Genomic DNA, 72,089 nt, shown 5'->3' with positions numbered 1-72,089 from the left:
CTGAGAGAGCACTAAGATCCTAGTAAGATCGCAAAGGTCGCTGTACCATCGTAGTGAGAGCGTAACGAAATCGTGATTCTATTCGGAGAAACTGCGCTACGTATACCATCTCATTGCGACGTTATTACGACCTCACTACGATCATCACGTTCTCACCGCGACCAAACTACGCTTTCACTACGACTATACCACGCTGTTCACGACCATAGTACGATTCTAGTACGCCCTTGCCGTCCTCATCAAGCTCTTCTCACGACCTGACTACGTTCATACTACGACCATTATTCTCATTGTCATTTTCCCATAAAATATATAAATTCTCTCCAGGTTTTGTTTCTCTGTATGTAATTGGGACTTCTTGTCCATTTTCTCTAACGGCTCAACCATGCTTCTTGTTTTCATATAGATTAGACCGTTGGTTTTCCCAGTTGAATGGTTTTACACTAGTATTTTTGGGGCCTTTGATATCTTCCTGTTCAGTGTAAGCCAAGGCTCCGTGTTGAAGGCCGTATCTTGGCCTATAATTGTTACTTTTAAAAATTGCTACTTGGATTTAGAGTTGTCTCATTGGCACTCATACCACATCTTCCTATATCTATTGACACATCTGTTTCATATCTGCTATCGTTCACTAAAATATCGTCATTTCAGCTTTATTGACCAGCAATAGGTTATAATTTAGGTCGGATTGGTCGGTCCGACATCTCTACTTGATCAAGATTCGTTACTATCAGACCTCCATCTGCCTCTACATCAACCCTAACACCACGCCCACCTGTTCTAGGGGATTTTGGTGGCTTGATTGTATTTTTTTCGAGAAATCTACGTATTAATTAGAAATAGAACTGAAGGAATGATACTGTACTGATATGGAACACGATGTTGACGTTATTGCTGAGATCGTAGTAAGATCGCGGTTTGAACGTAGTGTAATCGTGGTAAGAACGTGCTATAATCGCAGTAGAAGCGTGGTAAGATCGTGTTGCTATCGAATAACTCGTGGTATGGTCGTAGTTAGAACGTGATGAGCGTAGAAAGATCTTGATAAGCTTAGTAAGGTCGCAGAATAAGCACGGTGAGAACGTGTTATAATCGTAGCGGGATCGTTGTAGAAGCGTAATGAAGACGTAGTAGCATCGTGAAAGCAACGAAAATTTACATTTTCATGCCGCTCATACCGCGACCTCACCACGATCTGAATTTAATTTAGATCGCGGTGAGCGTGGTGCGATCGTGGTCTATTGGGACTGGGGCTCAAGAGCAATATATACTTGAGATCGCGGTTTGAACGTAGTGTAATCGTGGTAAGAACGTGCTATAATCGCAGTAGAAGCGTGGTAAGATCGTGTTGCTATCGAATAACTCGTGGTATGGTCGTAGTTAGAACGTGATGAGCGTAGAAAGATCTTGATAAGCTTAGTAAGGTCGCAGAATAAGCACGGTGAGAACGTGTTATAATCGTAGCGGGATCGTTGTAGAAGCGTAATGAAGACGTAGTAGCATCGTGAAAGCAACGAAAATTTACATTTTCATGCCGCTCATACCGCGACCTCACCACGATCTGAATTTAATTTAGATCGCGGTGAGCGTGGTGCGATCGTGGTCTATTGGGACTGGGGCTCAAGAGCAATATATACTTGAGATAGCCATATAATTTAATAAAATTCCTAGTTTAAACTAATATAAAGTTAACTATCTTAATTTAGACTGAACGGAACATTATGAGGTTATTTTTACCTATAAATTAAGTTTTATAGCAATATACCAAACAACCTAGCATTCTGTAAGATCAATATACAATTAAGATAGCTATAAAGTTTGAGAAAATCAAAGTTGATTTAAAAAAGTAAATAAAAGTGTTAAAGGCGACAACTTGAAATCATTCCAAATCAAAAAATTTGGCTTTTTCAAATCTATTAACTAAATCCTTTAATTTGATAGCTATTCTATTAACCAAACTACAAATTAATTTGACATGTTGGAAGATCAATATATGATTGAGTTAGATGGGCTGATTCAGACCAAAAGAAACTTAATTTAAAGGTCAAGACTGGTCGAGACAGTGCAATACTTAGTCACGACTGGTCGATATAGGTCGCGACTGGGTGAGACTGAGTCAGGACTGGTCGAGACAGGTCGGAACTAATCAAGCATTTGTTGAGACCATTTCCGACTATACCATTTGGCTGTTGTCTGCTCTATGGTCGGGTTTTTGTCGCTTTGACATGTACACATTACCCATTTCCTTTCTCAATTTTATTCATTATTATCAATTGCAAGTACTGAATCAGACTTTTTAAGTACAGTCGAGTACAGTTAAGTACAAGAAAACTATATACTCGACCTTGCTGGATATAGGATGTATATAGGATGTCAGTCTAAGAAACCTCTTTGATGTAGCTTTGAAAATTAATTGAAATCAGATAGGCTATACATAGTACGTCAGTAAGCTAATTAAGTTCTTAATCACAACATCTATGCTGAATTTGGAAGAAGACTTGTCGGCACTCATATAGGAACTAACTGTGTGCCCCTACCTGTCGACTTCTTATTTCATATGGATCAGAATTCTTTTGGATACTTATCAAACACAAGACGATCAAAGAAGTCAGATCATTTAACTATACATTCAAATATATTGATACTGTGCTTTTAATTAACAGTCAAAACTTATTTGATTGGTTTCCATTGATATATCATCAAGAACTTGAAGTTAAAGTTATAACAGACACGGCTCCCTCTTCCTCAATTGTATACTCGAAATTGACGTGGCCACCCAGTACCAGAATCTTTGACAAATGAGACGATTATCAATTTCCTCAACCTTAGTAGCAATATACCAAATTCACCTGCATATAAAATAAACCTTTCCAAACTCATTCGGTATTTACCAGCTTGCAGCTGCTACTCAGGTACGGTAAAACGTCACACGTGTCTGAGCGGAAAGTTGTTGAACCAGGGGTATGTCAAAAAAAACGTCTGTTACTTTTTTTATAATAAAAGTTTATCAAGAGATATCAAACTGTGTTGATAAATATTTCGTATCAATTTAGCAAACAACATATGATGATCTAAAAGTATGAATTATTGGTACTGACATTGTTTATTATCTTAATAAATGTTATAGTATTCTTTTATTTGTCTTTGTGTTACTTTCTAGTATGCGGTCTATAGATATAAGAAGATGGTTTATGAGTGCCATGCAATGAGACAACTCTCGATTCAAGTAACAATTTGTGAAAGTAAACCATTACAGGTCAAAGTACAATCTTCAACACGAAGCCTTGGCTCACACCCAACAGCATGCTATAGTCTATGTTTCGTAACATAAATTTGACTTGTATCGGTTCTTATACATATGGTTCTTTTTGTTATAGTGCAACGGTAAATTTTAGTATATTTGTCTTTCTTTTTTGCTAATGTGTATTATCTATATGTGCTTATGTTTTTCTTTGTTGACATATTCGTTTGTTTTACAGTGATTCTAATTATAACACGAGGCTGACTGCTGTACTAATATTTTTGACATTTTTACCTAATATGTCTGTTAGTTTTTTTCACACATCATTTTCAATATAGTATAATTTGACTGCAATAGAAGTGAAAAGTTGAACCAGCTATAAAACCAGGTTTAATTTATACCTTTATTTATCAGAACATTCCTGCACTAAGTCAGGATTATGACAGTCGTTATTCGTTCGTTTGATGTGAGCTTTAGATTATGCCATTTGCATAGGAACTTTCCATTAAAATTTTCCTCTGAGTTCGAAAATGTTGTTATTTTACCTTGTACTTTTTGTAGTCAAATAAATAGGTCCTACGGCAAATGTATTCCTCAGTTGGTGGTAGGTATTCCATAATAAACAATATTTTCCTAAAAACAACGAAGAAATAAATGAATAATTTTTACCAGTGAATTTTAGTTTTTCGCTACATACTTATTATGCTAAATATAATAAAATGATGTTTCAGTTCAAATAATTATATCTGGCTAGGACTTCGGTTTCGCATGGGTTCAGTTTGGATGTGGAATGATAACACTGAATACAACGCATCCATGGATGCATCATGGTCAGGTAAATGATTGCTATATTTCGTAATGCACAGTCTTATGAAATATATGTGTTATTGTAAAATACATTGTTTTATGATTGTAAATCTTACGAAACTAAAAAAATGCTGAAGAGATGCTAAAGAGAAATGAAATAAAAATGTCCTTTAGATTTTAACAGAATCATTTCAAAAGCAAATTGTAGTTATCAATGAGTCCTTACTGAAATAAAATAGGAAGTTACAAGTTTCCCCAATTGTAAAGGTATCCTCTTTTAAAACTTGTTAAAACACTTTTTGTTTCACTGCACAAACATCAACAATAAAAAAACAAACATAATCAATATTGTTTATAAAGTTATAGATAATAACAAACTTACAGAACGTTAATTGATTCAGTCTGGAACACAGCAGCCTAGTATTTACTACAATAAAATGAACAATACTACAAAGAAACCAAACCCAACAACAGAATCATTGCTTCTGACATGCAAATGAACAATGTGTCGGAGTTAAAAATAAATTACCATTTTCCCACCACATAAATGGTACAATGTGGGTGACAGCACACCAATGAATTTATCTGTGAAAGTTAGTCCGACAGATTGATTCGTCAGATCGGTAGTAAGTGCAAAACAATAATAAAAAGACACACAGCACATATAGCTTTCAAACAGTCCTCGCAGTTGCTAAATGCTAATTTATGCCAAATTTACACCAATAACAGAATTTTCACAGATTTCAAATAGCAATAAGAACATATCCAGCTAGTAAATAGTAAAGAAGAGAAAGGCATCACATTTTGCAATGTCAACATGTAAGTTTCGGCAGATGAAAGAAAATAAGCGTAAATACTTGACAATCAACGTATGTCAGGTATATAACCATTAGTAATGACATATGCGTGCTTTAAAGACAAGTTGCATAGAAATTTCTACAATGATTGATTAATTTCCTCTACGACTGAATTTATTGAAATTTCTCATATTTTTTATTTGAAAATTGTTTACATTTGGATCCTCAATGCTCTCATCGTTGTACTTGTTTGACTTTATATATATTTTGATATGAGCGTCACAGATGAGTCTTATATGTAGACGAAACACGCGTCTTGCGTACTTAATTGCAATCCTGGTACCTTTGATAACTTATTAAAGAAGTAAGTGAACAAGTTGAAAGCATATCTTTTTTTTTATAAAAGTTGACTTGTGGTTTTGTGTAAGTGTGATATTAATCAGTTTGTACTCTTTTTAAAATAGATCAATGAGGAAAATACATAAAATCCGTTTGTAATTGTATCTTAAAAATAAAATAAAATGAACAAGTAATCAATTTGAAAAAGTAAGAAAACTGATTATGTTTATATGTCATCATATACATATTTAAAAATTTAAAATCGACCATGAAAATTCCTAAAATAATCGTTATAACTGTCTGTATGTCATTTTGTGTTTTTTTTTTTTTGTTGAAACAGTTTTGTTGTTTTTGTAGTAATTAAGATTATAACACAATGTTGACTGCTGCACCTCAATATTGACATTTTTATCTTTTATGTCTGTTTGTTTTCCTCTATATAATGGCAACCCACCATTTTAATACAAGGAAATGCTTGACGAAGTCATTAATGTGACAGTTGTTTTCTATTCGATTTTTATGTTTCAGCCCTAAATCTTGTCATTTGAAGTAACTTTCCGTTTTTAAAACTGTCCTTGAAGTTCAGTATTTTTGCAGTTTTACTTTTTCCTTATATTTCAGACGGAAAACCTAACATTCCACATTTATGCGTTTGCATTGGAAAGTCCGTTTTTCAAAATTGTCCTTCAAGTACAGTATTTTTGTAATTTGACTTTTTCCTTATATTTCAGACGGAAAACCTAACATTCCACATTTATGCGTATGCATTGGAAAGTCTGGATATATGTTTGATTGGGAATGTCTAGGAACACGTGAAAAACGTGGAGTAGTTTGTCAAAGAGACCTGGGTAATGTTTAAAATTTTACTATTTCATTTCAGAATGAACGAAACAAAGTACACATTTTTTTTTTAATCAAGATAGTTGAACACTCAAATTTGTATTAAGACATTTCCCGAATGAAAGTACTTCCTGTGTGACTTCAGAGTGGCGATTAATATAATTCAAGAAGCTTGACATTTATCCATTCCCTTTTTGTAGCGTAGACAATTGATCTCTAACATAGACCTGAACATAATTGGTAGTTTGTTTAACCTGGTGACGAATGGTGACGAATGGTTTATTTGAGTCCTCAGTGCTCTTCTACTGTAAACTTGTGTGGCTTTCTAACAACTTCAATTTGATCTGAACGTCATTGGTGAATCATATGTAATATTGTTTGTCTGTTTGTCTTTTTCATTTTTAGCCATGACGTTGTCAGTTTATTTTCGATTTATGAGTTTGACTGTCCGTCCATCTTGTATTTAATTATAAGCCTGTTACCTTTGATTAGTATTAACATCACTGTTGGTGGACGTTTCGTCTACCAGGTTATCACCAGCCAATTAGTCTGAACTTCGGAGTTGACATGAATATGAATTATATGGTGATTTCTATAAATCAACTGTTTGTATATTCTTGTGATCAAAGAATTGTTTTTCATGGTTCCTTTTTTTGTGTTACTTTTCAATGTTTGCATTCTTTTTGTTTATTCACTGAACTTGTTTGGGGCATGGATTACCTACATTCATCCAAAGGCTAAGTTACGGATACATAAAAAAAGTGCAAATATGATCAGTTTTTGGTCATGCGGTAAAATAATTTTGTTATGCAAATCAGGCCGAGATAAGAAAACATTTTTTTCTGTGACGATTCAATAATTGAATACTTTAGAAACAGAAGACATACTGTTACTCTTTATTGATATGGACAAACCTTTGAATTCATATTGTTCCAATAATGTATTGAATACTCTATCCTGTGTTAAAATGATTGCCATAATTCATTGCAAATATGACCAGTTTAGATTGTTACAGTCAAATATAGTAATTATACGAAATTGATAAGATTTGAAAACTACTGATTTTTTGTGACGGTTGAACAAAAACGTAAAAAGACATGTGGATACTTAGAAGTTGGACATTTAAAGACGTATCGTATCGGTATTTGATACGTTGACGTATCTAAACGTACATATGGGTTATTGTTCAAGTGATTTTTACCGTGCTGAAATAGTAATCGAGAGAAGGGAAAAGAGATGGGGAAAAAGAAAGGGCGATGCTAATTTTTTTTATCTCTTTCATTTCTGATATATAAATCGTTCGTTTAATAATGTTGAATAATTGTTTAATTTATGTATTATTTGTGTTTACATACTTGTATGTCAAAATCTGAACTTAATTATATTTATTGCCCTAAAAGTGATGTTTCTACTTTATTTACATTACTTATAATGCAATATGAAAACATATTATGGACGACAACAGAAGCTAACATTTACACACATATAACAACCACGTGATTTTCGTGTCAATCTATATACTGTATATGTTTTGAAACTTGATATTTAAATCATTAGAACTACCCATGCTTGAAGTTGAATTTTAAAACAAAAAACGTTAACGTTAATACTATTCATACACGTACTTTAAATTTGCTAATAAAAGGGACTTGCATCATCCACTTCACATTAGTCGAATTGATTACTGATACCAACAATAATAAATTTATAAATTAGCAGGCAATCCTTTTTTTCAAATATGTAGCGAAGTACACCTTCTAGTGTGCGCTCGACTTAAGTGACTTAAAACGAGTTTTGTTTTTGAATAGTTGTTAATAACTTTTTGTTAACAACAAACGCTAACACATTAATAAGTGAGTAAAGTATGTTTAAAATTTTATAATAAAAATCTCTTTATTCAATAGTTATCAAAGGTACCAGGATTATAATTTAGTACGCCAGACGCGCGTTTCGTCTACATAAGACTCATCAGTGACGCTCATATCAAAATATTTATAAAGCCAAACAAGTACAAAGTTGAAGAGCATTGAGGATCCAAAATTCCAAAAAGTTGTGCCAAAAACGGCTAAGGTAATCTATGCCTGGAATAAGAAAATCCTTAGTTTTTCGAAAATTTCAAAGTTTGGTAAACAGGAAATTTATTAAAATGACCACATTATTGATATTCATGTCAACACCGAAGTGTTGACTACTGGGCTGGTGATACCTTCGGGGACGAAACGTCCACCAGCAGTGGCATCGACCCAGTGGTGTAAATAGTTATCAAAGGTACCAGGATTATAATTTAGTACGCCAGACGCGCGTTTCGTCTACATAAGACTCATCAGTGACGCTCATATCAAAATATTTATAAAGCCAAACAAGTACAAAGTTGAAGAGCATTGAGGATCCAAAATTCCAAAAAATTGTGCCAAATACGGCTAAGGTAATCTATGCCTGGAATAAGAAAATCCTTAGTTTTTCGAAAATTTCAAAGTTTGGTAAACAGGAAATTTATTAAAATGACCACATTATTGATATTCATGTCAACACCGAAGTGTTGACTACTGGGCTGGTGATACCCTCGGGGACGAAACGTCCACCAGGAGTGGCATCGACCCAGTGGTGTAAATAGTTATCAAAGGTACCAGGATTATAATTTAATATGCTAGACGCGCGTTTCGTCTACATAAGACTCATCAGTGACGCTCATATCAAAATATTTATAAAGCCAAACAAGTACAAAGTTGAAGAGCATTGATGATCCAAAATTCCAAAAAGTTGTGCCAAATACGGCTAAGGTAATCAAAGACCTGGAATAAGAAAATCCTTAGTTTTTCGAAAATTTCAAAGTTTGGTAAACAGGAAATTTATTAAAATGACCACATTATTGATATTCATGTCAACACCGAAGTGTTGACTACTGGGCTGGTGATACCCTCGGGAACGAAACGTCCACCAGCAGTGGCATCGACCCAGTGGTGTAAATAGTTATCAAAGGTACCAGAATTATAATTTAGTATGCCAGACGTGCGTTTCGTCTACATAAGACTCATCAGTGACGCTCATATCAAAATATTTATAAAGCCAAACAAGTACAAAGTTGAAGAGCATTGAGGATTCAAAATTCCAAAAAGTTGTGCCAAATACGGCTAAGGTAATCTATGCCTGGAATAAGAAAATCCTTAGTTTTTCGAAAATTTCAAAGTTTGGTAAACAGGAAATTTATTAAAATGACCACATTATTGATATTCATGTCAACACCGAAGACTATTCAAGTCTGTAGATTTTAATATATTTGCCATAAAGTCCCGATTATTTGAACGAAGTTTCCTTTGTTTATATATGCACAAAATGGCAAATCTATATTGTGCTATTGCTGTTAGATGTTATAAAACAATTACAAAATTATAATCCTGGTACCTTTGATAACTATTTCGTAATACACATGGCTACAGAAGGACTCATAAACCTTAAATTCCAGACGGAGAAGTGGTGATGGTTTCAATTTCGAGTGTTTAGATATAAACGAGTATTCATAAATTGAAAGCTATCATGTAATAAAAAGAGTGTATCAATGTGTATCAATGAAAGAAAGATATCTAACATAGAAAGACATATATTTCAACCTGGAAATAATCTATTAAACATTCTAACATGACGTCCTTCAAACGCTTTGAGTACACACCCGTGGTAAAATATGAATATATTTCATGGGCTGTTCCCATTGTACCCCCACGTCATATGTTTTTTAATGAATGAGCGACTCGACGTCATAGAACAATGACGTCAGAATATAAGCAATTTACGGGTAAATACACGCTTGTGAAACGGAAAATCATCACAACAAGGAAATGTTAACAAATGATGCTAAAATGAGTTATATTAGCCGTTTTTGTATACATATGAGACATATAAGTACAATAATAATTAGATTAATCTAAAATTATCTAAATATGTTATAATAAATAGTTTAAGCATCATCATTTATTCAGTTTGCTCCGTTATTTTACGTCAATTTAATAGTGCGTTTATATATTAGAACGGCAAATAATGCCATCACCTAGAGCGCTTCGATCCAAAATAATTGCCGTATTTGTCCTATTAGAATCGAAATAATTCATGGGGGCTTGAATATATCTAGATTTTACCACGGGTTGTCCCTTTATGCCGATATTTTACCCCTCGCTATCGCTCAGGGTAAAATATTTGTCATAAAGGGCCAACCCGTGGTAAAATCACGATATATTCAAGCCCCCATGAATTATTTCTTAAATAACACATAGATATTTTCTCAGATGGGCGTTTTTCAATAAAAGCGTACATTTCAGACCTAAAAAAAATGGAAAATCAACTTGTCTAAAATTTAATTTCAAGAGTTATTTTGAATACCTCTATAATAGACCTGTTTGTAAACAAAAAGTGCAATCTTAAATATTCTTTAAAATGATATTATTTTCATAATTTGTGTACTGTTTCGTAGGGGACTTTTGTCCCCTACGAAACTTCTTCTAAACACACATATTTTTTGCAATTTTAAATGTTTCCTATAGACATTCCAGTTTGTTTACTTTAAATACTAGAAAAATATCATTTTTTTTCTGAATTAGAAAATCATTTTTATCGATAAAGATTAGACAGTACTTCACATATGAAGGTTCAACTCATGTTACGTAGTGGACATTTTGATGCGTTTCGTAGTGGACAAAACCGTTTCGTAGTGGACAAAAAGTTTCGTAGTTGACATCAACCCTATTATATGTTAATAAAAACATAATAAAAATTACATGAAACTAACCTTTGTTATTTGTTTTGCACGAATATAATTGAAAAAAGATTAAAAAAAGACTACATGGTAGTGGTAGTGTCCACTACGAAACGTTTTTCTCCCATAATTGTTTCGTAGGGGACCGTTTCGTAAGGGACGTATTCGCATGCTTTATTTTTTCCCCACAATCCCTATATTGCAGTAGTAACAAGACCGATTGTATTCATCAAAGCATTTATCAAGCTATTCACTGATATTTTTTTCATAATTTTAAAACCAGATACTGAAGGAGATTTGACCCGTTTCGTAGGGGACATTATCAAAAATACGGTATCTTTCTGGTCCATTTGATGTGCTCAATTTTTCTTACCAACAATTTAATTGCCGTTATAAAAGCATCACTTTTTTTGTAAGACCCTAATGTTTATATCTCTTGCAAACAAAAATTACATTGATTTTATTAAACTGTTTATTGGCAAATTTTAATGACTTCGTTTCGTAGTAGACAATTTGTGAGGGACACACCTTCTGAAATTAAAAAAAATATATTGAAAGCTGTTTATTAGAATATGTTGGCTCTGAACATACTTTTGAATTATTATAGAACTTATGTAAAGTAAAAAAAACATTAATTTCTTCATTTTTTTACGATATTTTAGAGTATGAATGTTGAACAGGCGGTCTAGGGACATGCCATTTTGGTTGTTTTGGACCATTCAGGAGTCAATATCTTATCAATCCCTCTAAAAAATAAACTGTTTCTTTGCTTAAAAATGTTAAATCTAATTCAATGTATTGACTGCACAAAAAATTACTTGCAAAGATCAAACACATTTTTTTTAAAGTGGCTAGGACAAGAAAATACGTTTTTATTGAAAAACGCCCAGATACGTCAACGGATCAGAAACGGATACGATACGTCTTTAAATGTCCCACTTCTATTTAAGCCGACAATAAATGTAAGTAGCTGAACACTAATATAGCTTTCATTATCATGATTATTTCATACAATATAGGTACTCATTGTCTATGTTGATCGATGCCATCTGATAACCAAATGTGTGAGCTAAGAGATGTACATTTTGATCAACCGCTTCATTGTATAACAGATCAGAATTTCAACATTTTATGTAAAACACGAGAGACCTACATAATTTATTATTTATGTAAATATACGATCGATGTAAAATCACTTAACTAAGTTTAAATTACATCAACAATTTACCTTCGAAGATTGTCCCACAGACCCAGTATGGACACAAATTGGCCTGTTGTGTTATATAGTGCTATTAGACAGTGACAATGGTGCATCTTATGGTGAAGCCAAAGACATGTGTAGCAATATCAACGGAACAGTAATAATGCCAAAGACTGAAAAAGACGCAAACATAATCGTAAAAGAGTTGGACTTTGCAAAGTAAGTTTCAAAATACATATGAATCTTCAAAAAACGAAAGCAATTGAAGAAATCCTGCTCAGTGTGTTTATTCAGTTAGGTTCCACCTGCCGATTTAACTGTACATCTGGAACACGGGACTCTTTTTGCACTAAGCATCAACTGTTCTCTTTGCGAATCTCTTTTTACTTTCATATGAGTCGGAGTACCGTCAGACTCTTGTTAAAAACAGGAAAATCGAAGAAGCCAAATTTTACATTCAAATATATTGATGATGTTCGTTCCATAAGCAAACCAAATGTTTCTTATTGGGTTCAATTAATATATCTCCTAGAACTAAAACATCCAAGAAACAACAGACAAGGTTTCTTCTGTCTTTTTTTTAGACTTATATCTCGAATTTGACATAAGCAGTCATCTCAGTACTAGAATCTATGACAGACGTGACGATTTTAATTTTGAAATAATCAATTTACCTCACCTTAGTAGCAATAAACCAACTACACCTGCATATGGGATATACATTTCCTAACTCATTCGATAGTCAAGACCTTGCAGTTGAAACTCAGACTATGTAAACCGTCACTCGTGTCTGAGCAAAAAGTTGATGAACTAGGTTCGTATCAAAGTACGTCTCGTCATTTTTCTGAAAAAATTCATCGGAAGATACTAAAACCTTGTTGATACATATTCTGTATCACTTCACAAATAATACACTAGTCTTAAAGTACATTTTCTAAGAACTTGATTTATTTATAATCTGAATTACGTGTTTAAGTGTTTTATGTGACTTTGCTAATTATTACTTATACTGTTTAGTTTATGTTTGGTAGTATCTTTTTTTTGCATGGCTCGGTATACGTACTTACATATTCCGTCATGGGTATTGTGCTATGGTAATTTTTTGTACGCATTTTTGTTGTATTTCTTTATTTCAAGCGAGAGGTAAAGCTTGCTATAGACCAGGTTTAATTCACCATTTTTTACATCAGAAAAATGTCTGTACTACTGAGGTATATGGTAGTTGTTATGATTCGTGTGATAAGTTTCAGCTTTTGATTTTGTCATTTGAGGGACGATCCGTTTTATGTTTTCTTGGAGTTAAGTATTTTTGTTATTTTGATATTTTGGAGAGGTTGAAAGATTTAGCAATATGACGTTGACCATTGATTATTTAGAACTCCATCTTGGTTAGTGTTGTTGGGGGGTAGTTGTTGAATTTCTAATTGAATCGTCAATACCCAATTCCTTTATCATATAGTTTTTTTGTAACGTAATTACCACAAAAACGATTTTTTTTTAACGCTGTATCTGTTTGGAAAACAACATATTTGTCTTTAAGTTCTAACAGGTTCTTATCAACATTTGTGGCTTGTAAGATTGATGAAGCAATTGTATGTGTAGACGCGTTAATGTTTTTATTTTAATTTGTATCAACGACATAACAGATTGTACACATTTGGAAAGAGTGTCTGTAGCTTTGTACACGTGTCGATAATTGCCGTAAATGATAAAGTAGTCCTTAAATGGTCTAATCTAATTTGCAATCCATGGATGTAGGCTCACCATATTTCGGATATGTGGATAACACATTTCATAGAGTAGTGTTGTTCAGTTTTTAAGGGCTAGTAATAACATGGCCAGCTGAATTACATATGAATAAGAAGCCATCACATGTCTAAGGAAATTAAGACAGGGAGCCGTAAATATTAAAATTCCTAAACACGTGTTTGTTATTAATTTTTTTCAGTTGCAATTGTTTTTGAAAAGTTAAAGGAGATGATTCTCGCGTGAAATAGTTTATGCATATTGGTGTCATCGGGACCTTTGACGGCAGAGAAAGGCTTCAAAATACACTCATAATAGATTCCAGGGTTAATTATGTATTTGCGGCTGACACGCGAATCATCTACAAAAGACTCATCAGTGACGCTCGAATCAAAAAACCGTTAATAAGGCCAAATAAAAAAAGATATTTTCTCTTTTTCATCTTCTCATGGTCTTTAAAGTATTTGACCGGCAATAACCGAGATGATAGCTGTAACTTTGTATTGGTTTAGATAGGGAATGAAAAAGAGTTTTCATAACATACATTGTACAAAGAAGGAAATTTAGAATGTTTTTTGTTAATAAAGCTTCATCTGAATTTGATGAATACCCAACGGTTTAAGCATGAACGTCCCCTATGAAATGGACAACACGGATAGTATGTGATGTATATAATGACGATGAATGTGAATGCGTTTTCGTCGATAAAAAAAATGAGTATATGTTAAAGGAGTAGGTCCGGTAAGGGCCGATTTTGGCCTCAAATTTCAGGTCCATCTAACGAAATATTTTACACACTTTTTAAACACTTAAGTGTCTATTTCGATTGATTCCATTAGTTTATGTGAAAGATTTTAACGAATTTAGTCATTAAAACGCCCCGATTCAAGCTTAAATATGAAAAATCTATCAAATATGCCAAAAAACGTCACTTTTCAGATGGTTTTTATCAAGATGAAAGTGGCCGCATCCGTGTTCATCCTCAACCTTTATATATGTTACGTATTGTCATCAAATACAACTTACATTTCAATATTATGAATGAACACGAATGCGGCAACTTTCATTTAAGACGGAAACTGTCTAAAATTTAACTAAAATGCTAAAATTGTGAAGATTTCAGTAATTTAGCATGACTTAATGATGCTGGTACCCAATATATGTGCATTTTATTGTCAAAAACAGGCCATATTTACGTAGCAGAAGCATTCTACTTTCCAGTAAATAGCTAAAAGATTACATTTTCACAATTTTGTAAAACTGCTATATTTTGGGGCCAAGGTCTTACTGAACCTACTCCTTTATGACAAGAAGATTTATTGCTTAATAAAAATCTTTGACAAATGCGTTTTTAACTCTTAAATAGGTCCTAGTGAAAACAGTATAAGTACCTTTTTGATCACTCAGCAAATAGAGTGAATGTATTTTAAACGAGTTCTGTACACAGAATAACAAGGCTCTGGAATGTTCTGACAACTGGACTACTTCATGCTAAAATTTCTGTGCAGGGACGCTTTGTATCGATTATTCGCTCAGACATTTTGTTACAGAAATTGTATTTGATAACACGTATGTGACCAAAGGTTTTTTTTATGTTATAGAAAAGAGTAATACCCAACCATTAGTAAGTCAACTGGTTAAAACCACATGTCGTGCGATTTTTTAAAGTACGTGTTTTATTTTCAAAAGGTTTTTGTTTTCTTTCTTAAGTTTTGCCTGGATTGGACTTACCGATTATGACGCAGACGATGTTTACACTTGGGAAGATGGTACCAATCAACTTTCATCAGCAGTGTATTGGTATCCCGGTTCAATATGTAAAAATAACGATATCTTTCATTTAGATTAGATAATGCGACATAGGCTCTGAATTGAAAAAAAATATGGCGATTAGAACGTGTGAACAATGCTCTGATTTATTTCATTGGATAATTATTAGTGTGGCTAAATGATCAAGTCACACATAACTTCTTAAATAATCAAATAAATAAAGTACGTGTAAACGCATATCGACAATATACTGTATTGCGCGTGCTTGCCATTTCAATAATATACTTCGTGATTTGATGGAGAAGATAATCAATGATTGTGCAAATACCTTTTATAGTATTAAAAAAAAACTTTTGAAATACAAATAGAAATTAATCACGAGTCCACATTGGAAAATCCTTCACATTATTGCAAGTTAGATATTCCTGCCGCTCATCAAGATCCTCCAGTCATGAGCGAAAAAAGTAACACGCAACGCCGGTTTAATGATAAATGATCCTGCTATGACCATATCCTCAGTGTCCAATATCTTCTTGCTACAGTTCCATTAAGTTATGGGTAGCAGAAACTCTGCAGGGAACTGGTGTGAGATGATATCGAACACTCCTGGAGTACCAAAATGGGGATATACCTTTCCTATAGATTCTAAACAAGGCAATGCTTAACTTTTAAGCAAACAACAATCCAAATGACTCAGTATAACAAAACCAATCAAGTCTATGTCATGAAATTAGCAATTAGGTGTCATGATTTCTATCATGTCTATTGTTCAACTCCTATTATGATGGACAATAAACATCAAAGACTAGAAGGACTTGTGGTGCCTCTGCATTGAATAAATTAAAAACAAAAATAACTCAACATTTCACATACAATCCTGTATATCACATTTTGGTACCACACGACTATAAACAGACAATGGGTGGGATGAGGTGGGATTAAAATAACTTCACTTGCAGGCTATAAACATACATTACAGTACAAACGTTGCCTATTCTGTCAAACGTTTGCCTCCTCATTGAGTGGATATTAAACAAATGAGACAGAATCACATGGACTTCCGCCTAAGTTAATTGGCCAATGAGGTTATGACCATATCCTCAGTGTCCAATATCTTCTTGCTACAGTTCCATTAAGTTATGGGTAGCAGAAACTCTACAGACTTCCTGAAGATGAAACCCAAAATCTCAAATACAGTATAATGCCTCTTCCCAAAACTCAAAATAAAACATATCTTCTTTCTTAATATTATTTATTACATAACAAGTGTTGTACAGATAACATAATTATACATTGCTCTTAGATTCACAAAATGTATGCATGGGTATTTTATAAATTTAACAATAATAACTTGTGCAATTTCAATTATTCAAATAAAACTTATCAAAATGATAGTTACGATGAAAACATTTTTAATTACCAATGCAAGTACAATGAATATGGTGCAAATACTTCATTAAACTTCCTCAATCTTAGGGCTAGATCACAATTAAGATTACTTTTACTCTTTGTTAAAAACATGAACTAAACTAGAATAGTCAGCTTGTTCTTTAAATACAGTTTCAATATTTTCAGACCCATTTGCAACTTGAGATAATCTCAATGCAATACTGCCTGCATCAACTAATGTATGAATTCTACTATAGTACTCGGCACTTGTTCTGCCAAACCAACCAATATGTTTCATTGCCTGGTCTACATTTTCAGCTGCCCCTGATAAAGCCATGGTAACTGCACAACCTGATCGAAAGCTATGGGGGGTTTCTCCTTCATAAATTCCCAACAGTGATAAGTAATAACGCAATCTCTCATACATGACAGAGTAATTGACAGCCTTATCCAACACTCTGCCTTTTTCAGAAACTATTCTGAACAAATAACCTACTGACATATCAACTGTACTGACTTGGCAAAAATTAACATAATCAAGCAGACCTTGTACAGGACAAATAGACAAGTCATCACACTTTTTTATAACAAATGTATTACTCTTTCCCTTATCACCTCGGAGTGTCTTTCCAAACGTATGTTGAAAAACCAAGCCACTATTATCATTTAATACTTTTACCTCCTGAGCAACAACTAAAGAAAGGTCACTAGCCCTATCACCTGCAAAAAATTGTAGTTTCATCCAAGCTCTATCTCTATACAGAATATACCTCTCCCGTAATGACAGACCAGGACTTTTAATTTCCCTATCAATGTATGAACACATTGCCTTAATTTTTGATAAAAATATAGGCTTAGCTTGTTTTGGCAATACATGTGCACTGGCTTGTTCTTCCCTGATTAGTTTAAGATATTCTTTTACTATTGGGGCACAAGCAGGGTTACCAGACTTAGAAAAAATGTCCCAATATCTCCCAAAGCCATTATCATCAAATATATTAACCAATTGATTAATCACCCCTTCAACTGTACCGGAAGCCAGTCGTTTTGGACAAAAACAGTCAAACTCCCCCTTTTGGCCTAAATGTTTGCAATGAACACCGTGAATAGTAGTTTTTCCAGAAAAATCCTTCCAAATTAAAAATCTTCGAATATCATCAGGTGTACAAACTGACAAATGTTTGCAATCTAAATCTTGGAGAAATTGGAGACAAGAACCTTGAAAACTTTTCTTCCTCTTGTGACCTGATGAACAAGTTATTCGTTTATCTAACTCGTCCATTCTTCCCTCAATTTTTTCCAAATCAATGTCACTATTTATCTGCAATGACAAATATAAGGTCCATTTTTAGGTCAATGACAAAAAATTTAACAATTAAAAATTGAAAATATCTTAATAGGACTTATAACCTCAAAAGAAATACAATGCACATGCATTACCCAATAACAATATACATATTTTTCATAAATGAAAAGATTAGCAACACTGGTACATTAAAATTATACAAAAACATTCAATTCATTTTAAGTTCACTTGAAATATCCGTATTACAGATGTATTACTTCACATGAAATATAAACAAAAATAAGATCAAGAAAAAGAAACTCTGAATGCCCACAATGGCCATCTTAAACCAAATTCATCAACAACAAAGCCTTTCCTTGAAGGTGCTTTGACAACCCCTTTTTGACCCCTAGCTCCTAGAAGAATGGAGGTTGATGAACAACTAGTCAACATTGGCCACCACATAGGAACTGGATAAAGTTCAGGTACCACAACTGTGCAAGAAACTGACTGTTCCTTCAAAAAACATAGCAAAGGAAAAATCAATACATAGGGTGGATATACATACATATTAGATTCTGCCTTTAAATCTTGGGAAAACACATTAACACCAGAGGTTTCTGGTGTTAACCATGGGGTAAAATGTCTAAGTGGCCTACTGTCTACTGATTGCATTACATTCGAGTCTAAAGACATAAGATCAACAGTATGTGGACCAAATCGAGAATCAACTAAAACCCATGAAGCATTACTCAACATAGTATCAGCCGTGTTCAAAATTCTAGAAGGACCATCAGCCTTATTCAGTTCAGATGGAACAAAACTTAGATGCAAATCAACATTTTGCCCAGCGACCAACTGAAATATATCCTTCATAATACAATTCAAGGCCGGACATTTGCTCCCTTGACTATTCCAGGCTCCTATTACCGCCATGCTATCAGTTAATACATCAACCCGAGAGTCTAATAAAGATTTTCCCAAAGATTGCAATGCCTTCAAAATGGCTTCAGCCTCCTTTTCATGAATAGGTCTAGTATCATCAGCCAACCAATAATCACCCATAGTCAAATGGTTGTCACCTAAATTCACAAGTGCCCCATATCTATAACCTGAAGAGTCTGTAACCATGTCAATCTTATTATGAAATTCTGGTCTCCATTTTGAGAAGCCTTCCCATTTGTCCAAAAATTTCCAATATTCAATCTCCTCTTTAAGAGGTCCAAATACCCTAACAGGCCTACTACATTTAGTACAAACAGAAATAGCAGCATTCACCTCCCTGCAAAAAAGCTTACAGCCAGGTACAGCTAATTGCATACTAATACACTTTCCAGAAAACCTTTGTAAAGTTCTCAAGTCTACCTCCTTAGAAGACAAAATCAATTCACGCAACTCAATAAATTTTTTCCGCTTATCCTCTGGTAAAATAAATGCTTGCTTTTCCGAATCAACGAAAAAAACCAAGAAATTTCTTACAAAATTCTGGAACCAATGAACACTTCTTAAGCGAAAGAGTATACCCTAGCCTTGTCAAAACCTCCAGCATAACATAAACCAACCTCCTACCTTCGAACTCTTTCTCCTCACTAGACTGCAATGGGCCCCCTCGAGTTACTGAAAACCTATCATCAATATATAATGTATTCAGTACATTTAATTTTCTTAAATATGATGTTACACACATCCCTATTGACTGGTATATGAATGGGCTTGCTTTCCAACCAAAGGGCAATGTTGTGTAAGTCATGTAAAATCCCCCAAACTGAATACCAAAATATGTAAATGAATGTTGACTAAGTTTAACATGGTCATAACCTGACTTTTCATCATATGTTACCATTAATGCATCTTTCTGTACTAATCTAGGAATATCTTTCAAAGTTTCAAGATGAAATGGTAAATCTTTCACCCACAAATTTAAAAAACGTTCATCATGGCATAAACGTGGCTTGCTGGGTTCGACTGTAAGTGGCATTACTATTCTAGGGGGTTCACATTCACCAACTGCTCCCAACAGCTTAACTGAACCCATAGCAATTTTCTCGCATAATTCTTTTGAAATAAAATCAATATGTTGCTTACAAATTTTTGAATTTTGAAAATATTGATTTGGAGGGATATCCGAATCATAGAAACGACCCTTAAAATTTCCTTTAAAGTATCTGAAAAAATCTGTAGCATCAACCCCATTTATAAGCCATTTTAGTATATCTTTATCATCTGTCCCTACTAGAATATCTTTCCAGTTAGACAAATGGTGATGAATCTGACCGCTTAGAAAAAGATCAGGATCACGCAAAGGAAAAGTCCCACTATCAAAATGAACACCACATGCACCATTCAGAACTTCTTCAGCCGAAGGAACGTGTGTTGTAAGTGAAGGAGTTTCACCTCCAAGTGTTACCCATGCTGGTTCTTGGCGTACTTGTACCTTTTCGGGATTAAAACCACTTTCCATTTCCCATTCTGGAACATGAATGTTGAATGAATTTAAACTTCCCAATGTATTACTATTCTGAAGAGAAAATAAAACTCTCTCTTTATCCAAGAACCAACATAAGAGCACTTTAAGGAGAAACCCCTTCACCTACAATCCACGTGGAACATGTAGAACCACTAGGGTATCAGTGACCCTTGAATTGTAAATGAAGACATTTCAAATAGAGAAAAATAAAATAAAATAAAAAACAAAATATTTCACAATAAATTAAAATTCCCCAATTAATTGAACATACAAATATACGAAAAACATTATTTTCCCTTTGCAGCCTTCATTTTGTCACAGTCTCTTATCTGATGACTTGTACTCTCGCAAAACAGACAAGCACCTCTCTGACGTATTCCAGAATTTCCAAAATTTCCAGAATTTCGGGGTCTACCCCTATAATTATTATTAAAGCCACCTGGATATGGCGGTTGCAAGTAAGGCATAGCATTGTATGGATACATACAAGGAGCCTGGTATGGCGGGTATAAATTATGCAATGGCGAATCTTCAGGTTTTGGAGTAGTATCCTTTTCAGGTTGCTTTTCCTTTAAACACTTCGACACAGCTTTTGTGATTGCATCCGCAACCTTACCACCCAGTACGGACAAACACAAAGAAGAGATATCTAATTTTAATTGATGTCGGTTTGCCTGACGTGTTAACTCTTCAAAGGTATCGGCATCATCATGATTAACCCGTCTTGCAGCTTTAGCAAGTTCCTCCAGAGTAAGTAATATGAGTGAATCACTAGGATTATCTTGCAGACAAAGTGTCCTCACCTTCTCCTTTAAGTTCTTAACAACTTCTTCTTTTGTAGTATTCTCTAAGTTAGCAATCCTGTCTTCCAAATCGTCCCTCTTCCTTTTATTTGTCCCATTGTTGTTGTTGTCACCACTACTCTGCACAATGTCACCACTCATCTGCACATTGACAGGATTAGCACTAGTAGTGGGAGTCTTAAAAACAGAAAACAAAATCGGTCTTAAAAACAGAAACAAAACCGGTATCATTATTAACACACATTACATAACACCAGTCAATGCCAGTGAATCACTATTAATATCAAAATTCTATGTAAATTACCACAGTGTTGTCAATATTTTCATTTATAAATATGAATAAACATATACTTGGATTCAACCAGTATGGATTACGTCACAGTAAGACAAGTAATTATGTATTAACCAACAAGACAATTTTATATTTTTATATGCTCGTTATGTGGTACAATTTGTTGCTCATAAGTGAAGGCCACACAAAGACCATAGATGATGGCATTGTCCAATTACTTCTTAGGTTATTATCTCATTGGCATACAATTTTAGAAATTCTCTAGTGCGATCATTGATTTGTCTTCTAAGCTTGTCATCCTAGTCAATGTGCAGAATTGTATATGTAAAATTCAATAGATTTAATTTTATCTGCCAGCCAAGACATTACATTCAAAGTGCAGGACTAGAAATTACTTACTTGATCTTGTGACTGGGTTAAATCTTGTCCACTAGGTTGCCCATATTCATTTGCATACAGTATCAAACAATGTGTGGCCCACCTGGCTTCTTCAACTGTATTATCTCTATTGGCAAATTGAAGTAAATCTTGTAGTTCTGCACCAGTTAAATCCAGAACCTGATCAATAATTTAAAACAAAAAATGACAAATAAAACTCAACAGAGCTTTTGTTTTACTTCTTGTACTAGTAACCTTGCTAAATTTAAATAAAACTGGTTTATTTATAATGTATTACAAAACACTTGACTTGCATATGATTGTCTATAAATGGTTTTAAAATAGTAGCAAGATAAATCAAGTCAAACAATGAAATGATTAATAGTACTACAAACCTGTTGCCTCAGATCATCCATGGATAAATTATCCAATTTGTTGTCCTTTTGAAAACGGGCAAACTCCTTTAAGCCCTGTGGTTGTCCTCCTCTTATTCTCTTAATAGCTGCCACTAACCGTACCCCTTTTAATGAGTGCCTCCGTTTCAAACACGTGGGTAAAACCATCTGAAAATAAATACACAACTCTACACACTAGTCTAGACATCAAATGACCTTGCGCACCTGTTGAGGGAAATCCCCTTTTGGCATTTTTTAAAAACTATCTGAAGTACCACACATAATAAACGAACATAGGCAAATGTTATTTATCATTATAATCTTAAAGAAACAAACAACATTTTTAAAAGTGTCTATCATTTGATTATATAAATCAAATCTTATAAAATCTATGATAACACGTGTCGAGCGCACCTTTCGCCACGACGGGATTGTTGAAAATCTTTATACCTCATTAAATTTCGTGAGAAACTATGAAAATGAACATATCTTATCAACCAGTTTAGAATATAAATACAATACAAATGTTAAAAAAACATTGGTCCTATAGATATAATTTATTTCGCACTCGACCTCGTGGTGTCGGACTTTCCGGCCAATCTAAAATTTATTATATCTCCTTGGCCCTGGTTATTTTTTCAAATTATACCTTATAACCCTTGTCATTATTCTTCAATTATATCTCAAAACCTCTTGCTTTATCAAAAAATAAATATTACCATCTCCAAATAAATCAAACCATCTCCTTGGCCCTCGCCATTTTTCCAGTATCCTATCTCATGGCCTCTTGCCCATTTAAAAATGTATTATGTCTATTGCTATTCTCAAATTACATGACCTCTTGTCATTCTTATATCATATGGCCTCTTGCCATTTAAAATAAAAAATATATACCTTTCCTATGAAGTATGTTGCCAACTTGGCCTGAGCAGTCAGGACACGGTCCGCTCTCTTCAGTGGATATTAAACAATGAGACAGAATCACATGGACTTCCGCCTAAGTTAATTGGCCAATGAGGTTAGGCCAAGAACACAAACTCACTATACATATTATCGTATGAACAATTAATATACATGTCGATTAATGAGTTTAAGAATAAATGTCACGAGTAAGAGCTCCTTGATAGAGTTTAATCGTGAATCTATATTTACTGATAAAATTATGATTAAATGTATTCTAGATGACTATCCTCCACAACCCAATGCACGATATAACGCATGTCTATGTGCAGTTATGCTTAATGGTGAAATGCATGACGTTGACTGCAGTAAAGGTTATAAGGTCGTTTGTCAGGTAGATGGTAGGTAAACATTTTCAAATCAATAATTAGATTCATTCAATGTTGATAATATGAATTTCTAAAATATAACTGAGATCTATAGCAAATTGCGGTGAAATTTGAAAGATTACAATGCATACAATTTTTATTGTATTGGCTTCTTTAAATCTTTGTGTTGACGGCGTTATGGATTTGATTCAATGCATGCATATTTTCTCTCTTTTAAAATATACAATAGGTTCAGAACTTTAAAATAAGCATTTTCAGACGCAACAATTGGTTTTGTCGCCAACTGCCTTATATAGGAACGTAGCTATCCTGTTCATTAGAAAAAGAACAATTAAATATTGAGAAATAAGTGTTGATGTAGAAATAGTGAGATATTTGAAGGGAACTATCTGTGATGAACCACATTTTTGTGCAAAATTAAGCAAAATGTGTTCTTTCTTCATACTATTTATAGAATACCGGACCCGCAGAGTACCTGTAAAAAGTGCCTTTTTTCTATAAAAAAAACCTGCGGCACAAAATATATTTTGCAGTTTTATTCACACCCTAAGCTATTCATAATTTGACAGTTTTTGCGATGAATATTTAGTAATGAAAATACAGAATACGAAAAGGCAACCATGTCACCTTTCTGAACATTTAACCCATTTGAATCGTGAAGAATCCTGAGTAAACCAACATATGATAACAATTAAACAACGGAAAAAAGTAAAAAGTAAAAAAAAAATAATATCGAACTCAGAGAAAAATGGAAAATGGAAAGCCTATTTCGACCCCGTACTTCAAGTCATTAAGAATATAAAATGTAAAAAAAAAATAAGTGTTTTTTATTTGTTTAACGTAGACTTGCCTATTTACATTCAATGTTGAATTGGAAAGACAGATACACAATTCGGAATAAGACATGTTTTCAAAATTAATAAAAAAAAAAAACCTGACACTTACTTTACTAAATTAACATGTAAACGGATGGTTTCATTGCCTAGCTATCAAAAAAGGTTCAACCTACCATTTTTTTAAATGTCCTGTAAAAATTCAGGACTATGACAGTGGTTATCTAGTATTTCGTTGCTATATATGAAGCAATACTGTTTTTTTATAATACGTTTGGCAACGATTGCATATTTTATTTACGACCATTGGGTCAATTCCACTACTGGTGGAGTTTTAATTCCCCGAGGTAATCACCAGCTCAGAAGTCAGCACTTCTATGTTGACTTGAGTTATCATTGATATGTTCATAATTATAAATCAACTGTTAACAAAACTTTGAATTTGTGAAATACTTAGGCTTTTCTACCTTATGAAAAGATTTCCTTAGCTGTATTTTGCAAAACTTTTAGGAATGTTCGGTCCTCAATACTCTTCAACTTCGTACTTCAATTTGCCTTTTTAATATTTTTTGATTCGAGCTTCACTGATGAGCCTTTTGTCAACGAAACGCGCGTCTGGCGTAATTGTAAAATTTCAATCCCGATATCTATGATGAGTTTATGAAATATATTCGGAAAAATCATGTTTCGCTTCCTGTCCAATTCACTCAATATATGTGGTAATCCACAACATAATTCGTAAACACCTAAAGCGTTTTCATGTAAACGTTAACAATAACAAGACTTAGAAACACGGTATTTGGAATCTTTGATGATATTCATTTTTAAATCACTTTAATCTAATGCCAATTCCTCAACTTTTGTGTTATAAAATTTAATAAATATTTGGGGTTTGAATTGAAAATGAGAAGAATTGTTGTAATGATTTGTCAACATATATATTTTTTTTTAAAATACACCAAATATATCATTTTGATTTGAGTTTGTCCAACTTATTGAATAAGCAAATTTATTTCGTTTGAAAATTCAATCATTTGTTTATTTTCTATCACACAAATTTGTTTTTCAATGTATAAAATATAGAAAATCTACCAGTCTATTTGTAATTTGTGATTTTTATAATTCAAATCGGGTGCCGCATGTGGAGCCGGATCTGCTAACCCGTCCGGAGCACCTGAGATCACCCCTAGTTTTTTGGTGGGGTTCGTGTTGTTTATTCTTTAGTTTTCTATGTTGTGTCGTGTGTGCTGTTGTTTGTTTGTCTTTTTCATTTTTAGCCATGGCGTTGTCAGTTTGTTTTAGATTTATGAGTTTGACTGTTCCTTTGGTATCTTTTGTCCCTCTTTTCTTGTTGTTTACTGAACTATAACGATTAATAACCTGTTTAATTTATTCCCGTATCAGTTTTGGACATATATAAATATATTTTACACAGGGTAAATCTTTAATTTCAAACAATAAGAAATGTATTAAGTTGTGGTTTACTTTTAAAAACTATAAAGTAAATGAATTTTTTCTTCAAAGGAGTATATAAGATAAGAATACATGAAAACTTTGCCCAGTTCTGGGCTGACCTTGAACCCTATGAAAGTAAGTCCTGGCAATTGTATAGTACTTCAGAGCACAACCAATAGCTTAACATATTGAAATAATTGGTGTGCATGATTCTGTATGAAATAATTTTTAAGAGCTATTGAACGCAACCAGAAATTACCACCATATGTCAAAATTAAGATAAAACAGGTTTTTTATTGTTTTATTCTTAATACATTTTCAAGATTCTGATTTACAGAATAGTCAATTTTGGTTAAATTTACATGGAAAAGACCGTATTTCTTCTTAGTGTTGAGTCGAATCTTCTTATATCCGAATGCCAGGCCATCTGTTGTTGGAGTTTGCATCATAACTATCGATTCTCCTTAATAGAATAAAAAGCAGAAAACATTAGACATTAACTTATTTATGACTGCATACGTTATCTCTGACATATGTATAATAAAGTTTAAAATTAGTGCCAAAAAAGGTATTCATATTTAATCTTATATACACAGCAAAAAATGCAACGCATGTGGTCCGAGACCACAATTATTTCGTACTGCATTTCTTTTAGAACATAAATGAAAATTAAAAAAAAATCCAACCTGCGCTTTCTCAAAGAAACTTTTACAGTGTGTTGTACTACTTTTGAGACAAATTATATCAAAATTATAGAAAACTTCATCGGCTCTAACTCAAAATATGGACAATTTTATGTTTAGGGCGTCTTGAAATCTTTTGACAGCTTCCGAAGTCCTAATTTTAAACCTTTTTCAGCTGCACCAAATCACTACTTTCCTTTAAATTTCTGGACCCAATTTTTATTTTTTTTTACAGTGTAATTTCACCCCCCCCCCCCCCCCTACCTGCAATTTGATGCATTAACAATGGGGAAATATATTTGGAAGGGGTATAAAAATTAATGGCAAGAAACCCACTGTCAACACTAGGGACTATTTGACAACGAAAATCAAGGGACGACAATTGTGGACTCGGACCATGTAAACGCATGTTTACCATGCATTTACTGTACGTTTTTAAACATTTCTTAATGTTTGGAGCACCACGTACGTTAAACGCATGTTTGGGGAACGTATTGTGTACATGCGTTTATGGGAAACATGCGTTTGATAACACACGTTTAGTTATAATGCATGTGTATATGTGAAACATGAGTTTGAAAACACATGGTGAACGCATGTTCATGGTAACCATATGTCTGAGAACATATGGTAAACACATGTTCATAAACCGTATGTTAAACTTATATGCTTTACTTCCATTGGCAGGTCAGGTGCATATTCAGGTTATGAGATCATGATAATGAGAAATTAGCTGTAAACCTGTTTTATATTAGACTGACACCCTTACTCACTTTATAGCGCTACACAGAAACATAATTACTAGTAATACGAAATCCAACAATGTTTTCATGTAAGCGCCAATTTTAGCATTCTTTATATCTACAATTATATCTACTTTACGCTGATGATATTGTTATGTTCGCAAAAAGTGAGGATGAACTTCAACAAATGTTAAATGTGATTCATAGCTGGTGTAAACGTTGGAGGGTTCTGATCAACACGGACAAATCTAAGTGCATACATTTTCGTAAAGGACGTAAAAAGCAGAGTGAATTTGACTTTTCAATCGGCAATAATGCGTTAAAAATAGTGGACGATTACAAATACTTAGGTGTAACTTTGAACTGTAAAGGTAACTTTAATTTACATGCAGAGATTTTGGCTAAAGGTGCAGGAAGAACCTTAGGTAAAATTATATCGAAAATCCATAATAGTTTAAAGGATTTTGGTTTTTGTCTTATGAACAACTTTTTAATTCGTGTGTTGCTCCAATCCTCGACTACGCATCTGGAATATAGGGAAAACTTCAAATCAATAGACAACGTACAGAACAGAGCAATTCGATATTACTTAAGCGTTAACAGATTTGCACCAATTTTAGCACTGTATGGGGATACTGGATGGATACCAAGTCAGTTTCGGCATTATTCGGCTATTATCGTTTGAAGACGACAGCTGATTAACGAAAGTGGTGTTCAGTATGGATTATGATCGTTGCATGAAATTAACCCATTCTTATATGCAATGAATATCTTATATATCCTTGTTTTTTATACCTTTCTTCAAAGACAGCGTGCCATAATCGTTGCTCTTATACATCTCAGTAGCGACTAAGTGGAGATTAAAATTCAGCCGCCTGGTAGCATCTTCTCTCAGATTGAGTATCTCAGATGCGGATAAATAAGAAAAGGTTGCGCTGTCTGAAACTGGAATTGTTTTTCCCTTTTTGTTTGCAGTTGTTGCTTCACCAGTAAAGCCTTCACGTTCTTCAGATGAATAGGGGTCTGTTGATGCCACACCCCCGCTATCTGTCACGGATGAATCATCATCAGAGGAATCAAGGGATCCTGTAATTGTAAGAGTAAATAGTATTCTCAGAACTTTGTGCTCTTAATGTGATTTTATAATTCATACTATATTTGTATGATATAATAACCAGAGGTGTTCGAAATAGGCATCAAATCCCAAAGATGATCACATGAAAATAAAAATCTTTTTCAAGTTTTTTTTTTAAATTTCTCAATTGGGTAATCTAATAATTCTAAAACTTTGAGTGTCTATTGATTGACAATTCATGATCAATTGAAGATGAGAAATACACAAACAAGCAAAAAAACGATTTTAAACAACTGTACTATATTGGCTACTAAATATATGCATGTGAAATATAGATATATGGTATTTTGACATTGGTAATGTACTTTGATGGTTTACATTTTACAAATAGTGACTTGGATGGAGACATACCACATCTTCTCATATTTGATAAGTTACATCTGAGTTATATGATGTTTTAAAAGTTTTTTTCAATGTAATTTGATTGTTGTGTTAAAAAATCACTCTTTCACTTCTTCAATGTAATTGTTATTTTAATCGAACAATTGTCTAATGTATTCCAGAATTTAAAAAGAAATAGAAAAAAAATACTAACCTTCATTTGAATGATCATGATGGGTAACAGTACGTCTTGTATCTTCTGTCTGTCTTCTTTGTGGTATAACTCGAGCATATACTTTCTTATTGCTACATTTTAGGGGTTTTATGCCATCTCCAGATTCTATCTTTGTTTTAGTCTTACCTAAAAGAGTTTAATTTTAAAATTACGCATACATAAAATTGAGAATGGACATGTGGAATGTGTCAAAGAGACAACAACCCGATCAAAGAGCAGATGACAGCCGATGGCCAATAATTACATATATATATAAGTACTTATTCATACTAACAAATATGTTTGTCATTATAAATTTGAAACTACAATTCCTACAATTTAAGTAATGAAACCATTAAGCCTTTTGAATTGTGTGAGTTGTGGTAAAATATCTTGTTAAAAAGTAATAGGGGAAATTGTGTACTCACCATGTTTCAATCTTTTATCACCAAAAACAGACCGGTTCTCATCATCGCTCGTATTATCGTCCACTTTAGATAAATCTTGAATCTCTGTATACTGGAGATTCTCTGGGTGGTAGGGTAACGTTGCACGTGCGTTGCTCTTTTTCGTTTTGCGACGTCGAGATATCTCATACCGATTGTCGTCTTTATCAATTGAATGGGCTAGCTGCCTGTCCTTTCGACGATTTGTTTTACGTCTTTCACTTGCCGGAAGTGTAGCTGATCGATTCTTTTCATGTGGTATATTGGCACTTGGTGTTTGGAGTATTGTCAATGATTTACAGTGTTTTTCTTCTGTGTTGTCGTTTTTTCCAACGGCACCGACTGCTGTTTTGCACCGCGATTTACCATGTAATTTTGTAATTTCTTCGTCTGTGGTATTCAACTTGCCGCCCGTATCCAAATGTTTTGCTGCTTTGCCTACCAGTGTACAACTATCCTAAAATAAACATGCTTACATACTTATCATTTATGTACATGCGAGAATCTGATACAAATTTAATTTGTCCAGAAAAAAGACAAACCAATTCGATATTTGAAAAATGAACACTGTAGCAACGAATGTATTAAATAAAACGGAGCTTTATTTTTTATATATATACATGTATATTGAATTAATATGCCATTGACAAATATAAAAAAAAGTTGTTTTTTTGTTTCAGAGTGTAATTAAAATTATTTCAAGTGATAACATTAATTTCAATTACCTCGAAATCTCTGTATTTGTGCGGCGACATTCGCATGATAGCCAATTCAGAACAAACATCTGAATTATAAATATTGTCAGCAATCTTCAATGCTCTGCCTCCAAGACCTTGGTGTGTATGTTTAAGAAGCTGATTTTCAGCAGTTAAACAATCTCTCCATCCCCTCAGTAGAACATCAAGCCTTTCTTTCTCTTCTTCCATCCATAATTTCTTCAGTTCCTCAGACTTCTGGATTAAATTATTTTCAAAGTTAATCATTTTAATAAATTGAACTGTGATAACATTAACAACACCAAACCCGTAAACATTCATACAATATTCGGACTTCTTTTAAAGTGAATTTTACTTTACGTATTGCTGTGTGTTTGTTTATTCTACATTGGCTAGAGGTATAGGTGGATGGTTGAGATTTCAAAAAACATGTTAACACCGCAATTTTGCACCTGTCCCAAGTCAGTAGCGTCTGGCCTGTATGTAGCCTTTGATCTTGTATGATCTTTTTTTTTAAATTTTGATTAACTTATTTGTTTTGAAGTTTGGTGTAATGTCCATTTTCATTGAACTTGTACACATTTTGTTTAGGGGCGGTTGAATGATTTTCTTGCCGTGTTGGAGACCCATTTGGGGCCTTCGGTTGTTTTTTGTTCGGGTTGCTGTCTCTTTGGCACATTCCTCATTTACATTCTCAATTTAAGAATTGAAATTTTATTTTAAGACCATACGATTTAAGTATTCGCATCATGGATGATACATTTTCTTTTACCTGCATAGGCATCCGTTGCTTTAAATTTATTATTGTTGTGTCGTGTGTGTTTATTAAAAAGAAGATGTGGTATGATTGTCAATGAAACAACTCTCCACAAGAAACCAAAATGTCACAGAAATTAATAATTATAGGTCACCGTACGGCCTTCAACAATGAGCAAAGCCCATACCAAATAGTCAGCTATAAAAGACCTCGAACTGAATGATAATGTAAAACAATTCTAGCGTGAAAACTTATGGCCTAATTAATGTACAAAAAATGAACAAAAAACAAAGATGTAACACATAAACAAACGACAACCACTGAATTACGGGCTCCTGACATGGGACAGACATATACAACGATCCCCCTAACTTGGGGCAGTGGTGTAACAGTACAACATAAGAACGAACTATAAAAATCAGTGGAAAAAGGCTTAACTCATCAGATGGATAAAAATACAAATACTACAAATACAAGTGGACGTGCTGGGTACTTGTACATCCCAACAACAAAAAGACACTAAATACAGATCTGAGAGTACTCGCAGTTACTGACAGCTGGTTCAAAGCCACTAACAACTAATGAAAAAAATCATGCATCTAAGACTCAATTTGAGATTTGTTTTGTTTTGTTTAAGGTTTTTTGTTTTGAGAAGCTGGAGTGAAAAGTGACAATTGTTTTCGTTCGTTCATCCGTTTGCTGGTTCGTAATGAAATTCATAAATATTTGCAATAATCCTTTTTCATTGTGAATTTCTCCCTTTATCTTAAAATATGAATGGTTTTTCGTGTTTGAAAAAAAAAGATATGGCTTTTTACATTTTTCCAAAAATTATTCATAAGGTACGCTTAGGGTTGGTTTGTATGGGTATCTCGTAGGATGTAGAATGATATTTGATAAATGAAATACATACTTACCGAAATGATTTTTGCCCGAAGAAGCAGCTCGCTTTCTTTGTTGATATCGTAACTAGCAATTGTGTTGTCTAGTAGCTGTTTTGTGGTATTGTACTTTTCATTTTTGCAAGCATTTGTAATTATTCTTTCTAGTTTAAATGCAACATGGCTTATTTTCTGAAAATCAAATTTAATTCATATTATACATAATTATATACATAATGGCCATTTAAGGTATTCAAAATACCATGTGACACCAAAATTATATGTCAACTGCCTTTACAGGAGAGTGCTGAGGTTTACAGCAGTGTTGTTAGAAATAACCACGACGACGTTTTTTATTTACCTCCAATCATTAAAAAAAACGAAACTGAGATAGCACTGTCTGGTTAATATGTAATGCAGTTATAAAAATTGACTTACATCTCTGTCCAATTCTGTTTCTCTTAGGACCTTGGAATGGAGCTTTACTAGTTTTCTAAATGCAACTGCTTCTTTCTCATATTCTGATGTAGATATACTGTCTAATTCACTAAAAACAAAATATACTTCAATGAATCTTATATTATCATTATTTGATCAGAGACATACATAAATAAGAATGTGTCATATGTTCAGTGGACCGTGAAATTTGGACTAAAACTGTCGTTTGGCATTACAATTAGAAAGATCATATCATAGGGAACATGTATACTAAGTGTCAAGTTGATTGGACTTCAACTTTATCAAGAACTACCTTGACCAAAAACTTTGACCTGAAGCGGGACAGACGGACAGTCGAACGAGTGGACGTAGAGACCGAAAAAAACATGATCTCCCTAGGTTGGAAAAACAAATTTGTCGACATAAAAAAAAAACCGCAATGTACTTAAACAACTTTTAAAAATCTCAAGATACAAGTCAAGATTGATCTGAAGGACAAAAGTCTGACAACAGACCGCATGAATAAATATTATCTTACCTTTGTAAATCTCGGCAAAGACAAGAGAAACTTGAAGCAACAGATCTTAGTTCTCCTGCTTGTTTTTCATCACGTGTCATAGCTGCCTCAAATGATTTCAACAGTGGAAAATCTACAAATAGAAGGGGTGTTTTTTTATTAGAAGAATATGTTACAATACGACACGAAACTTTGGTGAACTGCACAAAGACATGCCATTAAGGATGTTCGCTACTCTGTTTAAAAATAACAAGCTTTTTAAAAGACTGTTATAAATTGAAAGTATATAAATAAAGAAACTAAAAAAGAAGAAAAAAACGGAGGGTCCGTGTGCTTCTTTTTGAGATATAAGCTGTTGAAAATTTGGCGGGAAATATTTCTCTCTAGAGTTTTCTTTCACTTAACATTGGCACCTTTTTTGTTTAAAAAACTATGAAAAAATAACAAGGATTTCATAAGATTTTGAAATATGGCTTTTTAAATAATATGAAATAAAAATATGGAAAGAAAAGTAGGTGTTGGTGGGCAAATTTGTTTAATGTTAATACATGGATAAAGCCAGAGGATTCCAAAAATCTGGCAAAAATTCAAAAAGTAGAGGAGCAAACTTCCTTAAATGTACAAGTGTGCAATATTTACTAATTCATGTTATTCACACTACTATACATTTTTGGGGGCCATGATACACTTTCCAGTACTGTTATATATAAAAGCCTGCTTTGTAAAGCAGTTTCGATAATTGCACACTACCGCCGTACGTTAATATGTGTAACATTTTCTTGATTGTTGAGCAAATAATCAATTATATGGACTCTTGAATCGTATGCAATGCATTCGAATGTTATATACATGTACAAACCTTTGTAGCCATCTATCTTTACTAATTTCTTCCTGTAATCATTGACTGTCTTTAATATTTTCTTTGATAATAAATCGTGGTATGCTGCTTTCTCCTCAGCATAATGTTTCCAGAAAGTCAAATCTGTTAAACTGCAAAGTAAGATAACTTTATAGAAAGTTTTTTCCCATACAATAAGAAGTAACGTATCAAAAATCAAATACTGGTATATATATTTTCTACCGTATAAACCCTTATAATGACAATCAGAATGATATATATCAACGGGGTAAATTTGGAATTTTACTTACTGTCTCTTTTTGCATTCAATGGAATCCGGATTGAACAGTTCATATGAAGTCATTTTACAGAAACTAAAAAACAGCGCCACTGGAAAGAACAACTTCGCTGCAGTCAATACCGTTTCCCAGGGAGACTTCTGTAACGTTATAGCAATATTGTGACGTCATAGAATACTCAATATTTGTTATAAACCAATAAATTAGGCCGTTAGTTTTTCTCAATTGCATTGTTTCATATTTTACATGTCACGGTCTTTTAAAGCCGCCTATACGGTATGTCTTTTTTTCATCGTTGAAGGACGTACTGTTGCCTATACATGTAATTTTAAGTTGGGCTCTTACAAATTACGAATTACTCATTTTAAATGTCTGTGAGCAAAGATATTGAAATGATTGAAAATAAAGAATAATTTCTACAGTGTCATAAGATTGATGCACACGAAAAGGGGGAGTGAAAAAGAGCAAATGTTAAATCTGATATAAATATTGGCTTTTCAAGGGAGAGTCAAACTTATAAATAGAAAATAAACTAACAACGCCATGGTTAAAAGTAAAAAGACAAACAGAAAAATAATAGTACAGAAGACACAACATAGAAAACTGAAGATTAAGCAACACGAACCCCACCAAAATCTGGGGGTAATCTCAGGTGCTCCGGAAAGGTAAGGGCGGGTAGTGACAATTGTGTAAATCTTTGCCCCGAATACTCCTTCATTTATTTCAGGTATCAATGAACTCTCCGCAAACATGTGGAATATTTTCCTGATCATTTTGTCATAGATGCTCTTTTTAATATGTTGTAAGATACACAAAGTATGAAGGGTGATTTTTTTTATTTCTTATTAAATTTTTTTAAACATGTCATTAGTAAAATTTCGTGAGAACATGAAAAGATAATACTTGAAAAGAATTCCTTCCTTATGTTTTGTATACACGTTTTCATATTTATATAGTTCATATGCAATTCGTGTTCTGAATTTAATGTCCTTTGTAAAAACCACGAGTCTGAGGAAGTGTTTATTATAATTATAACTCCGATTCAAACATATATATATTTAGCTCGCTTGATGAATTATGGAGAAGAAAGCTAGTTCTATTACTAGTATTATTTTATTTATTTTTACTGGACATATTACTTTTTCAACAAGTAAGTATAGTTTTTTTGACCAGGTGTATATTTGTAAAATGTTAAAACTATTTGGTCCTTCAATCTATAAAGCTACAAGAAACAAAACAAAAAAAATCCTACAAAGTGTTTTGGCTTATTCAGACTTGATCGCATCTCAATGTGAAATTTATATACAAATAATCGGTCACAAACTTATATTTGCTATACAATCTGTCTTTAGAAGTTACTTGAACGGGTACTAATGGTTCGATAGACAGCTCATTACTGAATTACAGATACTAAAAGCATGGACATCCTTTTTCTGTTGTATTAACTAGAACATTTTTCTTCATAAATCATAAATGCGAAATTTAAGTAAATGTTACGCAATCCCGGAATATGATGGCTTGTATGCACTTTAGGCACATATAGATAGATCAAAAATTTAAACCATAATTAAAAAAAAAACAAAAAACAGATAATAACTTGGACAAAAGAACATACGGCGAAAAGACAAAAAAGTCTGCAAAACGCTAAACAGAAAACTAAAGACCGACCAACAAGAATTTTATTTAAAAGCGGGAGTAAAAATCATGTCCATGGACATTTACAAACGGTGCCTGCTCCTACATTGGTACCTGTGGTGATGATGTGAAAATCAGGGATAAGTCGCTTTCAGTGATATCACGACACATGCAAATAGTTTGGGATTCCAGCTACAGCAACAGAGCGCTCCTCAATCATATTCAGAGGCCAGTACAAAAAAAGTAAAATAACAAAAATAACGAACTCCTAGGAAAATCCGAAAACGGAAAGTCCGTAATCAAATGGCAAAATCCAAAGCTCAACGCCAAACGAAAGTAACGCAATCGATTCCAATATTTAATCTATGCTTATTCAATTATATAATATTATCCAGTACGGATATCCGAAAAAATAGTTATTTAATTTTTTTGTTATGAAATTATTTTTTATTTTAAAATAATATGTTTTGAATTATTTTTAAATTAAACTAGGCGAGCCATGTGCAGACTACGTGCTTTTGGAAGGTCCTAAAGAAGAAGCAAGATCCCCACTCCTCGAAAGTTCTGGTTTTGCCATTTCAGATGATCGTTTGGCAACAGGGTGGTATAGATCTAACCTTACCGCCGGCACAGACATGACTAAAGACTGTCCACTTTTAATGCGTTGTGGTACGCTGTATCCAATATGGCTGAATGGTAGTATACAATTCTTATATCTACCTTTACAGCTAAGTCATGCTATTTAGCTCAACTGCCTTCTAACAGTTACAAATAAATCTTGTTCTGACTACATTATAAGGACTTGCTACAGTCACTGGTAATTATAGTTCATTGTGTTACTAGTAGTATTGCACATCGTGTTATCGGTGCATGGTATATAAGTAGCTTTCATTGTTTAAAATATTCTCGATGCTATTGAGTAATTTCTTCAGATTGAAATCTGCATTTTTTGGGATAAAATTAAGTCAATATTCTAGAATTCGACGTCAAATTAGGGGTTCAACGTCAAACATATATTGAGTTTTGAGTCTGCAAGATTTTAATTTTACCCACTCACGTTCGGACGAACCCTTATTTCAACAGATAAAACAATATGCAGAGATATATCGATACATTTTCTGTACATATGCTATTGAATTCATCTCATGTGCAATGAATAAATGGAATTTAACTCAACTAATTGTTTTTTGTTTTCTTTTCAATTTAAGGAACCATACCAGCCGTTAGTGACGGAGAAGTAGAAAGATCTGTATGTAAACTTAGCATAAGTGGCTCTTGTTGTGACTCAAGTTATAATAGCTTAACAATAAAAATAAAGAACTGTGGAGACTTCAGAGTTTATTATTTAGACACGAGTGGTGTACCAGCAAGTTCTGCGTTCTGCTTTGGTAAGTTATGAACTTGTGAAACTTATAGATAGATTGCGAAGATATGGAATAATACACAGCAGCAAGCATCGTGTATATATTTACACTAAACATAGCGACAAATTAAAACATTAAAACGTATTATTTTCTTGAAACAAAATAACAACAACATCTTTGGGTTATTATCATCAATTTCCAATTTTAACAGTTATAACAATAATGTGCTGAAGATTGTTTGTTATACACTGACTTTGAATTGCTATTACTACTATTAGATGTGTTTATAACGTTCAGTAGTCAATCTAACAAATATGACACGAAGAACGTAGTCTGTTTGTTGGATCTTTTGATAACTTTTGTTTCTATCTCGCATGATTTATTCAGACTACCAAGTTCTTGTGAAAGTGAGCTTATTTATGCTTAGAACTACACAAATGGAAACTACTCGCACAGAACTTTGAGTAGTTATTATCCATTTTATTTGTGATTTAAATTTTAAAAAAGCTACGATAATGCAATAGGTCAAATTCATAAATGTACCGAAGTTAAAACAAATAATGGTCAATATAATATTAAACAAAATAATGCTTATTGCCTTTGCTATTTTTGATCAATATTTTTTTCATATTAATATTTAAAAGGTGATATTCCGAAAGAAACAACGACATCAGATCAAACTGTTATGACGTCATCAGGTAAGTGGTATTTTTGTGGGCTAGATTGAAATCTTATCCCATGTAAAATGTTTACTGTTATCAAAGATACCAGGATTATTATAGTATTAATGAATGGGTGTTTTTATATAGCCCAAAATAGCCCTGTTATATATCCAAGGTATGTTATAATGGTCGAGGAAGTCTGTAATGGCTCGAGGCAACGCCGAGTGCCATTACAGACATCCGAAGCCATTATGACTGATCGAGGACATATAACAGGGCCATTATAATAACACCCATTCCTTAATACATTTATTGACCAACTGAACAAAAGTGTATGTGTTGCTACCAACTTGATGTACTCTCTACTCTTTTAATGACAGTTTAGTTTGAAAAAAAAATTTGTTCTTCACCATCATAAAGCTTTTGATATACCAAATATCCAAGATATTAAGTTGACAGAAGTTATGTGTTGAAAAACAGGATGAACAGTGATCCCTATATTTGAAAATCGGCGGCCATGTTAAATTTATCATATTTGATATTAACACTGTTTTTCTGTAATGGCCCTGTATTTATGCCCAGTTTGTCTGTATTAAGCCCGGTTAGGGTTTATAATAAACAGTTATTTTTGGCAATCATGTATTCAGTTGGTTAATAAAAGGGCATGCACATTTTCATCAAAATTTAAATACTGGATCAAAACTGTATCGTATGCCTTAATACGTCAGACGCGCGTTTCGTGTACATAAGGCTCATCAGTGACGCTCAGATCAAAATAGTTATAAAGCCAAACAATCTAAAGTTGAAGAACTTTGAAGACCAAAAAAAAATTCCAAAAAATGTGCCAAATACGGCTAAGGTAATCAATTCCTTGGATAAGAATTTACTGTCTTTTTAATGATCTTTAATGTAATGACAATTAATTACTTAAGATTAAAACATCGAAAGACAAGTCTTTTTTAGTGCTTAGCTATTTTTACGAATTTCAACTACGACTATATTATTTTTAAAATATGGTTATTATATGTTTCTTTACTTGACCTATAATGGTTTACTTTTATAAATTGTTACCTGGATGGAGAGTTGTCTCATTGGCACTCATTCCACATCTTCCTATATCTATATAACAACTATTTGTCATACTCTTTTCAATATGTTTCTAGGTATGTCTACTTTACAAAGTACAGCCATGCCAGACTCTGAAAGTACAATGTCAGGATCACAAAATATAGTAACTACTACTTCAGTGAAACCGACAACACAAAACTCTACTACAGTAGAACAAGGAACACAATCAAGTACATCTGTCATTAACCAATTCATGTCTACTGATGTCAAACACGTTACTAAAACAACAACAGAGACCACAACATTACCGGCTTCTGTAGGTGTTGAGATGACTACAATCACTGAAAGCACAACACTGATAACGGCTACTGATTCTACTGTAAAGTCAATCACTGGTAACATAGGATTGACGAATATTACAGATTCCTCTGTTACATCTACACAGACAAATACAACACTCAACGACGAATCATCTGTTCAGATTGAAACCGTGACTGGTAATGGCTTGTCAATTAATAGAAACAATGAGTTAGCAACAACTATTGCACTAACAACAGTGATGGGGCGAGAGATTATAGGTAACAACGCTTCTTCTACCACAATGCTTAGACATAATCACAGCACAACTTTTAACAGAAAAGATCAAGTAACTAAAACTATTATAACTAAACGTACTGAAAATGTATCAGTATCATCGAGTATAAACAACTTTAAAACGATTCCAAACAGCGGAGTAACTACAACAAACCATGACACCTTTAATGGCCATCAACTTACAACTGAAGAAGTACATATGAGTACAAATATGACAACTGTGAAGACTGGCTCTATTCAAAATGATGGTAAAATAACATTTATAAACTAGAGGCTCCAAGGAGCCTGTGTCACTCTCCTGATATTTATATATACACGCTGTCATTCTCCTGATATTTATATATACACGCTGTCAGAAAAACCAGGTTCAATCCACCCTTTTCTACATTTGAAAATGTCTGTACTAAGTCAGGAATATGACTGTTGTGATTAGGGACTTTTTATAAAAAATATTAACAGACAATAACTCCTTAACGGGTCAATTGACCATTTTGGTCATGTTGACTTATTTGTAGATCTTATTTTGCTGAACACAATTGCTGTTTACTGTTTATCTCTATCTATAATCATTTTCAAGATATCAAACAAAAACTGCAAAATGTCCTTAAAATAACCAATTCAGGGGCAGCAACTCATCAACAGGTAGTCTGATACGTCTAAAAATTTCGGCCAGGTGAGCTAAAAAGTCTATAAATATGCTTACAGATTGTAGCAGCTAAATATCAAAAAAAAAAAAAAAAGAAAGAAAGAAAAGAAGAAAATTATGTAGAAAAATCCTGTATATATAAACTGTAACCGACTTCCTTATAATTCAATTTAAGAACAAGAATTACATTCCGTTTATTTATGGGTTTTCGAATATGTTCAAATGACATATTTTTCGTTTCTCTAGACAATTCACTTGGGGAAAAGTTATTTTGTTTTAAATAGTTTTTCCAAAGATGGTGAAGATATCATTAATTATATTTAAAACTTTAAAGAATTATCATTTCATCAATTTTGCAGTTTTTACTAAAATGTTAGTGAACTTTTCTCTCGTTAAAATATATTTGTAGTGATTAATTATTATCATCATTATTATCATTATCATTATTATCCCCTATAATTAATACCATTATTATCATTATAATCACTATCATCATTATCATACTTATCATTATCATACTTATCATTATCATATTTATTATCATTCATGTCATTATCATTATTGCAGTATCTACCAGCACTGATATGGTTTTGATTATTGTTGCCTGTGTTTGTGTGACGCTTGCTGTTATTTGTGTCATCGGTATGATTGTATTGTGTTGGTAAGTACAAGAAGTCAGACGAATTTTCAAATTTCATAAGAGCATTTATAAAAGTATCTATTATCATTACCTATTATACTACAACTAAATTTCTTTACTTGCAACTAAAGGAATACTGGAAATACAAATCCAGTGTTTAACTTAACGGTTGCGAATTGTCATCAGTACAGAAAATAAAAGACGTCCGGCGAAACTTTTGATTCCGTAAAAGCATACAAACTACTCTCTCAAACCACTTGGATCTCGTCCATGCGGCAGTCAGTGTTGCGGCAGGTTTTTAAATAATAGTTTTGACTGCTTGTATATCATACCTTACGAATTACGTACTAAGTAATATCTCTAAAAAAAAAGGATGAGCCTCCTTAAGGCAGAGTTTACCATAAGAAGTTTTGATTGTTATTGATAAGCTCGTTTACTTTTTTGATTTTTTCACGTTTTATATGATATGCCTGTTTCCTATTCCTTTAAATTGTTGAATATGCCATAAAAGTAATCTCAAAAGTACATGACACTGAAATCGGAAGTATAAATTGGTGACCCTCTGCTGTTGTTTTTTTATTTGGTCGGGTTGTTGTCTCTTTGACACATTCCCCATTTCCATTCTCAATTTTATTTAACTAAAACTTGCATTACGAAAATTTTGTAACATCAATTTCTATCATTTTTTAAAACAGTATATTAAGAAAACGACAAAACCAGAGAAAAAGCAGTCTGCCTTGGGAACAAATTAGAATGGACAATATCAAGCAATATGAAGAAATTCAGCAAAATCTGGAATATGACTATATTGACGATATCAATGTTGGATCTAATAACGACGCATCATTTAATTCATTTCGTGGCATGGAAAATCGCGATGACAGTTCTAGTCGATATGTTAGATATGTTGAAGATCCAACTGAAGAAAAGAATGTAAGATATGTTGAAGAACAAAGTCAAGAAAATAGTTATTACCATAGTATGGCTGAAGGTTCTTCACAGAAAACATCAAGCAATACATACGATTATATCGAAAGTGACACAACTGAAAATACAGAACTATATCATCATATGAGTTCACCTGCATTCGATATCGTCCACTATACAAACAAAGAAAAAATGAAAGAAGCTTCTTCAGAAAAGGATTTTGAACACAAGTACAATACTAACCCAAATAAAGCTGTAGAAACCCAGTTTAAGGTCGAAACAGAAGAAAAATTAACGCGACGATAAGACAAATACTGAATGCTTGCTGAACAATGGTAATATTATTGACGACGAAAGCCAATATATAATACCTTCCAAAAAATCACACAGTTGTACTCAAGAAGACCATACAGATTTAGTACCAGAAACTGACAAAATAACAGAGCTACAGTACCAAAATGTTCAAAAAATAAGCCAATGTAGTTCAGATAAAGATGCGCCAAAAAATTTCAATAAATCCTAACAGAAGTCTGACATGATGCCACGTAAAAATTTATAGAATAATGCAAATCAAGAAGGTTGTTCAATTAAAATTAAAATGTACATGATAAAGATTATATGTTATCATGTCGCGTTTACAAGTTAGGACTATGACAATTGTTGTACATTCGTTTGACATGTTTGATGTGTTTAAGCTTTTGATTTTACAATTTATAAAGGAATTTCCCTTGTAGTTCGGTATTATTGTTATGTTACGTTTTATGCCATCAACTGTATATTTGTAGATAAAATAAAACTGTAAAAACAATAATCATAAACATTTTTAACTCTTGATACATTACACACTTCTCTTGACAAAACACGTGTAGACGTTTTGAATATATCCTATTTCTTTTTTTGCAAGCAGGAAAAGAGGGACGAAAGATACCAGAGGGACAGTCAAACTCATATATCGAAAATAAACTGACAACGCCATGGCTAAAAATGAAAAAGACAAACAAACAAACAATAGTACACATGACACAACATAAAAAAATAAAGAATAAGAAACACAAATCCCACCAAAAACTAGGGGTGATCTCAGGTGCTCCGGAAGGGTAGGGGATTGTAGTTACGACGTAAGGAACATATCCGATATCTGTGAAACGGTTAATCCATAACGGTCAACCAACTCGTGATTACGCCCCTAAAATTTACGAAGGGATGATGACAACTTCACTTGTAATTGAAGCAGATGTATACTGGAATAACTTCGGACTATTCTACTTTAGGAACAAACATTGCAGTTCTATTATAAGAACAATTTGGGACAATTATATGTATTTATATAGTAATTCAATTATTTTATTCATTCGATAGATTTGATTCATCGCATTGATCTTATTAATTTACTTTTTTTTCTTTGTTTCTTTATTTGTTTATCTATTTACTTTTCTTTTCCTTCTTTCCATTTTTTCCTAAATTTCAAATAAATAATTTTTCACGATTAATTATTTGATATTGATCTTTTAGTTTTTTATTTGTAAACCGTTCTTAATATTTTCGCCTGCAAAATTTTGCATTGTAGTACTGAATCGCATATGTGTCATAACATAAGAATATATGTCAGCAAAATTCGAGTATAAAAACAATCGACACGAAAATCATTTACCTATGCTGGAGTTTCTTATCGACAACATATTTGTTGAGTTTGGAGGTAGACTTTTCCAACAAATTGTCGGCATTCCTATGGGAACAAACTGTGCGCCTCTTCATGCCGACCTCTTCTTATTTTCATATGAATCGGAGTTCCTCCAGACACTTGTAAAAAACAAGAGAATCAAAGAAGCCAGATTATTTAATTTCACTTTCAGATATATTGATGATGTTCTTTCCATAAACAATCCGAACTTTTCTGATTGGGTTCCATTAATATATCCCCCAGAACTAGAGATTAAAGAAATAACAGACACGGCTTCCTCCGCCTCATTTTTAGACTTATATCTCGAATTTGACTTACACAGTCATCTCAGTACCAGAATCTATGACAAACGAGACGATTTTAATTTTGAAATTATAAATTTCCCCCACCTTAGTAGCAATATACCAACTTCACCTGCATATGGGATATATATTTCCCAACTTATTCGATATTCAAGAGCTTGCAGCTCCTACTCAGACTTTGTAAAACGTCATCAGTGTCTGAGTAGAAAGTTGATGAAACAGGGGTATGTCAAAGAACGTCTCGTTCTTTTTCTAAAAAAAAGTTCATCGGAAGGTACCAAAACCTTGTTGATAAATATTCCGTATCAACTTCTCAAATAATACACGATGGTCTTGATGTATAGATTCTGCGTACTGATGTTGTTTATCGTCTTAACAACGTGTTTTATAGTTCTTTCATTTGTCTTTGTTCTATTATTAACATTACTTTTACTGTTGAATGGTTTCATGTGATATCCGTTTCACGTGGCTCGGTACTTATACATCTCGTCAATGTGTTTGTATTGGCTTTCATTTTTTTTGTGGTTTGTTTTGTATTTGCGACTTTTTGTATTTCTTTTGTTCTTATAACGTGACTCTGTACTTTAAAAGATCCCGTCAATATGATATTGTTCTATTATATGTCATTATGATATATTTCTATTATGAATTACAATATACGTTGAACCACAAACGTCAAAATCATTCAATCGCGTAGTGGAATTAACTATTTTTGGATTCTTATAAATTCTATATATAACTTTTGGACTAGTTTAAATCTCGGTCTATTTCTTAAATTTATTCTTACATACTTTTGATTTTTTAACCCTGTATGCTAACATTCCCATGAAAATTTTAAAATTGTTTGTACGCACATTGAACGACAAATTTATGTGACGTATAATATTTTCTGACGTCAGACACTCAAATCAATAAATGTGTTCGTAGATAGTAGATGTTTTTGTGTTCTGTTAAATTGTTCCTTTCAAAATTGTTAAACGATGATGACTGATGTACCCATATTTTGACTATTTTATTTATTGTGTCTGTTTATTTAACGCATCAATGTAAAAATATCGGAACTTGATGAGACTGTCATTAAAGTGAGAGGGTTAGCGCTATAGAACTAGGTTTAATCCACCATTTTCTACATTTGAAAATGCCTGTACCAAGTCAGGAATATGACAGTTCTTGTCCATTCGTTTTTGATGCGTTTTGTTTGATTTTGCCATGTGATTATGGACTTTCCCAATTGATCTTCCTCGAAGTTCAGTATTTTTGTGATTTTACTTTTTACCTGTAATATATGTTATATCGACTGGAGTGTTGCTACATAGAAATTGAAAGTTCACAATTGGGAAGCTAAATTTATATCTTGCGTCGTGAAGTTTTTGTTCGCAACCGACTTTCATTGCAATATGATGCAGACTTAACTGTATCTGAGGCATCCTTGATTTCAAGCCTAATGGGTTCGATTCATTCATACCATAGTCAACAAACTCTATATTATTTGAGAGAGGACATCACATAATTATATATTATAGCGGGACGTAAAGTTAAAGGATTATTCTAGTTTCTTTGTATTCTTTCACAGAAGCTGCAATAAGAAGATGGTCTTATATGAATAAAAAAAAAATGTCCGCAGAACGAATTTTGTTTACACATGAATGCTTATACTCAAACTGTTATGTTTGTTGAAAAAAAGAAAAAAAACGAATCCAAACTAAAGAAATATGTTTTCATGTCAAATCAGTGAGAAGTTTACACAAATAAATTCATAAATTGTGTTTTATCTTTTAAAACCGTTTTTAAATGCATCCATTCAAACTAAATAAATATAAAGACCTAATTTTTGATAATATTGATAGTAAAACTATTTTTAAGAGTGCCAAAGTGTACTTTTATACTTTGATAGTCAACAATGCAATTATATGAACTTCCCTGTATTATAATTGATTGTTGTCATATTCAAAGGTCGACCTTGTGAAAACACATATTTTTAGTTCGTAGTCTAAATGAAAATATTTCAGCATTTATTATATGGTTACCTGGCTGACAATTTGTTTAATAACCCTGGGTGTAGCATTATCAAACCAACTCACTTAAACATGCTGATATGGTTTATTATTTTTTATAACCATGAGTTGCATAAATGTATTGCTAAAACTATTATATAAACGAAATACAATTTGGTTTATACATGACTACGTATATGTTTTAATTCTCGGAACTATATCCCCGTCCTCTTCTCTAAATTATGAAAACAGATAACAACTAATTTTGTTTTGTTACTATAGATCAAACATTATGAATGTATGTGTACTCGTTATAATTAAAGTTTTATAAACAGAAAACGCAGTAGGTTTTTATGTTATTTATTTATAACAAACTAGAAATCAATTTTGTAGCTCAGTATTTAGTTTTTATGTTTATGTTCGTAAAGTATTGTTTGTTTTTGTTTCTGTTGCGTTGTTAGTTTATTCACTATATATTTGAACTTCTGTTTTGATAGGAAATATCATTGATATGGTCATAATTATAAGTTAACTGTTAAATGTTTGCAAAACTTTCAATTATTTGATTTTTTTAAAGTTTTTTCTATCCCTATAACGGATTACCTTAGCTGTATTCAGCAAAATCCCTCAATGCTTTCTAAATTCGTACTTCTTTTGCCTTTTTAATTTTTTTGTTCTAGCGTCACTAATGATCCTTGTAGACGAAACGCGCGTTTGGCGTAAAATTGTTGTTCTTGGTATCTTATAATCAACAGTATGATGAGTTTTGTTTTTTTAAGTAGAAACAAAAAAAATATTCGTCATTTTGTTAGTTCCTTGTTAACATCTGTTTTGCAGAATAAGATGCAAAAAACCGCAGAGTTAACAAAAAAGTACATTAAGAATAGCGAATTTAAAAATGTTTTCACAATAAAAGGGATTTCTTTTTAATTAAAAACAAACTTGACTAACACAACTCTTAGATGGCTATGTTAATATTATGGAGAAACATACCGTTATACATACATGATATATACTAGCTTCGCTTTTACTTAACAAATTGTTATAATTTTAAAGTACTATATACTAAACAAATAATTCAGAGAAAATGTCACTAGAAGTTTAAAAAAGTATAAGTACTTATAATTCATCTTAAACAATACAATCCAGAGGTAATATTTTCAATTTGACATCAATGTATAAGGGAATCAAAGTGGTTAAAACTCAAATATGTTAAATGAATACACGACGCGCACCACTTCTAAATACACAATGATCAATACTACTCGTATGACATAAAGACATGTGAGATCTTTACTTAAGATATACCTCATTGTCTTATGATACAAGTAGGCACACTTATCAAAAACATACATGCAGTCTGAGCATACCGATAATAATATATAACGATTTTTTCTATCTATAAATAGTCATAATGAAGTTAGATATACGAGATAGTTTTTCCACCTGTCACTGTTTAATACTTCCCTGTTGGAATTAAAGTGGACAAGTAAGTGTTTATCGGGTTTTACTTTATTTCAATGAGGTTCCTCAGTAAACTTCCTTAATTATACTAAATGTTCTTTGTATATATAAAGTTAAACATCGTTTAATAATGTGTACCCTGATAGCCATGGCAACTTTGTGTAAAAGCACATTATTTTTTTTTTATTATCCATCAATGGCTATGATGTGTATCCATGGTATCTTCCGCCTCTCTTTTATGTAATTTCTGAATGCAAGTTATCCGTGCGTTAATGTGTGTGAGTGTGTATACATATGTCTTATTCAGGAATTAAGAAAGGTCATTTATAATACATCTATAACATGTATATACTATATGAGTCATTACGAAAAATAGACTGACTTTAAACATGTTAAAATGAATCTTGAATCTATCAACAACAAAAACCAAAATTTTGCTATCATATTTATACCAGTCAGATAAAAAAAACACACCAGTTGACAGTGTTCATTTTATCAATAATCTAGTCATTGTTTAGTATTCATGTTGTAAACTAGTTATAATGATAGTCTTAAACCAAATAAACCATGTAAACTGAGAATTCTATTTTCACTTTTGAATTTAAATAATGTAAATGGTTATCAAAGGTACCAAGATTATAATTGTAATACGCCAGACGCGCGTTTCGTCTACATAAGACTCAGCAGTATAAGCAGTGTTAGATCGACAATCATAATTATAGCTTTGAAATAGAACTTATAGTTAAGGAAAAGTCCTATTGCCAATGATTAAAGTGTTGTCTGAAACTGTTTAACTTTACACAAACAGTAGTAGATGACGAATGAATTTTTAAAGGACTAAATCATATCAAAAGATATTTACAAAATAAATTTTTAAAGGACTAAATTATATCAAAAAGTAAAATCACAAAAATAAAATTCAATTGGAAAGTCCCTAATTAAATTGCAAAATCAAATGACAAAACACATCAAACGAATGGACAACACTGTCATATTCCTGACTTGGTACAGGCATGTTCAAATGTAGAAAACGGTGGATTGAACCTGGTTTTACAGTGGTAAACCTCTCACTTGTATGATTACGATTCCGCTATTCCGAAATTTAGTTTACTCTGTACTGCAAAGACATAATGTATGACAAATTATAATTCTGATCATGTTATAACACATACTATTTAAATATTATTAGCGAGTATCTTGTAATGTTAAAACTGTCATTATTTTTAGAGATATATGAAAGAGATTGATTTTTTCATAGCAACATTACTTATTCATTTATTTGATGAAAAGATATTAATGTAAGATAAGGTAGTTATAATATAACAAACATAAAAATGTATGCAAAATAATGAAAAAACAACACGGTATATATTTTCTCGCATCCAAATGTTCTACATTTCTCTTTAAAAAAAATTGTTAACTAAACTATAAATTTAATTTTTTACATTAAATAATCCACTCATAATAGAAATAATGATTAAAAATATGTACGCATGACGCACATTTTGTCTGTAAAAGACTCACCATCAAGGCGGGAAAAGCTGAATACTATAACTATAGCTATTTGGATTTCCATATCATAATTGTGAAATCTTATATAAGTATTGTTGACGTATATCAACTAGAATGATATCATTATTGCAAACTTAAGGGACCTTTGTGAAAAAGAATTAAAATATATCAAATGGACATTCATACTTAGGGAATCGTATGAAATTTTAAAAAGAGTGCGTCTGCAGATTACGCGCCCCTGCTATGAATGCAGAATACGAAAAATGTCAAAATGTCATAATCGGTAAAATTAGAGACCAGACGACTAAAATTCTTTAACTTGAAATCCCAACTTTTAACTGCATTTACTTATACTGTATATTATTTTGTCCTTTTAGAAACTGCTAGATATATGTCACTTAATCGTTTTATACTGTAAGTATACCTAATCATTTTTTAATTGCTGGTAACATAAAGTTTCCACAACAGCAACAAGTGTATTACGATATATCCACTCGAGACAGTTTTAATATTTAAAGCGCGAGGCTTGCCAAGGAATTATTAAAATTTAACTGTTGAAAGTGGAGAAATATCGTTATAAACGAGTTACAGTGGTGTATATTAAAAAGAAGATGTGGAACGATTGCCAATGAGACTACTCTCCACAAGAGACCAACATAACACAGAAATTAACAACTATGGGTCACCGTACAGCCTTTAACATTGAGTAAAGCCCATACCGCATAGTCAGCTATAAAAGGCCCCTCCATGACAATGTAAAACAATTAAAACGAGAAAACTCACGGCCTTATTTATTTAAATGAACGAAAAACAAATATGTAACACATAAACAAACGACAACCACTGAATTACAGGCTCCTGACTTGGGACAGGCACATGCATCAATAATGTGGCGGGGTTAAACATGTTAGCAGGATTCCAATCCTCCCCTAACCTGGAACAGTGGTCTGTTTCTCTAATGATTTTATCCTTCCTTTTCAAAGATTTGAGGAAATATGTGTACTTTAGATGTGACGTCATCCGGCATGGTCGCCTTTTGTCAGGACGTCACAATACGAAAATTCAGAGGAAAACAAGAAAATTTAACATCACAATTAAATTTCAACCAATTATTTACCGAGAAAAGATTTTTCACTAGTGAGGAGAAATATTTTTCTCACACCGGTCAGGAAATGTGAAAATAGCACAAAAATTAGAGAAAATTTAATGCACTATAAATGAGATACAATCAGTAAGGAAGGTAACTGATGCAACTGATGTAAAAGTTTCCTTGTTTATTCATTGTATATTTACTGTTTTTTGTTATATACATATTACGAGGATCGATACTTACACATCTCACCATTGTGCTATTGCGCTATGACAAATGAATAAGTATAGATTATAACATGCCCTTTTCCATATTGGCCCTGGTATCATCCCGAGACTCCCATATCGGCCTCGAGGCTTTAGCCGAGGGCCGATATGGGTCGAGGGATGATACCCGGGCCAATATGGAAAAGACATGTGATAATCTTTTTATCACATATTTAAGTTCTGCAGAAAAGAGAAAAAAGGTCATTTATAACAATTTAATGATACATAAAAGGTAAAATCTTAAGCAATTTATCACAATCGTGTCGTTAAGGATGCGATGACGTCACGTCATTAGGAACAGGGCACAATATCAATATCTCTTTTTTGTCTCGGGCAATTTTGTTGTTTTTGCATATGCAAAATCTAAGGTATTCATAACAAATATGTGATAATTGCTTTTATCATATACTTAGACTAAATAACATATAAATTTTACCGTATGATAATATCATTAAATTAATTGACGTAAATTCCATATTTTTCGAATTGGTGCTTAGCGGGCTGATATGAAAAGTTTATCACATGCTTCGATTGTTATCACATGCCTTTCCGTAACGTTATCACATGGCATTTCGGTAATACTCGGCCAATTCCGTAAAATACACCTCAATGCTACGTTTTCAGTGAAAAACATTACAAAGTAGTGTACAAAACAATTATTTGAATACTGGAAAGTATATTGTTTAAAATAATAAAAAAAAATATATAAAAAAAAAAACAAACAAATTATTTAATAAATGCATTTTTTAAGTTTTTTTTAAACATAATTTAGAAAGTTTCCTCAAAAAGTTGACTTTTCCAAACAATGATCGTTAGGTATATTGTTGAATTATTTTTTGCCGATTCGTCCATATTAAAATGTTTGTTTTCTCTCTCTCTGTTGAGGCATATGATAGAAAGATTTCATATTGAATGTATCAAATTTTGGGCCCGACGGCCGTGAACTTTTTTACTCTTTAAACTTCAGGAACCACATAAAAGGATCAATATGTGAATCTGTTATTTTTCTCTACTGTTGAAACATATGATAAAAAGATCATTACATTTTTTTCATATCGCATGTATTATCAGCACTAGGTTCAATATCAGCCCAAGAGCTGCACGTTGGTTATACATGAATATCATTTTGTTATTCGTCGTTGAAACAGTTATTTGTTTCATAGTGATTAAGATTATGTTACAATTTTGACCGCTGGTTCCAATTTTAGAACTTTTTACCTATTATGTCGTTTTGTTTTGCTCAAACATTGTTGTCAGTATACAGGAATTCAATGCGACTGTTGTAGAAATGTTATGTTAAAAGGAGTGGTTTAGCTAGCTATAAAACCAGGTTAAATAAACCATTTTCTACATAAGGAAATGCCTGTACCAGGTCAGGAATATGACGGTTGTTTTTCATTCCTTTGATGTGCTCCAGCTTTAGATTTTCCCATTATATAAAGTACTTTCCAGTTTGAATCTCCCTTGCAGTTGGGTATTTTTGTTATTTTACTTTTCATAACTCTGACATTATGTTTATCAAATGTTATATTAAAGTGGTTAGGGTATAAAATGCAAACGTACATACAATCAAGGCCATAAATGTATTCATGCAATAATAAACCATTGAAAAAAAACTCATAATAACAAATTATTTAAATTCAGTTTATTTCAGTTTAAATAAAAGTTGTCTCACTTAGAAATCATGAAACATCTCTTTATATATAAAATCAAATAAAAAATTACCAGATCAACTATCCCATCGGCTATTGCAATCTAGGATTCAGTACGGGATAGCAAAATTCATTCACTGACAAATAAAAGCATGACAAACACTGAAAAACACAAATTCTGAGTTTATATATCAAAAGTCAGGAACCTGTTATATAGCAGTTTGCTGTTGGTTACCACATTTGGTTTTCGTTAATTGATTTTAGTATTACAAAGGCTATTGTTTTTCACTATTTAATAGTTTCGACACCTTACTAAAGAGTATGTATTTGCTCATTGTTCAAGGCCGTACAGTGACATATAGTTGTTTACATGCTCATTCTTTTATCTCATTTTTAGTCACTTATCACTTCGTTTTATATTTTATTAAAACTCTATGTATCATTCAAGTTTTATTTTTTTATTACAAGATTGATCGTTTATATAAATATACAGTGTTAATTTCCATTGTTTAACCCAAGTGTTCATTTTAGATAAATAAATTGAATGAAAACTACGGTTCCTTATTTGGGCATTGGGATTAAAAATTCGTATGTATCATAATTTCATTTGTTTACAACTCGGTCTTGTATTGTTCTGGACGTACTATTGCAAATATTCAATAATTTTATGACTGTATCATGTGTCTCTATAAGTTTACCATAGTACTATCATATGGTTGGGTAAAAAATTAATGGTTAACCCTAGTTTTTAGTGTTTTAATGTCTAATCCTACCGTTTAGATAACCTTGACGTCAAGTCAGGAGTCTCTGGTTTTTGTTAGTCTTGTATGCTTTTAATTGTAAGTTTATTTTATGATTTGGAGTTTGAACTGGTACACATTTTGTTAAGGGCCATCTGAAGCCCGCCTCTGGGCGAGGGATTTTCTCGCGCTTTGTTGAAGATATTAAAAAGAAGATGTGGTATGATTGCCAATGAGACAACTATCCACAAAAGACCAAAATGACACAGACATTAACAACTATAGGTCAACGTACCGTACGGCCTTCAACAATGAGCAAAGCCCATACCGCATAGTCAGCTATGAGGACCCATTAGAGGCCGTTGACTGCTCTTTTGACATGGTAACTGTCTCTTTTACACAGTTCCACATTTCCATTCTCAATTTTTAAGAATGTTTGGTTAAGAGGAAACTAAATCGTTTAATTTTCGAGAATATCAAGTAAGCAAATTTTGTGCTTCAGTAGCATCGTGTGCTGCCAGTTGTGAAAAATAATGCAAAACGTTTCATTTATTTTACCTTAGATTTCATTTCATGGACATGTAGGTATGGATAGTCTGCTTTTACATCATAAAAATTCACCCAGAAGGTATACGCATATCAATAAACTGAACTCAATGCTAAAAACCTTTAAAGTACACTTAGACAGAGAGCTCAATTTAGTGAAACACTTTGTTAAGTTGGTCACATTTAACTTGAAATATCACTGTCTGTTACCAAAGTGCACCGAGATCCTGAAAAAAAATATGTGCAAGTTAAGTCTATTAAAAGAAGAATTCAATGGAAGTAAATAAGCTGATTACTGAAATAAATGTAGAATATGTCCATTTACCACAGATGCCCCTGCTGGTGAAAAAAATTAGTAAACTTCCACATATAGATGCAGGATTCGCCTTTATTTGACCGTTTTGTGACCATAAGCATTGTCAATAAGTTTCAAAGCAATTGGTTAAAGCAAATTAAAGTTAAAGAACGGAAACAATAGATTTAGCAGTTTTCCTATCTTAAGGCTCCGGGTTGACATTTTTATCATTGGTACTCGTACCACAACTTTTTACATCTAAAAACTCATGAACAGTGAGGCCATCGGGACCCAATATCGAACTTAATAGATCTGTGTTATGGGGTAATGTGAATCGCGTATAAGGTTCCTAACATTTGATTGAGTCAGACTTATTTAAGAGAAAGGAAACGAAAGAGTCAGCACTTCTTATGTTTTTAAAGGGACATGATAACTCTTGAACGGTAAAAGTGACACTTAAAAATTTCAAATTTGATTTTGTGTTGAGGTAGGGATCCCCCTTACATGTTCAACCCCGCCTTATTCGGTATGTATGTGCCTGTGGTAAGTCAGGAGCCTGTAATTCAATGAATGTCGTTTTTTATGTGTTACATACTTGTTTTTCGTTCATTTTTTGTACATTTTGTTCGTTTATTTTCTCGTTTGAATATTGTTTTACAATGTCATGTCAGTGCCTTTTATTGCTGACTATATGCGGTATTGACTTTGCTCATTGTTGAAAGCTGTATATGACCTGTAGTTGTTAGTGTTTGTGTCATCTGGTCTTTTGTGTAGAGTTCTTATTGGCACTCATGCCAAATAAGGGGGGGGGGGAGGTTTGGATCCCGCTAACATGTTTAACCTCGCCTTATTTTATATGCACGTGCCTATCTTATTTTTCGTTTATTATTTGTACATAAATTAGACCGTTTGTTTTCTCGTTTGAATTGTTTTACATTGTCATGTCGGTGCCTTTAATAGCTGACTTTGCGGTATGAACCTTGCTCATTGTTGAAGACCGTGTGGTGACCTAGGCTACATTGTATAATTGTTAATTTATGTGTCATTTAGTCTCTTGTGGAGAGTTCTCATTGGCACACATGCACCAGCTTCATTTATATATTGTGTATAAGTTTTGTAGTATTTGGTTGAGGCGAACTAAAGTTAGGAGAGCGGAACTCGTTTTTAATGACGTTCGGGACAGACGGACTAATGTAACTTTTTATGCCCCTAAAGCATGGCACCAACACAGAAGTTCTGACTATTGTGCTGGTGATACACATCCCACTAGCACTGTCATTAACACATGTACACATAATTTTATTATAAAAATATTCAATCATACTTTTGATTTCATTATTTTTGGCCGAATGATTATATGCATGCCCTTCACAATGAGTGAATGAGTATCAAATTTGACAAATTTATTGTACACAATTATACATTTTATTATATTTTATAACTTTTTTCCAACTAATTAAAGCTTACCAACTTATTGATCATCACGTTCCTTTACATGTCTTTTAACATTCTGTTTTGAACCAAAAGGATTTGTTACATATACTTCACATGTATTTCTTTCAAATCTGACATGATTAAAAAGCAATTAAATAAAATTCAGTCAAACTTGATAATAAATGTGCAATCAAATATATATGCAAGTTGTCAACTGGTCAAGTGGTTAGATGCACACATCGTTAGCCATATAAAGACTATAAACAACATGTCCTAATTGGGTGGTTTTAAAACTTCTAGCATAGGCGGATCAAGGGGAGGGGCCCTTTCGTTGGAAAAATTTGGTTGATTATATAGGGAATCATTGATGTATGACTAGTACTGGAGCGGGTCCCCCTTAGGACAAGTTCTGGATCCACCACTGTCTAGACATATTTACGTAAATCAGGGATGAGTAAAGGGAAATCAAAGTGATGGAAATCACTCATGGAAAGATTAGAAGAATAGTTTGAATTATTTCATATTAAGGTATTGTGGGGAAAAATGAACATTTATAAAGTACTATAATTGCTGAAAATTGCATTAACAGCAGGTCTTTAGAAGGAAACTTGCTTTTCCAGTATGAGGATAAAATGAGCTCAAATTAAATAATATGGGTCTCTTAATTTGAACAATTTTATTTAAACTGCAGTTTATATAAGATATACCATAGCTCTAACAATCCTAATCTTTCAACGACTCTCCGTAGACAAAAAGAAGACTACTGGATTAGACAATTGGGAACTGCAACACCTTATGGCTGCAATGACAAAATTGATGGTATAGGTATTCTATCTAGTCCTTCGTGTAACTCGGTGAATGTGATGAATATTTTCAACTCGACTCCTCGACGTAGACGCAGTCATGGTCATCGTCATTATACATCACCTTCTCTGCATGATGTCTCTATTAATGACTTGCTGCCATTCATACAAAAGCCGTTAGGTATTCATCACATTCGCACGAAACTTTATTCATTACCCCTTTCGAAACTTCATTCTCTGTTCAATTTATGTTTGGAATCCACTGTTACAAACCCTCATTCAAACCAATACAAACTTGAAGCTATAATTTCGGATATTGCAAGTCACAGACTTTTCAAGCCAGTTCGCATTGGAAAAGATGAAAAAGAGAAAAGATCTTTTCTTAATCTTTCCTTTGCCAACAAAGGTCTCGATGGCGTCAACCTAGGCAATATCCTTCATCATAAATTAGTGCAATCGAAAATACCTCCTTATTTCAAAGACCAGTCTGTACCAATAATTTCTTATACCTATACCAAACCTATTGCAACTAAAATTTTCAATTACAAACGCGTTTTGCAGGATCTCGATATTGACGACTTCAAGTCTAAACCTCCTGATTGCACTTGTGCTAGTTCCAAATTCACATATAATCCTGCTGGCCACGTTATTACCGGTGACCTTAACATTGTTAATAACACTTCTCTACGAAATGTGTTATCGAAAGGTCCCAAATATCGTGAGCCTAAATCCATCAATTGGAAATACAACTTTAAAATTTTGATGGATTCAGTCGAGGATTATGCCAGGCAATGGGCTAAGCGCGAGAAGGAAGACGTAGACACTCTTTCCGAATGGATTAAGGCAGTGAGGTCGTTGATACAAATCAGAATTAAGAAACTGAATGGGTCCATCAATGCCCATGCTACGTCAATCTTTAAAGACCCAAATGTTGCAAAACACCTATCCGACCTCCATGACAAATATGTTGTTGTCCCTGCAGATAAAGCCCCAAATAACATCGTTTTTGTGTGTAAAAGTCACTACATCAACTGCTTGATAAACGAATTAGGTATTGACAATTCACTTGGTAACTCAACATATACCCTCACGACACTTACCAAAGAGGAAATCCTGGATAATCATAGGTCTGTTCTATGTTCCTTTGGAATTTCAACCAAAGATGAAGAACTGGATCTTCCATCACTGTATTGGATACCTAAACTACATAAGTGTCCTTACAAACAACGGTATATTGCTGGGTCTTCCAAGTGCTCCACGAAACCTCTTTCTAAATTATTAACATCTATTTTATCAGCAATCAAAGACGGGCTTCAAAGTTATTGTGAAACTGCCTATTCTAGAGGTGGCGTGAATCAGATGTGGATACTTAAAAATTCAAAAGATCTTTTAGAGTACATACAATCTAACTCTCTTTCATCTTGTAACAGTATTAAAACATTTGACTTTTCTACCCTGTACACAAGTATTCCACATTCCAAACTAAAAGACAAATTGAAAGAGTTGATATTACTTTGCTTCATAAAAAAGAATGGCCAACGTAAATACAAGTATCTTGTCTTAGGGAGGGATAAATCCTACTTTGTAAAGAATCACTCTGATTCAAACAAAAAATTCTCTGAAACTGATATTATCAAGATGCTTGATTTCTTGATTGACAACATATTTGTTACGTTCGGAGGACGTGTTTTTCAACAGACTGTCGGCATTCCAATGGGAACAAACTGTGCCCCTCTACTCGCCGACTTGTTTCTTTATTATTATGAGGCTGACTTCATGCAGGAACTTCTTAGGAAGAAAGATAAGAAGTTAGCAATATCCTTTAACTCTACTTTCCGCTATATAGATGATGTTCTTTCACTAAACAATTCAAAATTTGGTGACTATGTGGAACGCATCTATCCAATCGAACTAGAGATAAAGGATACTACAGATACAGTTAAGTCGGCTTCATATCTTGACTTACATCTAGAAATTGACAATGAGGGTCGGTTGAAAACAAAACTTTACGACAAAAGAGATGATTTCAGCTTTCCAATTGTGAACTTTCCATTTCTAAGTAGCAACATTCCAGCAGCACCTGCATACGGGGTATATATCTCCCAATTGATACGATATTCCCGTGCTTGCATTTCCTATCATGATTTTCTTGATAGAGGTTTGCTGCTCACAAGGAAGCTATTAAACCAAGAGTTCCAAATGGTGAAGTTGAAATCATCCCTTCGTAAATTTTACGGACGCCATCACGAGTTGGTTGACCGTTATGGAATAACCGTTTCACAAATGATATCGGATATGTTCCTTACGTCGTAACTACAATTCCCTTCCCTTTCATGAATATGACCTACCGAATAAGACTATTTACCGGATTTGTAATCACTTAAGCAACACGACGGGTGCCACATGTGGAGCAGGATCTGCTTACCCTTCCGGAGCACCTGAGATCACCCCTAGTTTTTGGTGGGGTTCGTGTTGTTTATTCTTTAGTTTTCTATGTTGTGTCGTGTGTACTATTGTTTTTCTGTTTGTCTTTTTTATTTTTAGCCATGGCGTTGTCAGTTTGTTTTAGATTTATGAGTTTGACTGTCCCTTTGGTATCTTTCGTCCCTCTTTTATATCTTATTAAAATTATGTTACCTGTTTTGAACATGTTTCAAAAAAACAAAAAAATGCAAATCAAAAATTCTTCTAGTAAATGTTACCAACTATCCTTGTAAGACATAAATCTAGACTAACAGCTAAAAACTTTAAAGTGTCAACAAAAATAATCTAAAAATGTTGTTTTGGGGCATTTTGTTTGTTTTTTATGACATTGAAGATTAAAGTTTTAGAATGCCTTTTGATCAATTTTTCAACACAGGGCATTGAAAATGTTCTTTTTCAAAGTAAACAAATTAAAAAAAAATATTTTATTGAAATGAGGATTGAATTTCTTTCTTGATTTCAAAAATATATATTCACTTCTAATAAAAATTCAAATGACTAAAATAGACATCATGATTGATGGGAAATAAACTAATAAACAAAGGTTTGTTATAATTTTTAAATTTTTAAACTGTTTCAAGCCAATTCCTGATAAAAAAAAGTGAACCAATCTAAATTGTTGATTAATTACAGATGATTATTGGAAATTTATCAAGTAAATTATAGGCCTTACTTGAATACCTTTTATATATTCATATTTATATTTCATTTTTTTAAGATCTTGTTAATCCATTATTCATTTATCTTTCAGCTTTAATTTACAGAATCACTTTATGTAATGTAGATCAAAAGTAATAGGCAATAAATAAATCTATCATCCTTATATATATCAAACATCTAATATACACATTTGTGTATTCAATTATGAGGTCAAATACTTGTGTATTAAGAATTAGATGTATATTATGTATAATTATGTAAGACGGATGTTGATAGTAGGTAATGTGGTCAATTTGATTGGCAGTTTCTGAGGTGGGGTATTGTGATTATAGGTCCACCTTGTCTCTAATTGTTTAGTTATAATGACAGTTGTCAATCATACTAGAATTGAATCAATACCCACTTACCTAATCAAAATGTTTTTAAAAAAGCCTGCACATCAGCACACCTTAATGACATACATTCTTGAATGAACTGCTCCAATAATATACTATTTTTTTAGTTTATAAGTGTATTATGTGCACATACATGATAACCATAGGGAACTATATTTCAGTGTGAATACATTTAGTAACAGTAGTTAACCTGTCCTTTTGTTAGGGAGGCCGGTGCCTAAGTAAAGATTTAGAACAAGTTCTAATCTTTCCAAAAACAAAACAAAACGACCGAATTAAATAAAAGGATGTTCGATGTACTGTATACTTCGGTTTGTTTTAAAAATCTATACGATGCTTTATTTGTATCTAGTTTCCTAATCAAAATAATTAAAATGAGAAGATAAATACCTTATAGCTTCCTTTACCGTCGATGCTAAAAATGTTAATGTTATAAAATAATTTTAGCGTCTTTGACCTACTTTACCTTTTTATTCGGAGACTTGCGGTTATCTTCTGTTGTGATCAACGGGAACATTAGAATGATCTAGAATAGAACCCAGATGGAACCAAGAAGTTGGGTTGCCTTAACCAAACAACCCGGATGTTGAACCAGTTACCATGGTTTCGAACCAAAGAACCAAGGTTCAGAACCAGAAAACCCAGATGGAACCAAGGTTTAGAACCAGAATGCCCGGATATAACCTAATTGCATTCGGAATTCTCATGACTTTTTATACCTTCAATGTATTTTCCAAATCATTTATTTATTTAGTATATTTATATATAACTTAATTAAGGCTATATGCATCAGGGAGATACATTTCATATTTTTTTGGTCGTTTTTCACTTTGCGTTTTTTGCGTATTATTTATTTGTTTCAACTTTTGAGTTTAAAAACATCCCTTTGGTATCTTTCATCTCTTTTTTACAATGATTTTTATATGTTAATCAAACAATATTTGTATTGTCATTCCAGTACCGAATTACTGGTCAAAAATTCAAATTAAAAGAATACCGAACACAAACACTCATTAAAGAAGGGTTTGTTGTTTAGTTTTATGTTGCTTTTGTTTTAATACTATCAAAAGTTTACTATTTTTGAATTTCCAAACCTGTCACGATGTCACAAAATCACATTGATAAAGGATCATATATAAGTTTTCATTCCCATGAACACTATGTTAATACGCTGTTATTTAGTAAAACCCAAATAGTGCAGATTGTACTGGCATAAAGTATCATTTGTCGGCACGTCAGTGTTGACATTAAATATCATTGATATGGTCATATTTATAAATCCACTGGTTTTGAACTTTAAAATTGCTCGAACTACTAAGGATTTTCTACCACAGGAGTACATTACCTTAGCTGCATTTGCAAGTATTTATGGAATTTTGACTGCTCACTGCTTTAAACATCGCGGTTTTTTCACCCTTAATTTTGTCTTTATTCGGGCGTCATGCACTGATAGCGTTTTGATGACAAAATGGTCACGTTTAAAATTATAGCCTGGTATCTTTAATGAGGGTTTGTTTTATATATACTAGGAGTTATTTTTATGGAGGAGCATTGTGAGAAAAAAGTAAAACTTGACATCAAAAGATTATATTATAATAGTAAAAAAAATACCAAGTGGGCAATCGCAAACGAAAAGGTGAAGAAAGACAAAAAATTGCCAAAATTTGACGCCTGTCCGTCTGGACTTTGTTTCTTGTATAATTTTTAATTTTAGTTTCTTGTGTATAATTCGGAGTTTAGTATGACGTCCATTATGACTGAACTAGTATACATATTTGTTCAGGGGCCAGCTGAAGGACGCCTCCGTGTGCGGGAGTTTCTCGCTACATTGAAGACCCATTGGTGGCCTTCGGCTGTTGTCTGCTCTATGGCCGGGTTGTTGTCGCTTTGACACATTCCCCATTTCCATTCTCAATTTTATCTTAAAAACAAGAAGATTCTGCTACACATGTTGCATTTGTGTAGTTGCTTATGACAAGCAAACTCAGGTTATAGCAATAGATAATGTCATAAACGTGGAAAGAAGACGTAATTGAGAATAGTTCTTATTTAATGTTGTTAAACTTATTTCAAGTAACAATTAATAGAAAAGTGAGGTATGTAAAAATAGTATTACAGACAAACGGTTGGTAGGTAGGATAAACCTTAACATAAATTGGATTTAAAATCAAATGCTTCCAGGGTAGAAGTTTGCCATGTGTTACACAAATACACATATCACATATCCAGTATATAAACTGTATTACAAAAATGTGAAAATTTAAGTAAGCTTGCTTTTTCTACTTTTGTTATGGCAAAGACTTCAGTGGATAATGAGGGTATTTATATCATTTTGATTTGCAATAAATGATGAGAACCCACACTCGCTTAAAAATAAGAGGGAATGAACCACGAATGTATGTTACTGATGAATCAGAATGATTCGCATGGGAAACAGCAACTGTACTGCTATTTACATCAAAATACTTGTATAGAATTAAATACGTAGTGTTTTTATAGTATGGGAAGACGGAAAACATACAATGTTGCTGAATGTTCAAATTATAAAAGACAAGTAAATCCAGAAGAAGACGTGGAATATACATACTGGTGTTGTTTTCCATTTTGGTATGGTTTATCAAAGTTTAGCCCATAATAGATATGTTTTACTACGTTAACATTCTTTAACACCTTTAATAGTCAAACGCTTTGAACACTTAGGGGGATAATATAATGAAATTCTGTAAAATCAATTAATGAAAAAAAAATGCTGAAACTTGTGCCGCACATATATAACAATTACATGAAAAAATAGGCATAAAATAAAAACGACAAAAAGAATAACAACACTACATATACAGCAACATCGAATGCAGACGACTAAGTAACACGAATCCTATATAAAAAAAAAGAGGAGGTAATCGCATGTGCACTGGAAGGCTAGGGTAGGCATATCCAGTCCGTAATAAATCTATTTTGTTAGGGCACATGCTAGTACAATAGAACATGTAGAACGGGATTGAGAAAGTGTTATTACGGGTGATGAGAACATGACAAACGAACACTTATTTTTATTTAGTTGAACGTTGCTGCATATATCAATTTTAATTAACTTATACTATAATGTGAAATATGATTACCCATTTTTAATCATTTTGTGTCAAGGCGTTTCTATGAATCGGAAAAAACAAAACTTCTTTCTGTTGCCCCAGCAGTTGGATTTGACAAATTCGTATAAAGTACTTACAAATTATTTATTGATGAGCTTGGAGGAAACTTAAGGCTGTTTATATCAAGCTTACTTTACAAAACGAAATGTATATAAAACAACCGAAAATAAAACGAAAATCTACTTAGAAGGTACATTGAATACTTTGTAATTACTCTCTAGAATTTGAGTATTTTCGAATAATTACACTATGCCTTTCAGCAAAAAGAAGAAAAAAGCCAATAATAACAACACAAGTAACGTCAGATCGACTTCGAGATGGAGGTAAATCCTTTTCAATACAATTTGCTAGCAAACAAGTGTGTCTATTGTTTCTGTCTCTGTGTTGATATTCTTTCAGATTATTCATTAAAAAAACCTGAACAGAATTAAACGTTTCGGTCAGTGAGACCAAAGTAGTTACTCAACAATCATACTGGTGCTTAACTTTTTATTTTCCTATTTCAAATGACACTGCGATATTTTCTGGTTTTAAACTTGCTCATGTATTGAAACAGATTAAAACTTGTTGTCCTTGTCAGGTTCAAACTATAAAAATCTATTATAAATAAGGTGTGGAGGCGTGTTAATCAATAATGTATTCTTCAGAATTATGTTCGTGTTTGTGACCAGTGTTTTCAAAATAAAAATGCTCAAAGGATTGAAATTTGAAAATTAAAACTTGAAATTTCCCAAAGAGCTTAAACAACACAGCTTAAACCACTTATGATCAATATTGTCCGTGACTTTTATGTGTTGTGTTTTGTATACTGTCGAATGTGCCTTTCGTAATTTTTTCGTTTTTTTTTTGTCATGGCGCTGTCAGTTTGTTTTTGACTTATGAGTTTGGATGTCTCTTGGATGGACATATTTCGACTCCCTTTTAAATGAAGCACTAATTGATTAAAAATATTAAATACAATAGATAGATCCACTCAAATTCCAGGCCATTGCTATGTGAAGATGTACAATAATATTTTACTTTCCGAAATGTAAACATGTAGTTGATATCGTGTTATTTAAAAAAAAAATGAAAAAAAATACATTACGTCATGAAGCATGTTTTCATACTACATGATGTGCAAAACAAATGTCCAAAAGCAGTAAAGGAAGGTTAAAAAAGGGAACAAAAACAGTTTCATGATTAAAGATTCACAACTTACATATGTGTGTACTATTTCTTTGAAAATTCATCAATCTGGATTTAAATTCATTTCACAAGATAGGAACCTCAGTTTTTTAGGAAGTTGCAATCCATAGAAATAGACCATACAATATATGTCATGATCACACATAATTGTAACGTGTTTGCTCTTTCCTCAAATACCCATCTCTACACAATCTTTCACTTTCGTTTTTTTCTAAACTGTTTTAACAGTTTTTGAATATCAAAATCATTAGAAAATCTAATTAACATTTGTTATTAAACGATAATATTTTGTTTTCTCGATTCTTTAACATTTGTATCATTGTTATTTTGAAAAGAAATTTCACACCATTTAGACTTTTATTTAAGCAAGACATCAAAAGGTCAAGCAAAAGATCAAGGAGCAGACAAACAAGTTCAACATGAAGATACGCAAGTGAAACTGGTTAGGTAAGAACCCTTATTAAATAGGAAAATAACAAAATAACGAACTTCAAGGAAAATTCAAAACGCAAAGTTACTTAAAAAATGGCAAATTCAAAATCTCAAACATATACAACGAATGGAAAACAAGCTGCCATATTCTTGACTTGCAAACGCGATATGATCATTATGATAACAAAAACTCTTTATCATTGTGCATTCTTGATTCTTCTATAGATTTCATATGGCATTATTTCAAACTGTTGTAAAGCTTTATTCAAAATTCTTGACGCATCATTGCATAAACTACTTTGGCTGTTAGAGCATTATGATACTGTTACTCGGTTATTTTTTCAGTATCTGGATAGGTAAAAGCCTTTATTTTAATAGGAAAATAACAAAAATGCCGAACGTCAAGGAAATTTTAAAACGCAAAGTTACCTTTAATATGGCAAAATCAAAATCTCAAGCATATGAAACGAATGGAAAACAACTGTCATATTCCTGATTTGATACAAATTTTCCGTACACAGAAAATGGTGGATTAAACCTGATTTTAACGATAGTTAAACTCTCACTGGTATGGCAGTCATTTAAAATTCCGTTATATTAACAACAATATGACTGTGAACAAAACAAACAGACATAATAGGTAAAAATGTCAAAATAGGGGAATAGCGTTAAAATTGTGTTATAATCTTAATCACTATATAAATAAACAAATACGTCAACAACAAAAATAAAAATGGCATATAGACAAAGCACATAAGCAAAAATGTAAGAAAAGAATACAAAACATTTACCATAATAGCACAATAACACTATAGCAGGATGTACAAGTACCGAGCCATGTCAAAATGATATAAGCATTTACCATAATAGCACAATAACACTATGGCAGGATGTACAAGTACCGAGCCATGTCAAAATGATATAAACATTTACCATAATTGCACAATAACACTATGGCAGGATGTACAAGTACCGAGCCATGTCAAAATGATATAAACATTTACCATAATAGCACAATAACACTATGGCAGGATGTACAAGTACCGAGCCATGTCAAAATGATATTACAAAATGTGTTGTAACTATGCGCATATTTCTGGGTTTCACATGGAAGAATAAAAATAAAAATTTGTTCAATTTACACTCTTTTTGAGATTAACTTCCTTCGGAACGACCAGCCGGAGTGTTATGTATAAGCCATAGATGTACAAACCGTTAGTGTGTTAACCGAATGTAATTTCACAATCTCAGCCTTGTCAGAGAAGCTTAGTCTCAATCATTTATCAACCAATAACTTATCAGTTACATGGCAAAGCCAATACCAATGTCGAAGCACCGACTACTTTAGGTGTTAATAATGTGGTGTTCATAAAACACTAGTTCCAATCGTTCAGTGTATTTCCTTATATATGTTTATACAACTTGTAAGATACTAACGTTTTTCAGTTTGAAAACAGAGTTAGACGGATGTAAAAGAGATCTTATAAAGTGTTATGAAGAAAAGAACGATCTAGCATTACGGTGAGTTTTCTTCCAGCTGAGTTTGAGATTATAACTAGACTTGAAGTATTGTCTGGGGTGTTTAGTTCAGCTCAATTTCTACAACCTGGCAATTCTGTCACTGCTAAGAATTTAATAACTCTCTAGAATATACTAGCATGGCTCAAAGCTCTTCAATTGCGGATTTTATTTGGCCTTGTCAACTTTTTGATTCGAGCCTCACTGATCAGTCTTTGGTAGCTGAAACACGCGTCTGACGTTCACAATCTTATTTCTGGTATTTATGATGAGTTTATCATGAACAATCTAAACCGCTGTAGAATTTCTGAAATATTTTTCAAAGATTAACCTTATGAATTAATAAAAAAAAAACAAAAAAAAAACGTCAAAGATCCTGTAAGATGATAAACTACTTGAGTGTACAAGTATTTGTAGAAAAAGCAAGAGCAACGTTTCCTTTGAGGTTATAATTGCTATTTCATAATTCATATAAAAATATAACGTCCATATATATTTCAGACTGAGTGAATTGATGGGGAAGCAGTTACAGGATAACAATCCCCAAATAACAAATTTAAATGATCCAAACAGACCACAGAAGTTATCTGAAATGCTTAGTGATATATATGACAACGAATGGCTGGAGGCTTTTACTGGTCTGCAGTCGCAAGATGAGAATCTAGACGAACAAAGCGCAGTTGATATCCTTTTTAATCTGTTGAAGGTACCACTAACTCACTAAGGTTGGGATAAAATGAAACTTGTCCTTTCAGGGCATCAGTATTTATTTTATCCAGTTTTATGTTTTATTGTATTTATTTCAGCGCAGAATACATGCTGGAGATGAAACTTGAAACATAGTACAATAGGCAGAATGTAGAATAAAACCAATTTTTGCTTTTAATGAGAGTACAATAAGATTCTCACCCTTGTGAAGTAAAGGACAGGTGACAGTGTCGTCATCTTGGCAAGCGAAAATGAGATCAAACAAATTACAAAATGAACTTGATATAACTTATTCCAATGAATATTCCGAAGAGGCACGGACGTTGTTTGATATCAGCCATAAGCATTAGATGTGGAAGAAGTCAAAACTTGATAATGAACGTCAGACACTAAAAAGAGTTCTTTGAGTCACAATTTGTCTTAATATTATTTTCAAATTGTTGTTTGAACAAATGATTTCAACATATAACGCAGACGCTCAAACTATTAGAAGCAAAATTATCTTGATTTAAACATTTCAGGTTATATATGAAGAAACATTAGACCAGGTTGGTAAATTCTCTAGTCACATACAGGAATGGTTTGTTGGCAACCAGGTATGTTTAACAAGTGTTTTATTTTGTATTCGGCCTACTATAACTATTAGATAATGATTTACAAATGTACACGTATTACCTTGTTTGTGTCAATTAACAAACAATGAAATAAAGATAACATTAAGTACATGTTTTTACGTTGTTAACATTTTACGGTTTCTAATGTATATTTACAAATTTTTCGATTTTGAACATGTATATTGAGAAGAAGAAAAAAATGTTTGTATTCAATTCAGTCCTTTTACTGTTATTTGGAAAAAGATAAATTGTGAACCCCACCATAGAAATTTTTTCATTTTATCTTTTAAAAACTGTATTCGAGAAATTTGACTTATTTATCATGTTTAAGTTTGCATGGTTTGCAATAATATTACAGTTAATGTAAACTCGTATATTGACCAAGAACTTAAATTTTAGCACTATAATATATTTTCTGCTATTTTTCTTGCATTACTTTAGAAGTTTATTTGTACTTCCAGCAATGTCCTCATAGTCGGATTTTAGAGTTTGTAGTTTCCATATCGTCTTCTGTCATTCAACATCTGCAAACAGAAATCGAAAAGGTAAAATAATCCTCAGTTGGCTTGAAGTAAGAAAAAAGTGGTGTAAAGCGCATTAAAAAAAAATCACACGGTGTAATTTACTTTTTATAATTAGAAATTTTGTTTAAGAGATGAAATAAACGACTGCCAAGTCAAAAGATAGTAATCCGTTTTTCCTGACATTACATCTGTCGTCGTTGCGACAAAAAAAAATGCTAACGAGTTTTATGGTAATTTACAAAAATGAAAACAACACTTTATAATTTTCGTGCGTCCATTGCACATTTCTGAATATATATACATCCGGAACGCATGCGCTACTAGGGGAATATATGAAAGCCAAGAATAATGTTATATAATTCAAACACATTCTACAATGACATTTCAAAATTAGATATATAGAGATTAATAAATGGCCTTTTCCATATCAGCCTTGGTATCATCCCGAGACCCCCATATCAGCCCGAGACGGCGTCGAGGTGCTGATATGGGTCGAGGGATGATACCCAGGCTGATATGGAAAATGACATGTATTTATCGCTTTATCATACTTCCGACAATAGTTTTATGTAAGGCAAATAAACAAATGCAATAACTAAAACAGTCAAAAACTTTATAAAGAAGTTGAATTATGAATCAAATATACTATATTGTCCAACAACAGCACCAGTACCTCCATACATATGTATAGGTACATTTCCTAATGAGGCATTTTGAAACATTGAAAATTTGGAAGAGTTTTATGATCATTATTACTCCATGTTTGTTGTACTATAAAATTATTCTTAATTGTCAATGGCATTTGTTAGCAAGTACTAGACTATCCCCACAAAAGTTCCCGTAAATTTTGACGTCGTCATAAAAAAAATCTGACGTCACAATGAAAAAGTAAACAATCAACACCAGAAACACCGGAAATAACTTGCACGAAAAGCACTGTTATGGGTTTTTGCACGAGACGCCCCTGATATGGGTTATCAGCCTGGGTGGAAAATTATGGCTTTTGTGTACTTCCGGTCATTACACATATGCAAAAGCTATCATATCAATGCTAAGTATATGATAAATATATATAGCTTTTCCTTTTCTAGGTGCTCTTAGTAAAATTTAAAGAGAGTAGTTTATCAGTATGTACTATCTATATAAAGCGGTGTGTTGACATGTGTTTTTACATGAGGATAAAGATGCCAGAAATGTATTTACAATTTGACTGTGATATAATAAATGTAGACAAGACTACCTTCAAACCGTACACTAAAGATGGTGATAAAGTAGACTATGTCGTTTGGCCAGCACTGTTTTTATTTAAAGAAGGGCCATTAATGAACAGAGGAGTTGTGCAATGCAAGTAATAATTATGGCGACATTGTTTTGGCAGGATGGCGAATCCAATCAGACTAAGAATACTAGAAGCCAACTATATGGTGCAACGATACCCAACTAATCTAGTCTTTGTGTTTGTTTCAAAAATTGCATTTAAAAATAAATAATGAATAAATGGAATCACGTTAAGTTTTTGTCTCTTTCAGAAATATTTGTGATAAAATGAATAAAACATATCTATAACAAAATTGAGACATGGTCGAAGTACAATGTCAATGAAGACATGCAAAAAGTAAAATAACAAAAATGTGTAACTCCGAGGAAAATTCAAAACGGAAAGTTCCACACCAAATGGTAAAATCAAAAGCTAAGACACATCAAACAATTGATAAGTTAACAACTGTCATATTCCTAACTTGGTACAGGCATGTTCTGATGTAGATAATGCTGGATTAAACCTGGTTTAACAGCTAGCTAAACCGCTCAAGTGTATGCTAGTCACATTAAGTACACACTGTGTGCACTATGGCGGTGTTGGTTGAAGTAATACGAAAACTTAAAATATATGCAAATAGCATATTATAATTGATGTTTGTCACACAGACGTTTTCATATATACAATATATTAAAGTGCATTGGTCTGTGCCTCTCATACTTCTTGTCGTTATTGATATGCATAAATTCGTCGGTATGAGAGTCTCATATATCATCCTCATCATTCTAAATTAACACTATAACATTGTAACAGTTTATTCCGTATACCTTTTAAAGGTCATGATGTGACCTATACTTGACTCGTTGTTACATCGCGTCAATGCTATACTTACATGCTTACATCTACGTCTATAAAGTTTTTATATTAATTAGTAGCATTGGCAATCATACCACATCTTCTTGTTTTTCATATATGATAGAATACAAAACATAGTAAACATTTTCAGTTCAGGGTAAAAACTATTATATGGAGTCACTTAACTTTTGGTTTAAATTGACAGTTGATTAATTTCAACATTCTATAAACATTTATACCTCCGTCAGATTTTCTATAATTACAGCAGTTTTCCAAGATATTAGAAAACACTTTCATTTCACCCCGACTGTTCTATTTTTAGTCATGTCGTTCATGTTGGTTTTGTATAGACATGATCATAGGAAATATGTTTTTTAACTTAATATATTCGAAAGTAAGTTTTTGTCAAGTTGGTTTCAATTTGTCCCAGCTGTTAGAGATTTAACACAAGGGGTATGATGCCAATAAGTCAATTCTCAACAAGAGACCAAATGACAGAAATTAAGGACTACTAGTCAACATACGGCCTTCAACAATGAGCGATGCCAATATCGCATAGTCATCTATAAAATACAAAAATAAAACGAAATGACAAACGTATAACAATTCAAATAGAACATTAAGGCTGAGTAACAAAAAAAAAACAAAAAAAAAACAAATAATGTAACATAGCAACAAACGGCAACCACTGAATTACCATCTTCGCTAGCCAAGGGTTACGATCCACTCCTCTTCACGGGAGTGGATCGTAACCCTTGGCTAGCGAAGATGCTGAATTACAGGCTCCTGGTTTCGAAAAGACACATACATACAGAATACGGGGGAGTTAAACTTTCAGCGGAATCTCATCTAATGACAAAATCATGTATTTAAAACTAAACTATCAATCATAAAAATCACATTCAACTTCCGACATCCAATGGATTTAGTGTAAACATGCCAAGAAATTGCCTCCGTTGAAATTCTGCAAACACCCCATAGAGCAAATTACATGGATGATTAATATTGACCATTTGGTATATGGCTGTGTTCTAAGCGACACGTACATGAAGGTCATAAATTAATTTCAGATTGAAATCAAATCTTTAGCTACTAATGACTGCCGTAGGGGGTCAACCGGAATATTAAGCGAGGATTTCTTGGCATGGACGTCATAAACAGTCAGAGATAAACATTGACTTGTGCAATGTCAAGTTACAGGTATCAAAACAATCTAATAGCAGTGTTGAATTGGTAATCATAGAATTAGAACAAGTTTATTTAAAGGATCGATAAGTTTAACAGGATAGTTACTAAATTTCCGGGGTGTCTTCCTCCTATTCCCACTTTTTAAAAATACTATTCCTTCTATTCCCACTTGCAAATAACAATAGATGTTTTCATAAATAATTTGTTTTTATAACAATCAGGGTTAATTAGAATTTCACCTAAGATTTACCTGTACTTTTTATAAAGCATAACATATTTGGTACACTGTTTAGGTATAATACCTTGTTTATTTGTAATATGTTTCTTTTTTCATCAAATAAATACTTAAAAATAGAGAAAAATTATGATAAATAGATTGGAGTCAGATTTATTTTTAAATTTTTGAATTTGTAACTTTAAAAAATTGTCTGCTTTACTAATAAATCATGATATAAATAATATTATAACCAAGTATAATCTTATATATATATAAATCTTTATTCTCACAAACCAAATAACAGAAAGGTATAGAGATAATTTTACATATTTCAATACAATTACATAAATATATAATGTACGAAAGTAGATAGAGGCATTCACAATTGTTCACCCAGAAAAGTTCAATTTGTTATTGATCTCCTTTATAAGTTTACAAAGTTCGTTCAGTTCTGTACATTTTGGGGAATTCATTAAGTCATAAAACTTCAATGTGTTTGTTCTATTTCTATTGTAAAATGCAATACATTGTTTTCTACAATTATCGAAAGCTGAACAATTAAAAATGTAATGGTATTCATCACCAATGGCATCTGTTTTCTCTTTCTATGTTTTGCCATCTTCCAGTTTCTATTGGAGATTTCATGTTCAAAGTTCCAAATTTAAGAAATAAGGATATCTGCCATTCATCCAAAATAAATATTTCTCAAACTCCAAAGTAACTTTAAATAAACGATAATTTAATGCTTTTGGTGATTCCTGTTGGCTTAAGATGTGGAATAAAAGTATACTTTAAAACATAATTACTTGGACCAATAATCAAAGATATAAAATAATGGGTGAAAACTGTTAACTTTACTTCATTATTTATTTTGTTTAAAAAAAAAACAGAATTCATACAGATGCAAAAATAACTTATTACCTGTTCTAATACAAAAAAAACACTGGTCAATTAACAGTTGATTAAAAAATGTTTGTACAGTATAATCCTTTGTTTTCACAAGTTTTCCTTCTATTCCCACATGAAATTTTACCTTTTCTTACCAGATTTATAAAAAGTGGGAATAGAGGGAATGAACCATTTCCGGGCACGATAAACAACATTTTCGTAAAAATGAGGATGTGCTATCCCGTTTGAAATAAGTTTTCTACAGGTACAATCAAATTTCAAAACCAAACTTTCTATATCTATGTCGGAAGAATTTAATAAGGAGTTTGTCAATGAGTAATTTGTGGTAACGATCGAAATCCCTGACTTATAATTTACCAGTAATACATATAGATTACCTTCACGAAAATCAAAAACTTCACACTGTGACAGAGTGAGACACGGGCAAAGTGAACGTGTTGTGATATATAAACACCACGACCGTAAGTTAGTATCAAAGTAACAGTTCCCTATTCCCTATTCGTTACTTATTTCCTATTCCCTATTCGTTACTTATTCCTTATTCCCTATTCGATAGCAGATTTTTTGTACTGTTATGAATCACAGTTTCTGACCAATATCAATAAAGACCAACCTA

General features: G+C 32.7%; 4 protein-coding genes and 1 pseudogene across 6 annotated transcripts; 2 read left to right on the top strand and 3 right to left on the bottom strand.

The window, feature by feature from the left end:
- Nucleotides 1–16,157: 16,157 nt before the first annotated feature.
- Nucleotides 16,158–23,453, bottom strand: LOC139485403 (uncharacterized). The gene is made up of 5 exons (XM_071269868.1): nucleotides 23,389–23,453; nucleotides 22,495–22,662; nucleotides 22,121–22,279; nucleotides 21,430–21,606; nucleotides 16,158–18,195 (listed from the first exon to the last, which is right to left on the bottom strand). The coding sequence occupies exons 2-5, from the start codon at nucleotides 22,660–22,662 to the stop codon at nucleotides 16,987–16,989; spliced, it is 1,713 nt and encodes a 570-aa protein (XP_071125969.1). The 5' UTR covers nucleotides 23,389–23,453; the 3' UTR covers nucleotides 16,158–16,986.
- LOC139485401 (uncharacterized) lies at nucleotides 18,155–20,875 on the bottom strand (annotated as a pseudogene).
- A 2,903-nt stretch (nucleotides 23,454–26,356) lies between the features above and the next one.
- Nucleotides 26,357–34,192, bottom strand: LOC139485402 (uncharacterized). Of its 2 annotated transcripts, none has more exons than XM_071269866.1 (10): nucleotides 34,072–34,192; nucleotides 33,782–33,912; nucleotides 32,944–33,055; nucleotides 32,406–32,514; nucleotides 32,004–32,159; nucleotides 30,339–30,566; nucleotides 29,596–30,070; nucleotides 29,168–29,314; nucleotides 28,293–28,583; nucleotides 26,357–26,534 (listed from the first exon to the last, which is right to left on the bottom strand). In XM_071269866.1, the coding sequence occupies exons 1-10, from the start codon at nucleotides 34,122–34,124 to the stop codon at nucleotides 26,365–26,367; spliced, it is 1,872 nt and encodes a 623-aa protein (XP_071125967.1). In that variant the 5' UTR covers nucleotides 34,125–34,192; the 3' UTR covers nucleotides 26,357–26,364. The 2 variants fall into 2 exon arrangements, with proteins under 2 accessions (XP_071125967.1, XP_071125968.1); XM_071269867.1 differs by having other exon boundaries at nucleotides 30,339–30,563.
- A 944-nt stretch (nucleotides 34,193–35,136) lies between these two features.
- On the top strand, nucleotides 35,137–42,272 carry LOC139484034 (mucin-22-like). Its single transcript, XM_071267759.1, has 7 exons — nucleotides 35,137–35,209; nucleotides 36,187–36,390; nucleotides 36,903–37,082; nucleotides 37,703–37,756; nucleotides 38,884–39,630; nucleotides 40,596–40,689; nucleotides 41,364–42,272. The coding sequence occupies exons 1-7, from the start codon at nucleotides 35,137–35,139 to the stop codon at nucleotides 41,899–41,901; spliced, it is 1,890 nt and encodes a 629-aa protein (XP_071123860.1). The 3' UTR covers nucleotides 41,902–42,272.
- Nucleotides 42,273–46,803: 4,531 nt separating this feature from the next.
- On the top strand, nucleotides 46,804–68,558 carry LOC139485400 (uncharacterized). 2 transcript variants are annotated; one of them, XM_071269863.1, is made up of 10 exons: nucleotides 46,804–47,061; nucleotides 48,926–48,962; nucleotides 61,413–61,520; nucleotides 62,323–62,385; nucleotides 63,617–63,697; nucleotides 65,129–65,203; nucleotides 65,702–65,906; nucleotides 66,430–66,504; nucleotides 66,984–67,067; nucleotides 68,138–68,558. In XM_071269863.1, exons 2-10 carry the CDS (start codon nucleotides 48,940–48,942, stop codon nucleotides 68,396–68,398), a joined length of 975 nt encoding a protein of 324 aa, XP_071125964.1. In that variant the 5' UTR covers nucleotides 46,804–47,061; nucleotides 48,926–48,939; the 3' UTR covers nucleotides 68,399–68,558. The 2 variants fall into 2 exon arrangements, with proteins under 2 accessions (XP_071125964.1, XP_071125965.1); XM_071269864.1 differs by having other exon boundaries at nucleotides 46,958–47,063; nucleotides 48,918–48,962.
- The last annotated feature ends 3,531 nt before the right edge of the window (nucleotides 68,559–72,089 follow it).

This window comes from Mytilus edulis, chromosome 8, assembly GCF_963676685.1.
Source record: "Mytilus edulis chromosome 8, xbMytEdul2.2, whole genome shotgun sequence".
NCBI lineage: Eukaryota > Metazoa > Mollusca > Bivalvia > Mytilida > Mytilidae > Mytilus > Mytilus edulis.
This window is presented reverse-complemented; position numbering and strand designations above follow the sequence as displayed.

Excerpts from the sequence above, each read along its gene's own strand:
- LOC139485402 (XM_071269866.1), bottom strand. The coding sequence starts at position 34,124 with ATGACTTCATATGAACTGTTCAATCCGGATTCCATTGAATGCAAAAAG. Across the intron at positions 33,913-34,071 it reads ATTGAATGCAAAAAGAGACA|TTTAACAGATTTGACTTTCT; the intron begins GTAAGTAAAATT and ends CTTACTTTGCAG. Across the intron at positions 32,515-32,943 it reads CTTTGCCGAGATTTACAAAG|TGAATTAGACAGTATATCTA; the intron begins GTAAGATAATAT and ends TTTTGTTTTTAG.
- LOC139485400 (XM_071269863.1), top strand. The coding sequence starts at position 48,940 with ATGTCACTTAATCGTTTTATACT. Across the intron at positions 61,521-62,322 it reads TGGTGTTGTTTTCCATTTTG|CAAAAAGAAGAAAAAAGCCA; the intron begins GTATGGTTTATC and ends TATGCCTTTCAG. Across the intron at positions 66,505-66,983 it reads AATGGTTTGTTGGCAACCAG|CAATGTCCTCATAGTCGGAT; the intron begins GTATGTTTAACA and ends TTGTACTTCCAG.
- LOC139484034 (XM_071267759.1), top strand. The coding sequence starts at position 35,137 with ATGGAGAAGAAAGCTAGTTCTATTACTAGTATTATTTTATTTATTTTT. Across the intron at positions 37,083-37,702 it reads AAGTTCTGCGTTCTGCTTTG|GTGATATTCCGAAAGAAACA; the intron begins GTAAGTTATGAA and ends AATATTTAAAAG. Across the intron at positions 37,757-38,883 it reads AACTGTTATGACGTCATCAG|GTATGTCTACTTTACAAAGT; the intron begins GTAAGTGGTATT and ends ATATGTTTCTAG.
- LOC139485403 (XM_071269868.1), bottom strand. The coding sequence starts at position 22,662 with ATGGTTTTACCCACGTGTTTGAAACGGAGGCACTCATTAAAAGGGGTA. Across the intron at positions 22,280-22,494 it reads TGGATGATCTGAGGCAACAG|GTTCTGGATTTAACTGGTGC; the intron begins GTTTGTAGTACT and ends ATTATTGATCAG. Across the intron at positions 21,607-22,120 it reads TAACCCAGTCACAAGATCAA|ACTCCCACTACTAGTGCTAA; the intron begins GTAAGTAATTTC and ends TCTGTTTTTAAG.